The 72089-nt window shown below is 49.4% G+C and overlaps 1 long non-coding RNA gene and 1 pseudogene across 1 annotated transcript; one reads left to right on the forward strand and one right to left on the reverse strand.

Annotated features, from left to right (window-relative positions):
* Positions 1-9665: 9665 nt before the first annotated feature.
* Positions 9666-45427, reverse strand: LOC147669090 (uncharacterized). Its single transcript, XR_015303743.1, has 4 exons — positions 45309-45427; positions 38569-38642; positions 14954-15012; positions 9666-11083 (listed from the first exon to the last, which is right to left on the reverse strand). It is a non-coding gene; the product is annotated as an uncharacterized LOC147669090 (long non-coding RNA).
* On the forward strand, positions 25918-38484 carry LOC147669091 (uncharacterized; annotated as a pseudogene).
* Positions 45428-72089: the final 26662 nt, after the last annotated feature.

A 72089-nucleotide genomic window follows, 5' to 3' on the forward strand; every position in this document is an offset into this window, starting at 1 on the left:
GCCTCGGAAAAACTCGACTGGACCGGACTGGACTCGACTCGACTCGACACGTGGATACTTCGGAAACTGGTGGGCCTCTTGACACCTCGGACCTTGCTTCTTTCGGCTAGGCTCTGGTCGGGATCCTCCGCACTCCTCACCGCCTCGTCTGGGTGCTGATCGCAGTCTTCGTCACCTCCGTGGGCCAGAGGGAGATACAGGAAATCCTGCCAGTACGCGTAGTTCCGTCTAACTGATGGCAGGGGACAGAGCTTGCAACGCACCAACCGGCGCGTGGGGTGGGGGAGGGGTCCCTGTTCGGGCGCCAGAATAATGTGGTAAATATTTGATTTACCGTCCTAATTTCTATGCAGGTAAGTACTTAATCAATAATAACTCAATCGGAAAGAAAGAGGCAGAGTCCGTGGTGTTAGAGTTCTTTGGGGTTTTATTCCTTAAAAAGGAATGGTTCTAGAACTGGATATCATGTTCCTGCAACCACAGGGGTTCAGGAAGGGATAGAGCAATATTTTATTGACAATACATAGCTTATATACTTAAGTTACATTATAGAAACCAATACAGTAGGCGTAACAGCTGAGAGAAACAAGATAACAGCATCCACGTGGTAGTGATACGTAATTAGAAGGCGTGAACTAGGCGTGAACATAGGCGTGAACATAGAGGTGTGTGCTAGAAACGTCACAGATAGGTGTCACAAGTGGGTGGCAACAAAGCAGAGTCTTGTAATGTCAGCAGAAATCTGAGGCCTGGATGCGCGCGCAGCTGCATGACGTGTGATTGACGTGAAACTGGAGGGTGCAGGGGACTTGACATTTACACTGACGGAAAGAGACAGAAGTCTGGCATGTCAGATCAACTCGTACTTCTATCATATCTGCTGGTGCTTGATTGGCTTTCTTCTTTTCTATCAGATAGGACCCAGCAGGTTTGGATGCCTCCGTATGCTTCGGAGCAAAGACCTTTGCTTACTGGGGTCCCGCAGGGGTCCACACTTAGCCCCCTTCTGTTCAATGTATACATTACACCTTTGGTATACTTAGCTGAACAGTTCGGGGCTAAAATTTTAGGGTATGCTGATGACACCCAACTGTTGTTTACCTGGCCAGATGACAACCTGGGCACATCTACAGTTCATCTGTGTCTGTCCTCAGTATTTCGCTGGTTAACACAGGCCCAGCTGAAGTGCAATGAGGACAAGTCCGAGGTGCTCTTTTACGGCTCCTTTCCCCCCTCATTCAAGAGCACACTCTGGCCCCCAAACATTCCTGGCCCAACAGAGATGGGGAGACCTGCAAAAAATCTGGGCATTTGGTTTACGGAGGATCTCAGATTTGAGTATCACATCAAAAAACTCACCGGCACTTGTTTTGCCACTCTGAAAATGCTCCGCAAATTTTTCCCCCTGCTCCCCAGGGAGGCCAGAGAGTCGGTTGCCAGAGCACTCATACTGGCTCGCCTTGATTATGCGAATGCACTGTTTAGTGGCATTCCGGCATACCTGGTCAATCGCCTCCAAATTGTTCAGAATGCGGTTGTACGCCTATTATTTAACATCCCCAGGTGGAAGAGCGTTCGCACGGAGCTGCGCTCGCTTCACTGGCTTCCAGTAACACAACGCATTCGGTTTAAAGCCTTGGTGCTGGCGTTTCGCGCAATTCATGATCAAGGCCCCTCATATCTGAAGAGAAGATTCACTAAGTACATCCCGGCACGCACCCTGAGATCTGCCTCGTTGTTCAAACTGTCTCTTCCCCGCTTCAAACGCGCCAGACTGGGTGGTATGTCGCTGTCGGTGGTGGTGGCTCGGGCCTGGAATGCCCTCCCTTTCCATCTTCGCTCCATGCCGACAGTCACTGCTTTTAAAAAACATCTGAAAACCCACCTATTCACGAGTGCAGGTTAGGAGGATTCTCTTCTGTCTTGTTTTTTGCCGCTTTTATCCCTTCCCCGCGCCAGGATACTCACAAGTAACAGAGCGCGCTACAAAACGGTTTATAACATATCTGATATCTGATGTTTGGGAACCATATTATCTAAACGGAAAGGTCTCTGGGGCAGAAGCTATTCTATACTGACTGTGAGTGCGTGTATAAGCGCCTAAGTGTCTGCATGAGAATGCGAGGGGCATGGGCCTACCATGGTAACAGAGGCTATGAATTACTTGCACGGAGACAGTGAGGCCGGGCCCTTTGCTCTGCAGCTGGGGGATGTTTACTTAAACTAGTAGGCAGGAATGCATTTTCGAGGAGCGGAACAGATAATTCGAAGGTTGAAGTCAGTCTTGGCAGGCAGCAGGCTGAGCTAAGCGCCATGAGCCGCACAGGGAGTAAGGCAGAGGTCACGGGTACAGAGACAGCCTGAGCTGAGGTTTTCAGAGTCAGAAGGCAGGAAAAAGGCTCGATGGCAGAATTCAGGGCCTACTTCGCCAGAGCTGAAAAACGTGTAAAGTACACCATAAAAAGACGTTGGCATAGCATACTCAGAAACGGAATATCAACCCATTCAGGGTGGGTCTGAAAGAGGACATGTTAACGTTGGACGCAAATGTATTTGCGTCTTCATAGCTGGTACAGGAGGGAAGTTACATGCACTTTAAGCTGATACATGGAGACGGTGGGGTACACGTTAGGGAACATTACTTGACCATAAAATTTATATTTCCTCAGGTATTCCCTAAATTGGTAAACCTCTAGAAATAAGTCTAACTTACTTGGTTTCTCCATCCCACATAATTCATGCTCGTTTTTACCGGGTCTTCATTCCCCCTCACTGATATGGCTTTTGAGAGGCAACACGGCCCTTCTAAAGCATTCTCAATGTACTGCAAACCTGGATATATCCTTTAACTTGAGGAAGAACAATGGCGTTTACATATATACTGTACAGTCTAATAAGTAAAGTAAAACTTGTAAGGCTAGGGGTCAACATTCCAAATTTGAGAAAAGGCTAGTGGGGAGAACATGGCGGCAGTCGGCTGAGCTGTCGTGGTGCTCTGGGACTTGGGCTCCCGTTTTCTCCACCTAATGCCTGACGAGCTCGATTAAATTTCGTTTCTTCCTACCGAGCAAACTACTATCACTTGGGAGGCTAAACAAAGTAGGTATCAAGCTGATTTTGGCAATTTCCCATCGATCCTCTTCGATATACTTGCCGATGGGTCTGTCTTCCACTTCCATGAAGGGATCCACGGCAGCGTTCTCAGCGTTCCTTGCGTTGGAGGAGGCAGCAGCGGTGCGGTGTCCGTCCTCGTTTCTTCTGAGCCCGCAGGAGTTACGCTGGTCCTGCGGTTGTGGTCCTCGGCCGCCCTGGGGCTGCGGCGTGGTAAGAAGGCACGCAGTTTGGTGCACGTTTCGTGCAGCGGTCCCGCGAAGGCTCGGCTCCTCGAGTCTGCCTTCCGTGATTCAGTGGAGGGTGAAGAGGTCGCTGAGGAGCCCGAGGGCGTTAAGGAGTGGGAGAGTCCTGTGGTAAAGGTGTCAGGGGACTCTGAGGAGGAATGGCTGCGCTTACAGCAACAGCAGCAGCAGCATCAGTTTAAAGGTAAGGGGAGAGGCGGGCGTAGAAGGGGTAAGGCGCTTGTTAAGGCACAGTCGAGGGAGCCTGCCCCCAAGGCAAAACCAATATGCAACGTCTCTTCACCCCTTGGAGGTAAGAAAGCATCTTCCTATCTCTCAACGGAGGTTAAGTCAAAGTCCATACGATCTAACAGTGTTAGAGGTAAAGCCAAACTTAAAGGGAACCTTAATGCTGTGCTTGAAGTAGGCTCCAAGATAACTCCCTCTTTACGTTCATATTTTAAAGTAGTACCACAGGTACTTCGTCCCTCAGAGGCTCAGGAGATGTCTACTTCATCGATAGAACCAGAGTCCGGTGTTCAAGACTTTTCAGTTCCGGTACTTGTGCTTTTTTCCCCTCCTGACGGTGGTCTGGTCCCGACATTAGTCTCGGATTGTACTAACATGACATTGCCAGCTCTGTCCTTACCTACAATCTCCCTAACTGATGGGAGCTCATCTACCTCGGGTCTGAACGGGGCATCTGTGGAAGAGTTACAGGGGGGTGGAACGTCTCCCGCCAGACTATATATCAATAATTTGGTGGTTGATAATAGTTGTGGCAGCTACGAGGCTGCCGCAGACGGGGCTGTTAATCTCAATGTCCCAGTTACGGTGGAATTCATGGGGACAGGGATGGGTGGAGTGGAAGTAGAAGATTTCCCCCTTTACCCTGCCCAGCAGCAAACATCAGGCCCGCTCCAAGTTTGGATGTAGGGGGTACAATGTCCAGTATCTCGGCTGCCTCTTTACTGGCAATGTTCTCTACCCTGTCCCGGGACATAAAAAGGGGGTTCGAGGAGTCCTCGGCCAATCAGCTGGAGATTCGTAACTATTGCGAGTCCCTAGATAATAAGATTGATGGGCTAACATCAAGGATGGGGAAGCTGGAAGAGACTGTTGCTGTGATGTCGATTCATTTGGATAAAGCTGAAGAGGACATTGTTAAACTTAGGAAGGAGGATCAGGCCCTTCTACAAAGGATGGAGGTGTTGGAGAACTACGCCAGAAGGTGTAACATTTGCATTCTTAATGTACCAGAGGGTTCAGAAGGCTCTGATGTCAAAACAGTTTGTTGTCCACTTATTGAAGGACTCGTTATGTATGGATCAAACCTTGGAGGACCTGACCACTGACATTCAAAGGGTTCATAGAGATTCATTTAGGCGAAACCCGCAAAGGTCCAAACCTCGTAAAATACTTGTCAATTGCCACACTTATGCCCTTAAAGAGCAGATCCTCAACTTAGCTCTAAAACAGAAGACCCTACCTGGTAAGGGGTTCACTTTCCTTATCAGGTCTGATTTATCAAGAGTCACGCTGGAGAAGCAGTGGGAGTTCGGCAGGTGGCTCAACTCAGGTTTCCGGCCGCATTAAAGGTGATGCACAATAATTAGATGTTCAACATCAGGTCAGTGCAAGCTGCTGACGAGCTCCTTTTAGATCTGGGCAATAAGGCGTCGGATAAATAGGATATGGTCCCTTAATCACACTGGCTAACTAAAGGATGTGAATGTTAACACATAATCATAGATATACATAATCATCATTAATAGGTAATAATAAAACGAAGTTAAATCTATAAAAAATCCATTAAAAAAATATCCCCCCCACCAACCCCCCCCCCCCAAAACGAGAATTTTTTCCTGCCTTATGGAATGCACACATTTAGTTGTTCTGGTACACTTAGGTCACTTTGGTGGGAAATTTGGTTTAGGGTTTGGGTGGAGTAGCGGGAGCCTGAGGTGGGGTGCCATCTACTGGACTTGATCCGGTTAGATACACCAAGGGTTCTCCATTGGAGGGGGGGTGGAGGTTGGGGGGGGCATGGGCTCAGAGGGGAAGTTAGGGGGGGGGGGCAAAAATGTCATTAAACATTCCTCATTTGCCAATTTTGTGTCTTAGTTTACCACGTTGTTTATAAGTTCCTGCACGATGTGCTGCCAATTTGTATAGGGGGAGGGCAAGCTAAAGATGTCCCTTGCACCCAATTAAGGTTTGGCGGCGTCTGGGTCAGTGTCTATGGGTAAATTAAAAGTAATATCTTGGAACGTCAACGACCTGCGCACTAAACCTAGGGCCAGAAAGCTGCTGCAGTATCTTCGGGACTCAGATGTACATGTCATCATTCTCCAAGAGACGCATTTGATCCAGGCAGAAATTGACACGTTAGTTAAGGGGAACAAGTGGATTGACTTTGCAATTTCTACCTCTCAGTCTTTGTCTTCTAGAGGGGTATCGCTTATCTTTAAAAAACAACTAAAGGCTAGGGTGTTAGACACAGCTGGTAGATGGGTTATTGCTTCTCTTTCCATTCTGGGCACTCAACTTACTATGGTTGGGTACTATGGCCCTAATCAAGAGGATCCATCATCTTTGGAGGCTATCTTTTCCCATCTCTTGTCCTTCCCCGAGTCTGTAATATTTGCTGGCGATTTCAACATTGTGTTAGACCCGGTGTTGGATAAATCTCATAATAATCGATCTCGGATCCCATTGAAATCAAGATCCTTCTTGCTGAATGCAATGAAGCAGTATGGGTATGTGGACATTTGGAGATTAAGGGCAGGTAAACAGCAGGGAGTCTCTTTCAGGAACTATAAATACCATCATCAGTCCAGAAAAGATTTTGTATTAATTAATCAGAAGCTAGTTGACTGCACAAGGGACATCAAATATCTACCACTACATTTATCCGATCACTCGGCGGTAGATCTGGAACTGACAACCCCTCTTACCGCGTTGGTCAGGAGTTGGTCTTTTGATCGCTCCCTACTGCTCATCCTGACGATGTCCTGTTTCTTAAGACTGAGGTGACACATTTCATAAAGGTTAATGTAGGTTCGGCTGGTATCGGAGTCGTGTGGGACTCTCTTAAAGGGTTTTTGAGAGGCCTTATCACGCGTAAAGTGGCTTATAGAAGGAAGGAATATAGAGAGGCCGTGACCTCGGTGGAGGCGAATATAGCTAAGATCTAGTTAGATATTGATGCTGACTCAGCCTCCACGGATGCTGTTTTAACACCTCTGCGTGAAGGATTGCATTCCCTAAAGGGCCACTTAGCTTCGATTCTTAATCAGCGGATACAAGAAAGGTGGGAGGCCAGTAAACTCGCACACTTACAGTATGGGGAGGGAGCCGGGAAGTTATTGGCATGGAGAGCCAAAACGGATCAGGTCCGTAACAACATCGAGCTGATTAATGTTGACATTAGATCAGCCTTTACAGAATTTTTCCAAACTATTTATTGCGAGGATAAGAACATGAACCCTGACATCATTAAAGACTGGCTTAGTAAGATCACCCTCCCAGTCCTTTCTGCCGACCAGAGTGAGATGTTGGACAGTGAAATCATGGAGGAGGAAGTTAGGAAAGCCATTCAGAATGCCAAGAAGGGGAAGGCGTCGGGCCAGACGGCCTACCTGCTGAAATTTATAGAGCTTTGGAGCAGGAATTTGTTTCTTTCTTGGTAGTGCTATTTAATCAGATTTTACTGGATGGCTTGCGTCTTCCGGTGTCATGGGACAGTGCGTCCATAACATTAATTTTAAAACCAGGGAATCCACCTACTGCATGTGGTTCGTATAGACCAATTTCGATCTTAAACGTAGACTACAACATTTTTGCTTCAATTCTTGCTAATAGATTGGCTTGAGTCGCCCCCAATATATTGCACCCGGAACAAAAGGGGTTTGTTAAGGGGCGGAAGTTATATGAGCTAACCTTTGACTTAATAGGGGCTATCGACTTGGCAGTTTTGGAGTCTCTTCCCTTGGCGGTCCTTAAGCTGGATGCCACCAAGGCCTTCGACAGGGTCAACTGGTTGTACCTGTCGGAGGCCCTGACTAAGTTCAACGTGGGAGGCGGATTTCGCCGGGCAATCAGCCTTTAATATCAGAGCCCTAATGCTTGTGTTCTTGTCAATGGTGTTCCATCCGATCCCTTTAACATCTCGAGGGGAAAACGGCAGGGCTGCCCGCTTTCTTCACTTCTGTTCGATCTATATGCTGAACCATTTGCCCAATGATTGAGGGACAATGTCAATATCAAGGCGTTCACGTATAGGGGTTGGGAGAGAAAGGTGGCCGTGTATGCGGATGATATCCTCATTTTCACGTCTGAGGCGAATTAGGTAATATTTAAGTTGGCCTCGGAATTTGGGGAAGTGTCCGGCTATGAGATCAATGCCTCAAAGACCGAGATGATAACCTGGAGCATTGACCAGAGCTTATTTAGCTCGGGCATCCGGCTGGGAAATAGGATGCAGTATTTGGGCCTTGACATTGTAGAGGACGTTGACCAGATCGCCACAACTAATTTCTCCAAGGTTGCAAAGGACTGTCGTAAGTTACTACAGTCTTGGGCACATCTCCCTTTGTCATTATTGGGAAGGGTGAACTTGGTCAAAATGTCCATTCTGCCCAAGATTTCTTTTTTATTTAATACTATTCCCTTATATTTTGATCCTTCTCTTATTAAAAAATTACAGGCCGAAATTAATACCTTTATTTGGAATAAACATCTCCCAAGAATCTCTTGGAAAAAGCTTAGGAGGCGCAGGGAAAAGGGGGGTTTGCTGCCCCAGACCTTCAAGTGTATGCATGGGCGTTTCAGTTATCCCATGCCAGGATGTTATTAAAGAAACCATTTGAGCATGGGGTGGGGACTCTGTACTCTACTTTGCTTAAGGGAGAGGGGGTTAGCCAGTCAGGATTTCTTTTCAAATTTGGGGACCCCAAGTAAAAAAAAAAAAATTAAACTATAGGTCTTACTGGGAATGGCAAGAATTTGGGCCCAGTTATCTAAGTCTATTAAAATAGGGTACTATGGTAGCATGACACCTTTATGGGAACTTCCCGACAGTCCGGCCTGGCTGAGGGATACACTTGCAGTGCCTATCAGAGAAGCAGGGGTGGAGGTTTTGGGAGACCTATTTGTCGATGGGGTTCTGCTCTCTTGGGAGTGTTTGAGCAATAAAATCGGCCCAAACTTGGCCAGGCTTAAATTCCTGCAAGTATCCAGCTGGTACCGCTCTTATACAGCACTGCCCTCTTGAGGAAGCAAATTCCCCTTAGGTGGTTACAGCAACCTTATAACCCTCCTAGTCGACAAACCTCCCGCTAAGAAGGAGATTTCATCTTGGTATAGATTGATCTTGGAGGAAATGGATGGTGTTTTCTTGTTACCAGATGAGCTTTGGTCGCCACATGTGAGCAACTCGAATTTGCAAGACCTTTGGAGTTCATCATGTAGAATGTTGTGGGACACCGACAAACCAGCGTGGTTACATAGGAACCACTTTTTCACCATTCACAGGGCTTACTATTCTCCCCTTCAACTTTCCAAATTTACCCAGGGGAACATGGTGACTTGTCCGAAATGTGGGCTGGTGGCCGTTTCGGACATCCACATGTTCTTCGAGTGCCCTCGCTTGTCCTTATTCTGGGAGGCCATACGTAAGACTCTTTCGTCATCAGTAGGCTCCAACATTGTTCCGGACCTCTCTTTGGTTATTTTTGGACTTTTAGAAGGGGCTCCAACGCCGGTCAGGAAGTTAGTCTTTTATTCCATTCTGCTTGCTAGGAGGGAGATATGCAGGAAATGGAAGGACCCCCTACCTCCATCTATCAATGAATGGTACGCCTCGGCCTTGCAGGTCTCCAGGTTAGATCTGGTCAGAGCTGGGAACCCAGACAAAAGATCTTTCTGGCATCTCCTGAAGTGGGATCATTGAGAAGCTGTTTTTTCCCCCCCAAGCCCAATGATTAAGCCATCAATCCCACCTTTTGGTATAGCCGTGCTCTGATGCTTTTATCAGTATCCTGGCTGGATTTTGGCAACCTCCATAAGGTTTCTGTTCTGGCGATCATTGCTGGCTTATTTTTTTAGATAACAGGGGACCCCTACAATTAATGAGTTTGCTACATGTAGGGCATAATAGTCATTTGAAAAATGGGAAGGAGATGTAGCAAACACTTTATATCTCGTGTGCCATTTCCTATAGGGTGAATCTAAAGCAGTAAACGTGACATCATGATAGAAAGTCAATAAATGGCAAATTTTATAAAAATAGTATTCATTTATTTATATTTTTTCTCAATTTCTTTTTTTCATATATATTTTTCTCATAAGTTTTTTATACTCAATTCATGGAATTTATATCACTCTGAATAAATATGACATATATTGGACAACATTTAGAAAAAACAAACATAAACAAGACTTCAAAAGACAAGATGGTCAGAGGACTATTGAAGTTGGCAATGCAGTGGGTTGGAACACTACGCGCGTTTCGGCCACTGCCTTCATCAGGAGACCGTCATTTGCAACAAAATAATATAAACATAAAAATCGTACAAGACAAGGCGTCCTTGTTCGTGGTCAACTATTGTAGAGACCTGCTTGATTAACAGGCTCTTTTTATCTTAGCAGAGAGTTCTTTATTTATATCCATAAACTATGGAGTGTTCGAGTATTAACTAGATTTTCTTTGCTCGTTGGGTATTGAAGGGATTTGGTTTTTCATATCAGGTTTCACATAAGATAGTCAATAATACCAGTTTATTTTATTTAGGCATCCAATGGAACCAGGTTTATTCTTATTTTCTCTCTCTTCTCACTTAGCGATTGTAAAAAAAACGAACGCGGTATCAGACCTGATATAAGTACCTTAGCGTGCAGGTAGTCTCTTTATTTAGAGATGAAGGCTCCTGGGAGAAGGCGCCGAACGCGGAAGGCGGCTTTATAGTCTCCAGAACTCCAGACCCAAGGCATAATATATCCATATTGAGAGACCCAGTTTAGTATCGGTTAAACAAAGCAACAAAAAGTGTCCGTTTCTACAGGTCTTATGTGGAGAATACGCTCATCATAGGACATATACATAGGCGCAGGATCAGACGGGGAGCCAATTTTCATAGAGGACAGGGCTTTACAGAAATCTTCCCTTGAAATATGGGTTAAGGAATCCAGGAAAGGGTCAGGGATAGGGGCTAGGATGGTAAGGTCTAGGATGGTAGCAACAAAGTCCATCCCAGCAGATGTCTTGAACAGGTCTCTCTCCAACCATGCCTGCTCAGAATCAAACATTTAAACAAAATATCTAAGATTGGACAACTCAGTGCGCTAACCCACTAAGCGAACTATGATCATAAGAAATACTAGACATAGCTGCTTACTGAAAACCATTAACTATGTGTTCGTATTTCACCTCCTCAGCCACATATAGCTGAGCACAGCAGCCCATGACATGATAAACTCAACTCAGAGGTCTTCACGCATGACTTGGAAACACTTCCTGCATAGGATCAAACACAAAGACAGCACCCTTTCAACCACACACCCTACATGGTGCAGCATGCTGCCATTCACAAAAGTGCCTCAGTGACAAAAACAGGGGTAGTAAGCACCATATAAATGTTACAATACAATACAATCATTTGTAATTTAAATAACAGGAGGTGAAATTGCTACAAACCTGGACAATTGGTGTTTTTAATTACTGTGGTTTTATTTTTCTGAGCTTGCTCCTAATAATGAAAATAAAGCAATAAAAGTTAGTTTTTCTTTAATACATAGCAAAAGACACATTTAGCAGGGCACAATATTAAGCATGGTAATGTAAATGCACCCTTTACCAGAGAGCATAAAGCTATTAACAGAGAAGGTATTTATCTTTAGACATGCGCATCCGCTCTTTTTCAAAATTTCACACCACATTCAAGGAGAAAACCAAAGTATATTTTCAACAAGAAATCTTTTAACTGCATCCACAAGCAACAGGCATGTGCAAACATAAGTATCCTTGAGAACATGCTTGGCTCCGCGAGTTGTAGAGACTCATAGTACTGGGGTGTTAGAGAAATAAGAGCGCACCATTTGTTGTCTCTTGAGTTAATTTTTTAATTATTTATAGTTCTTCTCATCACTCAAGGAAGTTAGGAAAGTGTCATATAAATCTGTAGAGAATACCCATGATGGAGAATAACTGTTAAAGCTATGACAAATGTTCCTTTTCAGGCGTGGCTCTTCCCCAGATCAGTACATGTCACAATGGACTATAAACTGTACAAACACTTAGGGCAGGAGCCGAAGGAGATCAACCTTATCTAAATAGTTTTCTGAAGGATGCTTGGCCCGCCTGATTCAAACTAAAAATGCAGAAAAATCTAGAAATTGCTTTCCATGTGGTAATTTGACAACTCTCTGCTGAAGGAATGCTTTGCAATAAAGCTGCTGTTGCCAGCTTATTGCGTTCTAATGGACTCCCAGTTAGCTAGGCAGAACTCTGTTCACCTTTCGATGACAGTCAACATTAATTCAATTTGAGTCAAGAAAGAAAAAATCCACCTAAAATTGCAAGAGGTTCAAAGGGTGAGAGGAGGCAGATACCATGCATCTGCTCGATCCGATGGTGTAGTTGAACACTGCTCATGAGCCTGTTCTAGTCCTCCCCAGGGAAAGTGTCTTGGCAAACGCAGTACAACTCATTAAACACCCAGAAGTGTTTCCTAACTCAGATGTGAGTCTTAATGAGAAGCCAATGTTGTACAACCTTTGACAACGTTTCATTCTTCTGGACTCATTAAAAAGGCAAATGTTGCCTTGGAGGGAACATGGCCTGCTGTACAGGTTTGTGAACAATGCATCACTCACCCTTGAGGCACAGCTATAAAGTCCGAATATTGCAGCCTCAGAATCCACAGACACATTTACCATAGCCTCAATTTATGACTTGCATCGGTATGGTCCTCAAATGTGGGTAAACCGCTTTCTAGAACTCGCAACCTATGCATTCCTCATCAGTGTGTGCTGGGGTTTCAATTTGGAACTGGTACCCAAAATAAATGACCTCCAATTTCTGTACAAACAATGTTATCACCAGGCAGCAGTCAAGGCAGCTGCTAGCATATATATATGAATACCAAGAATTTTGGAGATAGCTGGTTCTACCCCCATTTTGACGTTCAATAATTTAACTTCTTTTTGGCTGGGCATAATTCATACACCTTCAATAATTTACTTCTGACTAATTCAGCCCCTGAAGGTTGCGTTCAAACCAGTTAAAAATCAAGAAATTATTCATTTCATGACTTCTAAATCACAGCAACCATGGACATCCAATAGAGGCTTGCTACGAGATGCAACATTTATAAACCCAACCCAATCCAAGGTTCAAAGATCTGGAGCGCAATGTAGGGAGAACGTGTACTATCACTGCTTGGAACTCTCAAAATGTTTTGGGGGGGGGGGGGGGGGGGGGATCTGCACAAGACACTTTATTCAGAACAGGACATTGCCTAGATGACCATGGCCTGAAGCAGATAACATTCTTCCACTCTAACTGCAGCCAAACCATCTCTCTTCACCATCTCTCTAACCTATTTAAATTAGTGGCAAAACCCATGAAATACAATGTCCCGCAGGGATCTGTGCTTTCACCATTACGACTCAATCTGAATATGTTCCCACCCTTCATTCTACGTACTTGAAATCCACACTTAGGGGCCGATCAGGATTGCGTTTTTTCCGCATCCTCGGGGCCGGCGGAAGCCACCGCCGGCCCCGAGGATGCGGAAAAACCGCAGCGGACTGACCAAGGACCCACCGCCACATTAGGATGGCTGGTGGGTCCTGGTTTCCGTCTGCAGCTTTTCCGCCGCGGTTGGCTTACAACCGCGGCGGAAAAGCTCTAATATGGTGACGGTGTCTCTCAGACACCGTCCACCATATTAGGATGGGCAGTGAATTATGCTTTTCCGCGGCGCGTTTCCCGCCGTGGAAAAGCATACGGAACTTCACTGCGGGGGCCCGTTGCGGGCCCCCTAGGTGAAGGGGGGGTGGGGGGTGCACATGGGGGGTACCTATGGTACCCCCCTGCATTTGCATGCAGAAAGCGGCAGGCACCGCACGGTGCCTGCCTCTTTCTGCATGCAAAAGCAATGCGTGCATTTTTAACATTGCCGCGGGTGCAGCTTGAAGCTGCACCCGCCGCAATGTTAAAAATAGAGGATGTGACCGCCAGGGTGGCGGTCACATCCTAATTGCACAGGAGGGAACTCCGCATGCCATGCGGAGGTTCCCTCCTGCTCTGGGGTCGCGGACGGACGCAAGTCCGTCCGCGATCCTGATCGGCCCCTGAGTGTATTCCAAGAAACTAATTGCTAGCCCAGGTCATAATGACTTCTTCGCTTCATTGTATTCCTAAAACTATTCTAAAAGGTCTCTATTTCTTTTCAAAAGTGAACCTGGATAAAATGTAACTTTTGACAATCAAAAGTTCCTAAAATAAACTTCTATACGTTGGCCAGTTTCCTTGGGCTCACCACTCACCCCATCCAAAGCAGTATACATTTTAGGCATCTATATTGACGCTGAACTGTTATTAGAGATCACATCTCTAAACTACCTAGCTCAATTTTCTGGCAATTTAAAGACCTAAGGAAAAGTCTTCCCCATATTGATCCAGCATACCATACAACAGCTGTACTCTCCTGGATTATGAAAAATCACTTTTCAGAAATCCGCTCGAAGAGTTACTTCAGCATCTGTAGTTCATGCAGAAAGCAGCAATAGACTCATAACAATACCATGATCATATCACCCCTAAAATGAGGGTCCCTCAATAGCTCCAAATCACTAAAGAACTTCTTTCGAGGCGATGATATATGTACATCATATTATTTATTCCACTGCTCCTTTATTTTGGATAAATCCAGTTAAATGCTTTCAACCATGGAGTCCACTGCAGATAAAACCTTTTGAACATTCACAGAAAAAGACTGTTAATTTAGAAGTTGTTGCTGTCAATGGGGCCAAAACCTGGAATAATCTTCATTTGGATCTCTGTGCACCCTTTCCTCTTCCCATATTCGGGAAGAAATAAAAGATCTCTCCTTTTAACCTTTGATTTATAGGCGCGCTCAGTCTCTATTCCAGTTTTGTACTCCAACAGCACTTAGTAACTCTAGTGTATGTGTGCTCATAAATACAATATAACGTTACATGGGGTCATTATTAATGGCTTGGTAATGGTTATGGCATTGCCTGCCTTTCTGTGGGATTCTGGGACTTATACAATGTCATGAATTATTATGTACTGCTAATATGAACTTTAGCACAATGTATATCCCTATGGTATTCCATGTATTTATTTTATAAAAGCTTTAAAATGTTAGTATGCAGTCTTAATTTAGGCATATTCCTTTCCTTAGTGTTAGTAACTTAATGCCCCAGTTGCCTAATGTCAGAAATTAACCTGTGCTCATTTGTGAAACTGAAAACAACAAGCTGTACATTTAAAAGAAAAATGTTGTTGTGTCTCTATCCATGTTGATGTAACACTGCAGAACTATTGTTTGGTTGGCAACAACAAAGCTTTAAAAGTTACAGATACTCACAGCACTAGGATAATGAAATTCAAACTTCACGAAAGCATCTAAATCATTTGTAGCTACACCTGCAAAATAAAAGTACACAAACATGATTAAATGGGAAATCTAAGGAATACATTTTGTATATCCCCTGAGGTCACAATGGATGTAGAATAATATTTTCGATCCAGATAGAGAACTGGGGCAAATACATCTGGAAGAACTCTACGGCTAAGTAAAATTCATAAAGCTTTTCACTGGTGCATTGCATTGTGGAATTTGGTAATGCAACCTGTGTGCATTCACCAGGCAAATGAAGTCTCTATCAACTGTTCTGGCCGTGATGGGAACAAGAGCACAATGACTTGCAATCATGCAGAAGCTATACTGTGGTTGTGCCATGCACCCAAACTCAACAATCATGATACAATGAAGAGGGAAGACTACTACATCACATTGACTTCACTCTTAAATAATCCCACCTCATTGTCCCCCTCTGAACTACACAAACATCGTCCGCCACCACCATTCAACCCCATCTACTGATCTACCACTCCCACAACTCCACTACCAACTGAAATCACTGCACAAGCATGCCCCAGCACTGCACTACCACTGCCAAGCCCCTCACTGTCACTGCTTTTCTACCCCTACCACACTGTATAATCACCGGCTAGAATCCCAGCATGAGCCCCAATATCAAAATGATGCTACAGAGCACAGCACACCTGGACTAACTTGACACACCTCTGCATAGCCACATCATTCACTGTCTTATCACCAAAGCATTATCAACCACCAACACTGCACTACAGTCTCTAGTAATCCAACATTACATCCTTGCAAGGGTGTTCGCGCCACTTCAAAACCCTACATTACCATGTAAATGAACTTCAAACCCATCTGAATCATGATCTATCTATGACTTACAGCACCCCACTCCACTATCGTTAGTACAGAATCACTCTACCAGCCTACATCATTACATTACCACTCCAAATAATGCACTACCACCCCCACTGCACTACCGTGCTGCATTTTTACTCTCATATTATAGCATCACTACTGTCCTGCAATATAATTGTATTCCATGACTGTTTCCTCACCCATGTCACCAAACTCCCATCAATCAGTGCTAGTCACCCTCCGCTCACTATATCACCACAATACCATCTCCCCATCCAACCTTACAGTACCACCTCACCAGAAAGTCATGCAACCTCATGTAACAACTGAGCTACAACCTCCACTACTGCACCACAATCCCAACAACGAAACTATCTAGTTACAGCACTTGCCAGTCTAAGAACTATGACCCCATTCTAACACAACAAAACTGCACTGGCAGTCCCAACACAGCTGCACCATGGCCTACACGCCACTATAAATATGAAAACCATACTAATACTCCATCTACACCAATCAGTCAGAGTTGGACTGCACAAAAACAGTAAACACACCTACTACTTCCCTCAGCAACATCCTACCATTCTGCACACCTGTACCACATACAACAGCATTGCAATGCTAAATCACTACTCTCCACCAAAGCAGTGCCACCACTCAATACCACACCCAAAACTACAGCATTGCCATGCCAGCCCTATACCAATGTACTTCCAACGCTCACCATTTCATTACAATCCCACTATTCCGTTTCAGTTTATTTTTATTAAGTGTACAGTTAATTAAAACTTTTGCACCAAGTGGTAATTAAAAAAAATGTTAATAACAATAATATCAAGAAAGAATAGTTTAGAAAACGATAGAGCATAAAGTGGTAAAGTATTAACAGTAAAAAACCTTTGCCCCAAGTGCCAATGTTTAAAAGGTTTCCAGAAAAATAATATAAAAAAGAGTGGTTATAGACAGAGCTAAAGTGTTGAAGTCTTGTGAGGCTACATATCCTTTCTATAGGCCGCAGCTACTGTCCATTGTACTATTCCTGGCAGCTGCTGTTCGCTGTTACACCAGTGGTGCAATATGTTCAATCTAAAGTAACAAATTCTGTGCTAATCGGGACCTTCTGTGTGCTTGAAATTTTCTGGTCGAACCTAACCAGGTATTTTGTAAGTCAGCAGCTGAGCTGTATGTCCATCCCGTTAAAGCAGGCTAAAATTGCTGGCCTGCAGCTGCGAAAGACCTCTCTGGTTTCAAATCGGTCACAGTATGCTTTTTTGATCTTCCATGCTGGCTTTACAAATGCATATCTGATGAACCAGTGTCTCGGAGACTAACCCACAAAGCTGGCACAGCCCAGTCTTGTTTGCACGCTTCCATGGGGACAGATGTAAATATGACACAGGTAGCCCATTCGGTACTTTATGAATGCTGGTTTGAGCTACGCTTTAATGGCTCTGCCCAGTTATGGCTGAGGTAATAGATTAGTGTAGGGTCACAGTGTAAACCAGGCGTGCTGTCTCTTAGCGAAGAACTCTTTATGTGCAAGCAGGGAGCGGGTCTTGTCGCATTGACAGCCAACTCTCCAGAGGCGAGGGAATATCACCTGGAGTTCAATCTGAAGGAGTAATTATTAGACTGACCTGGTTACCAAGATATCCAGACAGTAAGTGAGGGAAGGAAGCATCAACCTTGTAGGGGCAGCTGATCAAGGAGGGGACAGTTGTAAATGACCATAGCATAGGGTTCCTCCAACAGAAACTCGCTAAGCAGCTGGCCCAAAGGGATTGCGGTACTGCCGGACTGGACAGTGCAATCTTCTTCATGTATCGCCATTGTGCCTATCACAGCACCCGGAGCTGTGCGCCAGAGTGCTAGGTCTGACCGAAGCTGCGGTAAGCACCTGCTGGTGGGATGTGTGCCACACAAGTGGACAGCAGAACTTCCACACTGTCAAAGTGTGCCACTGGGTCAGGACATTAGGTGGCCCCAGGGTGCCTGGTCAAGTATCAAGGCCATCACCTCGAAGGCAGTGCATTCTAAAGATAGCACCCGGCAACTGCCACTCCAAGCAACTATCACCTATAGCTGTTGTGGCTGTGACCAAGCAGAAGCACCAAGTACTCACCGATGTGCCAGAGTGAAAAGCACCATGAGTAGAGATCTACCACCAGCTGCCCAGAGAGGGCAACTGACAGAAGCCTTTGCCCCTGTAGCAATCCTCCAAGTGATGCACTGCGCAGCCGGTGGCTGTGCATCTCCCTTGAGGACTGTGCTGGACTTGTAAAGCGCACAGCTGCCCGTAAGCGTTCCGGCGCTTGCTTAGGGAACCCGTCCTGGTATTCCCCTGGGAGAAACCACGGCAGGGTGTCCACAAGGTGAAAGCCAGGCATCCCGCCGCGAGGGGCCGTAGTAGGAGATTAAGCAAGCTATTGCCCAGAGTTGCAGAGTGTGACCCCGTGAGTTGAGTAGGCACCAGAGCGAGAATTGTCGAGTCCGTGGAATTTTTGAGCCCGAGACCCGCCGAAGCGGGGAATCGAACCCTGGTCCACGGTCGATCTCAGCTTCCGGGTCTGCCGCCTCTAACCACTGAGCCACGCTTCTCCTAGGCCCAAGACACAGAGTGCTAAGATAAACAGGAGTGAAGCACAAGTTATATCAATAGGCAGTACCTCAAACCCTGGGCCTGGGGGTACCCACAGAAAGGAGGGGGAACCCACGAGGTACAATTGGAGGGACAGCTGAGCTAGCTGGAAAAGCCTCTGAAATCAAAAAGACTCACACAGGTAACTCCGGGATCCTTCCATTATTATATGTGTAGTAGAATTCTATGTGTTCGGCGCAATAAAGTACTTGTCTTTTATACAGAGAAGTACTGGGCTGGACACTGATCTTATCATGCTGATGAATAGGTTGGTGTTGATTATTGAGTATGAGTACACCCAAAATAATCTCCCTGAGAAGCCTGTGATTGCTAGCCCTTGCTACCACTGAGAGTCAACACTGGAAAGGGTCGTACTTGACCAACTTTGTAGAGCCTTGGGAGAGCTGAGGTAAAAGGCCCCAACTCCCATTAGCTCCATCCTTCCCTCTGGCCTCCTGAACAGGGTCTAACACACAGCCTTTAGCCGTGCGCATCAGGAGCTTTTCATAGAGCCAATTCTTCTGCCAGGCGCAGCACCAACCTTCTGCAGATAGCCACTCCTTTTTTCCCCTTAAACATGTTTTGAAAGCAGATACATTGTTTTTTCAGGGGGAAAAATGTCCTTTTAGGTCCTACTTCATACACTTGAGAACACTTATTGATTTTGTTTGCATTAACAGATTACTATTTTGAAGTTATGCAATATATTGTAAATATTTTCTGATATGAATCTGACTATTCTACATTGAGTTTAGACCCCCTTCTTCCACTTCTCCACATGAAAATTCATTTGGATGCATGGCTCTGGATGTTTTATCACCCATGTGGTTCCAAATGAGTATAATCCAGGATGGAACCTTTGCAGACTGCAAAGTGTGCAAGTCATTTTGCAAGCATTTACTTTCTTTAAACTACAAGGATTTACATGTTTCATAACACGTACTCCTTGGGTGCATGCTGAGCTGACATTAAAGTTGTACGTATTTCTATGACTTCTATATCTTCCTATTCATGGCTAGAAGTTCCTTGGCGCTGTCTCTGGTCTTGTGATATTCTGCTACTTTTCTCCCTAACTCTCCAGACTTCCTACCACCCTTTACAGATACAGTTGTATAAGTAACTCTCTCTCAAACTAGAGTTGCAGTACTATTATTATACAGCACACCTGCAGCATGCTGCCAGATGGCTGACAGAGTCTAATAATTGGGAGAAACGACTATTGGGGTCCTTGGTGGGTGAGATGATATTTTGCTGAGGTGCTGATGCACGGGGGCAGGTTGAAGCAAGTTGTTCTGTACCTAATTACAGCCATGGTAGAGATCTGAGGGACAGTGGTCCAGAGGGCACTCTGTAGAACCTCCTTTAGCAGGGAGCTGCAGTTGTGGGACCTTATCCCCTTCTGAAGTAGAGACACAATCTTAATCACCTGCCAAGGCAGTCAGGACTCCTTCGGGATTGGACTAGCCCACTTTATACACTATGATAAACTGGAGAGCGTTGCAAGGGAGGTATGGATTGATTTCTCTTGTTTGCTGGATGTGGTGGTTATACCGAGGGGTCGGAAAATCCCATACAAATTGCCCAACTTTCCCTCGTTCTGACGAAACGACGCATAGGCATTGGATGGCTTTGCACTAGTGGCTCGCTGGTGGTTCAATGGTTGAGGGACCTAATTGAACGTGGGGGTGGTGTAGGAACATCATATGAAAATATCACGCTTTGGTGAGGGGGCGACGGAGGAAATAATACTATTGGTCCAACTGCTTGAAAAGTATAATGAAGACGGAGAGTCGAGCGTAGAGGACAGTTCCGATGCAGAGATGTGGTTGTGTAACTTGTGGTAACACTTGCTACCTTCGTGACGACCATTTGTGAATTTACAGTACTCCTTTCTCAATGTTTGGCTTGCTGTCTGGGTCCATTATACAACCTGCACTGTTGATTTGCAGGGCCGCTTTTGGCTGTTGTACTGGTTACATGACGCTGACTTTAGCATTTGGCCACCTTTATTTTGTAATTACCAGGATACTGTACATGAAACGGATGTCCTGTACTGTATGTTTCTTTGTTTGCGTTTTCCTTTGACTCATAGGAATGAATAAAATACAGTTTACAACATAAAAAATATTCGGTCACACAATCTGAATAGGACAATATCAGACCATAGTTCACCGATAGCCACAGTGGGGCAGAAGGTGGGGTGCGGGTACTGGATAATTACAGGCTATGGCAATGGAAGATCCTTAATTCGGGGGTATATAATGGAATGAGAATCACCACTAGTTTGGGAAAAAATGGTGGGAGTGCGACTGACTACTTGGTAGAATGGGAGGCCTTCATAGTGATTATAGGGGGCCATTGGATGAGAACATCATAATTCCTAGAATAAAAACAATTAAAGGACACAGCACTGATATTTAACCATGACCTGGGGACATAGAAAGAACTGGCAAGTGTTGGATTACCTGAGATGCTAGAAAAGATACATTCTGCTGGGGAAAAGGCTGGAAGATGGTTTCTTTGGCTGAGTACGTGATTACAAGTGTTCAAAATGGCAATGGGGAAGTAGTATACATGCAGCAGAACATGGACCAGATGCTTTTTAAATGTTATTTTACATGTTATACAGGAAAGGATGAGGTGGCTGACCGAATGATAGACAACTACCTGGATATGGCAGACAAAGTGCCTCTTTCTCCAGAGCTGAAGAGCGACTAGAAGGCCCAATGACAATTGAAGAAGTGCCCACCGAGCTGGGAAAAGGAATGACTCTCAGAGCGAACGGGTGTTATTTTACCTTTATGCAGTAGAGAAGCCTTTATTATCTCCAGGCCAAAACCTGGCTACAACACACAGGGTACTACTTCATTTGGGCATATTAATGCTATTTATCGACTCTAAGAGTCTCAATAACATTTCCACTACTTCCCTCAGTGGCCCATGTGGATCAAGGCAGATTTGGACCCGAGCACACCTTTCCTAATGAAAGGCATTTCCATATACTTAAAATTGCACTCTCTTTGGCCCCTCGCCATCAGTGACCACTGTAGATTTGAAGAAAACCTCTAATATGGATATATTAAGCAGTATTAGAGACGCTGGCTTTGAGAGAGACTATTGTGAAATGGATTTTGCTATTTATAGTAAGACAAAAGCAAGGCTTTGCATGGGCGTGTTACACTGAGACACTATCAGTTCGAGAGGGCATGGGACAGAGGTGTGTGCTTTACCTACTGATCTTTGTCTTAGCTATGGAGCACCTTGCGAATGTATTGCTGCCTAAGAATAGAGAGAAAGGCATAATCAGATCAAGTGCAAGCAATATTGTTTCTTTGTGTGCTCACAATCTACTGTTGTAGCAGAGAGTTAGCAATGGCTGGTTGAAACCATCAATAGATGATCTGGGATAGAACTGAAATAAAACTGGTTGAAACCTAGCCAGTTCCTGACCCGGTCATGACTATACAACCTTAACCTTGCTGTGTCATACCCGAGAACGACACAGGCTCTGCTATCTAGGGTTCTAACATTACCATGCTGTTTCGGACATTGTTTTTTTTGTTTAACTTTATTTTTATTAATATTATCATTATACTTGCATTTTACATTGTATTTGAAGACAACTGCCATTAATACAATTCGGATCTTAGTTGTACATAAACAGTGAACTCATGACATTCCACATGTTGGTCATCATCATCTGTTATAGACCTCTGGTATTAACAATTGACTTGGCAACATAGCGTACCGTTTTAAATTATGAGTGGCTTAATTAAAACATAACATATAACATTTTACCCTACACCTGGAGCAATGCTGTTTCGGGCATTGTTGATGCTTAAAATGGAAAAGCTCTGGCGGCTTTGAGGGATAATGTTGCTTTCTAGGGTACTGTGCCTTTGTTAATAACGGGTTGGATAGCACTTGCAAAATGCTGGTATTGCCACTGATACTAAACAATTTTTTCACCTAGAAGATTCAACTATTTAGTATATTCTTCAAAGAACTGGATGTCATTATCCTCTCATTAATTTGAAGCTCTGAAGAGATGTAGGGTGGATCTATGCGGGCTCCGACTACCCATTATTTTTGGTAAACTAGGAGTTACTGATTATAAACGATTGCTTGGCAGTCCATCTTCAGTGGGTGCCAAGAAGGTTTATGATAGAACTTCATAGAAGGCAGTTTATGTTGTGCAGGATTTCCCAAAAGGTGGCAAAATGAATCTGTTCCTGAGGATAGAGGGCTCACAAGGTAAACTGACCCAGTTAGAAAACAAATATAGGTATTATTGGGGTAGATGTTTGAGAAGAACAGCCACGACAACAGGATACGTCTCCAACATTCCTATTCACAGCCTGTGTGGCCTATATGGGCAAGATTACAAATACAATATAGAGATTCAGTTTCTGTAACCTATTGAGCGAATAGGCTCTTTCCAACCTCAGGCTTCTTTCATATGGTTGGACTGCTGATTATCGGTGAATTCTGGGAAAAGATTATGTTTATCACTGAAGAGGTGGTAGAAAGGTCTGTAATTCTGAAACCTGATGCCCTTTAGTCCTCTTTCCTTGTCTCAAGAATATACAAATCAGTACTACACTTGCAGACCTAACTTTCGTGCTCACTAAAAGAGACATTGCAAGGGCTAGCAATCTGCGTCAGTGGTCAAGTGCTTGGAAAATGAGGTGCCACACTGGGAGGAGTTAAGAGAGCATAGTACATTGCAAGGAAAGTAAAATAAGTGAATGGCAGTTATGTGGCACAAGGCTTGCATGATTTGCTACAGACAATTATTAAGAAAGCAAATAGTGAATGCCTATCTTGAAGTAGATTCAGGGCATGCTGAGCAACAGTAAGCACTGACCCGACATGTCACAATTTCACTACATTTGTGGTGATGCCCTACTCCCAACACTTTCAGAGAACTGGCTAATAATGCTAGGGGGAGGGCAAAGTGAAATGGTTCACAAAGAACAGAACTTAACTAAACATTGTAGTGTAACGAAGATAAACAATCTTTGACAGATAGATGTTTAGTGGGAAGTTCCTTAAACACTGGTAGATCCATATTAAAATATAGATAGCATTGAGCTGTAGTATTACTGATACCAGCAACGAGACCCACCAAGGTTACATTGTTTTGAGTTTCCTGTAATTTCATTTCAATTTTATGTAGAAACAAAATAAAGAAACATGATGTCACGTTTTCATGACTCCACATTCACCATATATGTGCACAATGCATCTTACTGATTAAGTCCCTTAAGTTAAACGGGGAAAAGACTGAGGTCATGCTGGTGGGAAATCTCCTCATCTATGGGGTCCCCATGTACTAGGTGGAAGAGGTGTGGCGCAGTGGCCAGGGTGCCTGACTCCAAACCACAGGGTTCACGGTTCGATCCCCGGGCTCCCACGACAGGTTAGCCCAGCACCATGTGACTCTGGGCAATAGCTTGCTTAATCTTTCTGACGGCCCCCAGCACCAGGACACCTCCGTCGGAGGTAGCTGTGCCCTTTACAAATGCTGGCATTTAGTAAGGCCAGAGGTGATGGGTACTAATTCTAACCCCGCCCCTGTGGTCAAGAACTTAGGAGTTTAGATGGGTACCAAATTATCAAGGAGTTAGCAAAACACAAAGGTGGCTGCCACTTGTTTTGGCATCCTAAGATGGCTTAAGAAACTTCTGGACTGTCTTTTCAGCTCTGCCCAAAGAACGGTCATTCAGGTCTTAGTTATTTCCAGATTTGATTATGGAAACCTTCTCTATCTAGAGGTCAAGAAAAGCATAGTCAGACAGTCACAGATTGAGCAAAATACGGCAACTAGCCTTTTACTCCATCCCCCAAAGCTCTCTTCGACTGCCATCCTACTCTGGGAACTTCACTGGCTCCCTATTGGTCGTCATGTCCAATTCAAAGCACTGTGTTATGTGTATAAATGTCTATCTAATTAAGGCCCTACCAATCTTAGGTCTCTGGTGACACCTATACACCCAGTCTATCCTTGTGGTCAAGTAATCTTGATCTTGCTTTGGTTCCCAGAATCAGGATATTCTCGGCAAGGAAGTTAAGCCTTTCATTATTTAAGCCCAACGCTATGGAATTCCCACCCCCCCCTGATCTGAGGGACTGTCAATCCCTTTTGACTTTCCGGAAGAGGTTCAAAACCTGGTTGTTCTAAACCTCCTAGAATAGGAACCACCTTCTTAATGAGTAGCCAGATCTGTTTTGGTAGCGTAGCGCTGGGAAACCCTGCCATGGAAGCCATGCGCGATAAAAATCGAATTAACAAAACGAAAATCAAACATAGCACTCCTCTGGAACAGCCCTTTTGACCTAAAAGGTCGAAAGGGCTATTCCAGAGCCCTATGATGTGCATTAAAACTTTATAGGGTTTCTATGCCTGTTCTCTGTAAAACTTCCCCATTACGAAGCACCCATACTCTTCAATTAAATTTGCATGCAATGGTAAATTAAATTTTTAAATTTAAAAAATGTATTTCAAGTATATGACAGCCATGCTAAGCCCATATATTTTTGCACCAGTAGGCCAAGACCTACTGCAGACTTGGCTTGGCCGATGCTTGCTTTCTGGGAGTTCCTGGCACCCACCAATGGACGCCTCCTCTGATTCCTATCACCAACGCCCAATGTAGTCAATGACTTATAAGTGTACCCCCCTGAGTAAAGAAAACATCACTGCTGCATGATGGGTCAAGATTTGTAAAGATCAAATCCAGGCAATTTGAAGAAATAAGTTGTTTACTGAAGATTAGTCACAGGGACCTCCAGCTCCATCTTCCACCAGCTTCACAGCACAGTTCATCAGTCTTTCTAATCATCACATTCTAAGCTGCCTAGCAACATGTCTACATTCCATTTAAGACATTGACAAGCGCGGAGAATCACGCCGCGCGCACTTAGGACCCTGCCTCTCCGGACCCCGCCCGCCCCTGGTCTCTGGTGGTTGGTCGGGCGGACGGCCCAATCGGCGTCCGGCCGACCCATTTCCGGTCCGGCGATATCGCGTGAATTGGGGGTCAGGGGGTGGAGACTCTGGGCCTATTTAGGGTCAACTCCCTGTGATTGGGGTCTCTGTTCCCGCTATCACTCCTGGATACCTGACTGCTCACGCCGGCACTTGGCCATTCTCGTGATCCAGGCCGGCTTTCGGAAACTCTAGAAGCAGAAGGATCGAGCACTGTTCGTGTAGCCAGGTAAGGGGTCGGGTGCCTCGGGGGGCCTCTTGGGCAGCCGTGAGTCATGGTGGGTGCTGGGACGGGATAGGATTGTCGCTGCCTTACGGGCTTACGGCTGTGTGCGGGGATCCTCGTGGTTCAGGCTCCTGCCGGGCGGCGCGAGCGGTGCTTAGGGGTGCGGGATCAGGGAAATCGGGGCGCGTTAGGTGCTATAGCAGGGTAGTGCGAGGTGAGATACATATAGCATGGTGCCAAAAAAGGGAGGACAAAAGCGAAAAGATTCTGAGCCGGAATTGGCACAGATTATGAAATTACTACTGAAGAAGTTGAGCAAGGAGACTCCCGATAGCGGGGATAAGAGCGATTCTTCCCAGGGGGAGCAGCCCGAGGTAGTAGAGCGGCCGTGCAGGGGGGTGCCACCGAGGGCCGCTTGTCCGCCATTAAAGAAGACAGCCAAGGCGCAGCCTAAAGGAAAAAGGTGAGCCAGGCAGGGGAAGAGTAGGCCTAGCCCTGCCAGGGGGAAACGGGACGAGGGATCAGTAGGTCCCGTCCCCACGCCTCCGTTAGATGCAGAGCAGGTTTACCCTTCTGTTCCCATTCCGAATGTGCCCGCGCCAGTTGACCCAGTGGGTTCAGTTTTGTCCGAGATTAGGGAAGCGCTGAAGGCGTTGGCCCTGGGGGGCGCGGTACCAAAGGTTACGGCCCCTCCGGCCCCATTCCCACCGCAGCCGGTGGCCGCAGTGGCAGCCACGGGTGATCCGTTAGATAGCTTGCTGGCGTCAGTTTCCATATTAGTGGGCCAATTATCAGCTCCGGAAAAAGTATTAGAGAGAGTGAGCGCAGGAGCGGCGGCACCATGGGCGCCCCCCTCAGGCCTCAGAACAAGGCGCGTTGCAGGACATTCAGAGGCAGTTGGCGCTCTTAGTCGAGTCGCGCAAGGCGTTGCCCAGCGTAGCGGTTGGAGCCCATCCCCCCGCGACAGCGATAGCTGTAACACCTACAGGAGGTAAGCCTGGCGACGCTACAGCAGGGAGCAGCGAGGTGGGGGCTAGTCAGGGGAACGTGTTGTCTCAGTCAGGGATGTTAGCTACGCATGTGAGTATGGAAATGCGAGAGAAGATTTGGAGGGGTGCCTACGTAGATATATTCTCCCTTATCAGGCCGAAGAGAAGAGAGAAGGATTACAAGGACAGGGAGGGGAAAGAGCACTCCTTCTGAGATCGGAGACCTAGGATTGAGGAAACAATAACCAATTGGCTGTTCGGCTTTCACGTTTATGTGACAGTGTTGTTGGAAAAAAGGCCAGAGTTGGCTATCCCGTTGGTGTTTTACACCAATAAGATCGTGAAGGCCCACTCCACTCCTGGGGGTTCAGCCTGGCTGACATATGATAGGGAGTTTCGCTGGGCGAAGGAAGAAAACCCCTCCATTTGTTGGGATCAGGTTGAGGTCAATGCCTGGTTAGAGAGCGTGAGCAATAGGGAACACCCGGCTAGGCAGCCTTTTCGGACTTCCCAGGGAGGGCCGGGCGAGAAGAAAGGTACATGCTGGGCATTCAATGGCAAAGGGTGCACATGGCCCTCCGGGCAGTGCAAGTTTAAGCACGCATGCGCCTACTGCGGTCACCCGTCCCATCCCGAACCCAAGTGCAACAAGAAATCCAAAGAACGGGGGGGTACAGCCCCTAAGGACATCAAGCCCCCCCTCCCCCCCCCCCCCCAAGTCTAATCTGCCTACTCCAGTGGATATTGAGAAGATGATTTTTTGGTTGAACAGGTACCCAGACAGGGCAGCTGCTAAGATGTTGTTTGAGGGTTTTACCAGGGGATTTCGTATCCCAGCGTCTCATGTCCCCCCTATTAGCCAGTGTAGGAACCAAGTTTCAGCGAGAACCCATCCCTCAGTAGTGGCCACAAAGGTGGAAAAGGAGCGGGCCTTAGGCCGAGTAGCAGGCCCTTTCCCGGCTCCTCCCTGGGAGAACTATGTGTGCTCCCCTCTGGGAGTAGTGCCCAAGAAGGAGCCGGGACAATTCAGAATGATTCATAACTTGTCTGCACCAAAGGGTGCATCGGTAAAGGATGCCATCGACCCGGTAGTATGCTCAGTGACGTACTCGTCCTTTGATGCCGCGGTTCAGAAAGTGAGGGATCTAGGCCGGGGGGCGTTGCTAGCGAAAACAGATATTGAGTCAGCATTCCGCTTGTTGCCGGTGCACCCCGAGGATTACCATTTGCTAGGCTTTCAGGTCACACAGCAATTTTATTACGACAGATGTATGCCTATGGGTTGTGCGGTCTCCTGCAAGTACTTTGAGACCTTTAGCTCCATGCTGCAGTGGGTGTTTTCGCAAAGGTCAGGATGTACAGATGTGGTGCATTACTTAGACGACTTCATGGTGATGGGCCCGCGTCTTCAGATGCCTGCGCTTTGGCCCTGAGTCAGCTGGTGGCTATGTTGAAGGAATTTGGAGTGCCGCTGGCACCGAGCAAGACAGTCAGCCCTGACACGTGCATGTCCTTCCTGGGCATCGAAATTGACACAATAGCGGGGGAATGTAGATTGCCAATGGATAAAGTACGAGCTTTTTCCCTAGCCATTGAGGTAGCCTTGGCGGGTCCGAAGGTGACGTTGCATCAGTTACAGGTTCTTGTGGGTCAGCTAAATTTTGCTTTGCGCATCATTCCCATGGGGCGCCCTTTCTCGAGGTCTATAGCCAGAGCGACGGTAGGTCTTACCCAGAAGCATCATCGGGTGCGATTAAAAGCAGGGGTTAAGGAGGACCTCAAGGTGTGGCGTGACTTCCTGACAGACTTCAACGGGCGGGTAGTTTGGCCCGCGCTGCCGGTGTCCAGTGTTGAGCTAGGCCTATACACCGATTCAGCCGGGAGCGTTGGTTTTGGGGCAATCTTGGGCCCTTCCTGGTGCGGGGCGGTCTGGCCAACGAAGTGGCACTTAGAAGGCTTGACAAAGAATTTAGCTTTTTTAGGTTTAAAGCATTTTATTAAGACAAAAACATAGGGATAGGGAACAGGAGGTTAGGGTTACATACATTACAGTGAAGAAAATGAGCATGACATTACGAGTGCGACGGTGGACTAGTCCGCTGTGAAAAAGGAGGCAACAGCAAGTGAAAAAGGCTAAATATAAGCAATACCTCCATTCTGAGCATAGTCAACACCATCAGTCTGAGCATTGAAAATAATAAGCAGTAACACAAAGAAACCCAACCCACCATCCCCTAGAAACCCCCCCCCCCCCAAACACCCCAACTCCCCCCACCACCCCCGTCCAATGTACCGCTAGGAACACTACCTGCCCCCCACCGCACCCCCCCCCCCTCCAGGAACCCAGCCCCTCTACCACCCTAGTCTGCTGGAATCACCGGTGGCGTCAACCTTAGGAGCCTGAGGTACCTCGAACAGGTGAGTTCCCTAAATTCAGTAGTTAATAGCGCCCGAAAGGGTTGCCACAGCTCATCAAATTGGTCTATCTCCCCCGCTACCGTGAGTGACAATTTTTCCATACCTAGCACATGCCAAAGCCTGTGCAACCAGCCAGTGATGGAGGGGACCGTGGTAGTGCGCCAGTGGATGAGGATGTTCTGAACCGCTGAGCCCAGCGCAATCGCGATTTGCCTGCCCCTACGGGACTTCAGCGGGTACATCAGACCATTAGGAAGGCCCAGCAATACATACGCCGGAAAGCGCGGTAACTCAATTTCAAAATGCGTATCCACCTCATCAAGAACCTCCTTCCAATATGCGGCCAACAAGGGGCAATCCCAAAGAATGTGCGAAAGGGTCCCCACCTGACCACAACCTCTCCAGCACTCCTTCTCAATATGCCTGTTCATCTCGTGCAGTCTCTCTGGGGTGTAATACCAGTACGTGGACACCTTGGTGAATGTCTCAGTGAGGCCAGTGTGATACGCTGAATGTCTCGCCCGGTGTGCAATCTGGTCTCACTCCTTGTGGCTAAGTGTCCTACCCAATTCCCTGTGCCATCGTTCCCTGCCCGGATTATAATAGTGAAACGGAGGGGGCTGTAAGAACTTGTAAAGATCAGTGATCAGTTTAGCATCCGAGGCGCGGGTCACCAGCCACCGCTCATATGGTGTTATCTGACGATCAGCGGTGTCCCGCACCTGGGGTTGAAGCGCCCAGTGCCGGACCTGCATATATCGCAGTCTATCCGACTCCGTCAGGCGGAACTCCTGTTGAAGTTGCTGAAAGGGGACCACCCCCTCCGACCCATAAATCTGAAAGAGCGCTCGGCAGCCCGCCAACCGCCAATGGGACAAAGCGCCCGGCTCCATCCCTGGGGAGAAATCGGGATTATCCACTATGGGCGTAAACGGCGAGGGGAACGTGGTGAGGTCCCAGGTCTGGCAAACCGTGTCCCACACCCTCAGGGCAACCCTCGTGACAAAGGAAGCATAAAGGTTGGGGGGGCGGTGAACTCGGCGCAAGAATGGAACTTCCTGGAGGGTGCGCCCTGCCACCGCCTGGTCCTGAAAGAGCCAGTGCTTATCGGATTCCCACCTGCTCCACTCCACAAGGTATCGCAACTGCGCCGCCTGAAAGTATTTCCGGAGGTCCGGAATACCAAGGCCCCCCGGTCCGGAGCAAGCGTGGAGAGAACTCTCTTCATCCGCGGCTTGCGGCCTTGCCCGACAAAGCGTGCAATGTCAGCTTGCGTCTGCCTGATCCAACCCACTGGAGGCTGGAGCGGCAAGGCTCGGAAAAGAAATAGGATCTGGGGCAGAACCGTCATCTTGACCGCCGCAATCCTGCCAAGCCAAGACAACAGGCCCTTGCCCCAGCGGCCAAGTTCCTCCTTGATCTTCTTACTGAGCGAGGCGTAATTAGCCGTTACCATCGCTGGCAACGTCGGCGCCAGCAGAATCCCCAAGTATGGCACCAGGGACGATGACCACTGCATGGGGAAGAGCCGCTGAAGGTCCCGTCTAGTGTCCGCAGCCAGAGACACGTCTAAAGCCACCGACTTGCCCATGTTCATTTTGAAACCGGCCACACGTGAAAAAGCATCCAACTCGTGGATGCAGGCGGGAAGGGATCTCCTGGGGTCATCCAGGGTCAGCAGGACGTCATCCGCATAGAGGCTGACCGCGTGAACATACTGCCCCATCTTGATCCCGATTGCGTCCGGGTTTTGGCGGATCCTCTGGGCAAACGGCTCCATGTAAAGAGCAAAGAGGAGTGGGGAAAGGGGGCACCCCTGCCTCGTGCCGCGCTCGATTGCAAAACTAAGGGAGCTGCACCCATTGACCCTCACCACAGCGGAAGGGTGCCTGTAGCAGTTGAAAACCATCGAGCAGAATTTATCACCGATGCCCAGTTTTTTGTCTGCCGGGCACAAAGCCAGCCTGGTCGGCCTCAACCAGACCCGGGAGGTGCAGGGCCAGCCTGGACGCCAGAATCCCCGTGTACAACTTGAGGTCGACATTCAGGAGCGAGATGGGCCTATATGAGCCACATAAGGCCCGATCCTTCCCAGGCTTCGGCATCACCGATACCGTCGCTCTCAAGAGATCCGGTGGGATGGCTCCCGATTCGGAGGAGTTAAACAGCCGGGCGAGGATAGGGGCCACAACCGGGCAAAAGGTTTTGTAAAACAGGGACGTGTAACCGTCCGGGCCCGGGGCTTTCCCATGCTTAAGTCTGGCTATCGCGGAAATCACCTCCTCAACGTGGATATCGCGCTCAAGATATTCCGCCTGAGCGGAGTCTAGCGCCGGAAGGGTCATAGATTCCAGATAGTCCACGGCTTCCCGCGGTGAGGAGGGCTCCCCGGTGTACAGCGCCTTATAGAAACCACAGAAGGTTTCCGCCACCTCCGCATCACCCGAGACGGCCACCCCGTCCGCACCCAAGAGTTCCTTCACTACGTTTCGCTGTTGCGCGACTCGGAGCCTATGCGCCAAGAGTTTGCCACACCTATCCCCCCCTGTGTAAAATGCATGCTTCAAACGTAACGCTGCGTATTCCGCCCTGTCCATGTCCAGCGCCGACAGTAGCTTCCTGGCAGCCTTCAACTGCCTCCAAACCCTTGGAGCACCAGTACGGGGTGGACCTGTTCGAGCTCCCTGACCTGGGAAGTCAACTCCTCCCTCTTCCGTTGCTGCTCCCTGTTTTCTGCCGAGGAGATGGAGATGAATTCCCCCCTGAGGACTGCCTTCAGCGCCGCCCACTGTGTCGCCAACGAGGTGTCTGAGTTACTGTTGTGTGCCTGGTAGTCCCGTATTGCCTCCTCAATGTGTTTTACCACTGTCTTCCTGTGCAGAAGGGTGTCCCTAAGGCGCAACACCCCCCGAGAGGGGGAGGACGCCGGCCACGCAAACTCACCCACGACCGGCGCATGATCAGACAGTGTCAGGACCCCAATGTCCGCCGCCGTAGCAGCGGCACGCATCGGTCCACTAACCAAAAAGTAGTCCAACCGTGCGTAGGTCCGGTGCGCATGCGAATAATAGGAGTAATCCCTATCTGTAGGGTGGAGGGTGCGCCAAAGGTCATGCAAATCCATGTCGGTGATACGGGCCTTCCCGGCCTGGGAAAGTTCCCCAGTCTGCGGGAACCGCTGCGCCGACCTGTCTAATGCAGAATCAAAGACTATATTCAAGTCACCCCCTAGTATGACATGACGATCGGGGGAAGCAGTTACATCCACCAGCACTGAATCCAAAAAGCGTTCCTGATGGTCATTCGGGCTATAGAAGGAGCAAATAGTAAACGATATGCCCCCCAGGCGGAGGCGGTATGCCAAAAGCCTCCCCTTTTGTTCAGCAAATTTATACAACACCTCCCCCTTAAAGGAGCTCGCTAACAGAATAGCCACCCCCGCAGTTTTGGACGCAGCAGAGGAGAAAAACTGGGTGGGAAACCTGGCAGAGCGCATTCTATGGCAGTCGCGGGACAGCAAATGGGTTTCTTGCAGGAGGCATATATCAGCTTGCGTCCCCTCTAGCAGAGACAAAATCGCCCTAGGCTTAACAGGGTTATTCAGGCCCTTAACATTAAGGGTCACCACCTTCAGGGACGACATATCTCCCAGAGGCCAGAGACGCTATGTCGCGGGCAGGCAACCGGAGGGGGAGGGGCGCAGGGCAGCAGCGCAGGACAGGCAGAATTAGGCCAAGTGTGTACACAGGAAACATCGGACGGTTCTTTCCCAACCCATGAACAACCCCAAACCCCACCCCAAACGAACCAATGGCAACTAGCCAAATACCAACTCAAACAACCCATTGTCCCAGTCATGTCCCAAAACGGACAAGTCTGCAGAAAGTACCAAAAGTGGACGTCCGGCCACTCGCTTCTCCCGCTCCCCCCCGACCCTCCCTCCAACCCCCGAACCTGGCACCGAAGAAGCTATGTCCATCTCCCCCCGGAGTGAGTTTAGGCCGTCAAGGCCACACCGTTCAAGGCAGCTGAATCCCTGGCCGCTTCTCTCAGGGCACTGGCCATGTCCGCTCTGATGGTAGGCGAGTCAGGCCGCCCAGCGCTCGCCGCCGATCTCCTTCTCGCCGACCTCCGTCGTCCTCCTCTATCCGAGCGCCTCCAAGACGGCGTCGCTCCATCCTCTTCCGTAGCCGTGAGCCCCAAGACTCCGCAAATATCCTGCAAGGAGCACAGCTGGTGCAGCACCCCGTTCCAACGAAATATCAAACGAAAGAGATGCCCCCAGGAGTACGGCGACTCGTGCTCACGCAGGAAATCGGTCGCAATCTTGAAGGACCTGCGTTTCTGCAATGTGATGGCAGACAGGTCCTGATACAGCGCCACAGGTCGCTCTCTAAACGTCAGTGGTTGTTTCCTGCGGGCCTCGGACATGATGCGCTCCTTTATCGGAAAGTCAGGAAGGTAGGCCAAGATGTCTGGCGGAGGTGCCGCCGACTGTCGCTGTCAGCCGACTCTGTGGGCCCTATCAATGCGAATCGGAAAGTCCGCGGCTTCTCCTAGAATGTCCCGGAACAGGTCCTGCAAATAGCCCACCAGGTCTGTCCCCTCATCTGCAGACGGTACACCCCGTACCCGTATATTATTCCGCCTCGACCTGTTCTCCAGGTCCTCGGTGTGGGCCTGGAGTTCAACACACTGCTCCCTGAGACGGAGAACGTCCTGTTGTAGATGGACAATCTCGTTGTCCCGGCGTTGAGCCGCTGTCTCCACCGTCTCTATCCGCTCGCCAAGGCCCTCCACCTCCCTGCGGACCTCGCGTACCTCGCTGGCCACCTCCTGCTTCAGCGTCTGGAAGTCTGCTTTAAGCGAGCTGAACAGGTCCTCCATGAAGGATCTCGTGACGGGGGGCTCACCCCCGACCGTGTCTGCAGTGGCCCGGGAAGAGCCCGGAGACGGTTGCTCCCTGTCCCGCTGTTGCTGGGCCCTGCTAAGCATGTCCGGCAGGGTACGATGCCCCTTCCTCGATCCTCCTTTTCAAGACATTCGTGTCTCGTACCTTGTCGCAACCAACTGAAGCAGGGACACAGGCTTCGGCCACTTCGAGGAGTTTCCAACAGTCAGCAGAGTCTCTCAAGAGGAACTCCCGGCCAGATAGGGGACCTGCGCCACAGATGACAAAATGGCGGGCCAGTCCAGTCACAAAGAACCGATCGGTGCCCAGCCAAGATTTCAACAGGGACCCCCGCTGGGGGAACCCCGGCCGGTGCGTCTCGCAGGAAGGGAGAGCCGTGCAAAAGCAGAGGTGCAGTAGGCGACTTCAAGCGACATTGAAGCAGGGCTGCCTCACCTTCGCCGTGAAAACAAGATGGCGGGTGGGCGGGGCCGGGAAGATCGTCCAAGCCCGGCGATGTCAGCGGGGGCACTCCAGAAGCCAGGCCCACGGAGAAAAGTTCCAACCAGGGCCGTCTGGCAAGGAAGGAGAAACAGTAGATCTGGCTCCGATCCCAAGCCTAGTCGTCAACCGGCCACGGGGCCCGGGCTCGCACCACTTGGGAGGCCACCACCGCTAGTCCAAGCACTACCACGCTCACACGGCAGGGTCCCCGTGCAGTGAGGTCACACAGCCGATATCCCTCAGGCGATCCCCGTCGAGCATCGGGACGGTCTCCACACCAGATCGCTAGACATCAGCACCAGGCCCCAGCCGAGGGCATCCGGACAGCGCCCCGATCAGCTCCGCCTCCAAGGCGCTCCGCCGTCCTGAAAACAGTCTTTTAAGGTGCTTCCACCGGAGCGATCGGGGCCAAAGTAGTATCAATGCGTGCCCCAAGGTCTCCGCCGCCCGTCTCTCAGCCGCTGAGCTTCAGCGGGGGGAGAGAAGCTGACGAAAAAGGGCTCGGGCCTAGTCGGGTCGGAGGAGCTGCGGGAAGAAGCGTCCGCTCACCCCGCCATCTTGGCCACGCCCCCCAGAATTTAGCTTTTTTAGAGCTTTTTCCCATTTGGGTGGCAGTTACGGTCTGGGCGGCACGCTTCAGGGACAGGGCAGTGACCTTTTGGTCGGATAACATGGCGGTGGTGCAGGTTATCAATCGGCCAGGGGCGACTTGCCCACATGTGCTGAGGTTGTTGAAGCTGTTGGTGTTGGCATGCTTAAAATTGAATTTGACTTTTAAGGCTGCGCATATACCTGGTGTTGATAACCATGCTGCTGACGCTTTGTCTCGTTCCAAGTTGCAGGACTTCCGGAGGTTCCACCCGCAGGCGGAAGAGCGCATGACGACGTTCCCTACGTCACTGTGGAAAATTGGAGCCCCGCTTTAGCGGGGCTGGTAGGTGCCGCTCTGAGTGATCGCACCAAACGTGCCTATCAGTCACAGATTAATGTTTACAGATCATTTGTGGAGCAGACAGGAAATGCGAGGATCTTTTCTACTAAAGCGATGTACCCTTTTTTACAGGCTCTGCGGGATCAGGGCAAAACAGTGTCATATGCTAGGGCCTCCCTTGCAGCGATCGGCTTCTTTGCTAAACTAGCAGGGGAGCGGGACCCTGGGGCTTCATTCTTGATCAGGAAGGCCTTAGCGGGATTGGCCCGATTAGAGGGGTCACGGCGGGACTGTCGTAGGCCTTTGGATCTCCCGACCTTGATTGATATTTTGGGAGTACTGCCTGCTATTTGCCAGTCATCGTTCGAGGGAACCATGCTGGGGGCGGCCTTCTGCCTGGCCTTCTACGGGGCCTTTCGCCTGGGTGAGATAGTGGGGGCCTCCAGAGTAGACCATGGGGGGGCTTGCAGCACAAGGATATCTCCCTTTCCCTGGGGGGCTTAGTATTGCGGTTGAGACGGTCCAAGACCGACCAAACACCATCCATCTGCTGCCAGCCCCTGGGATAGCTGCCTGCCCCGTATCTCGTATGCAGGCGTACCTGGCCCGACGCCCAGCTGGGGGGGGGGGGGGGGGGGGGGGGGGGTAGGGGGGGGGTCGGCTCTTTTCGTCCATGAAAACGGGGATTGCCTGTCCCAATACCAGTTCAAGGCAGTATTCGGGTTGGCCCTGGGGAATCTGGGTCTAGGTGCAGTGGGTTACTCTTCCCATTCCTTTAGGATTGGCGCCGCAACTTTGGCGGCTGGGGCCGGTCTCGCCCCCAACACTGTGAAAGGCGTGGGTCGCTGGACCTCTGACTGCTATAAGCGATATGTAAGGCCTGAATTGTTGTGAAAACATATGTGTGCAGTGTCTAACGGCTCCATCTCTCTCCTTTCTATTAGTATGCCCGCTTCCGTGGTATGGGTACTCGGGCACTCTTTCGTGCGTCGCGCGGCGGTGCGCTTGCAGCGAAGAGAGGTGGTGAAACCGGCCGCATTGGGCGAGACCGAATTCGTATATGGCATGGCGTTGGAGGGATGCGTATCCGACACTTGAGGCGGATCGTCGAGGAGCTCAGGGCACGAGAGCACAAATCGCCTGATTGGATTATCTTGCACTTGGGAGGCAACGACATGGTCGACAGAGGGCGCTTGGCTGTCAAGGAGGACCTACTGGCAGAGTTTGCCTGGTTGGGGCATGAGTTCCCATCAACAAAAATTGTCTGGTCAGGCATGATATCACGCAGGGCATGGGGCCCAGGAGTGCGTCCTAGGTCTTTGAACGTCTCGGTGAGGCGATTGAACGGCGAAATAGAAAGGTTGTGCTCAGTGAAGGGCCGTTTGCGCTACCTCCAGCACCGGATGATTCCCGGAGAAGTGATGTACCACCAGGATGGGGTACATTTGTCGGACTTTGGAACTGATACTTTTATCCGAGAACTTTGGTCATTTATTCTGAACCAAGGTGGGGAGGGTGTCAGACCTGTGGGCCTTGGCCACCCTTGTGGCGGAGAAGAGACCTGCGATCAGTAACTAGTGACTAAACAAAATGGATGGGAGCCAGCCTGCCGGGCTCCATAGGCCAGCTCTGAGGGGGGATATGGCAAGCTCTCCACTGGGAGGAAGTGACCACCGGCTGGGGAGGCTAGGGCGACATATTTCGAGCCTCCCGGGCGACCCTGGACAGCCGGGTGGTCGAGAGGTGGGCCCCGGTAATGGCGGACAAGGACCGAAGGGCGGGACCCACCACTCTAAGGGGCAGGTGCACGGCACTTGGAGTAGGGTACCCAGTTGCGAGATGCGAACCAGATGGTGTTTCTCCCTTAGGGTTGGGAAGGTGATGGAGCATGATATGCTCATAAATGTAGTTATGAATATAACTTGTAAATATTAGATATGCATGTTATTGCTTGTCATGTTTATACAAAGTTGTGAATAAACATGGCCTTTTTAACCCCACTTGAATCTCTTGGTGATTTCAAAATGTGGGGATCTTGCATGTCTAGGGAAGTTGGGCGGCGGGGGAATATCTGGAGGGTACGGGTCCTATGACAAGCGCGGAGAATCACGCCGCGCGCACTTAGGACCCGGCCTCTACGGACCCCGCCCGCCCCTGGTCTCTGGTGGTTGGTCGGGCGGAAGGCCAAATCGGCATCCGGTCGACCCATTTCCGGTCCGGCGATATCGCGTGACCTGGGGGTCAGGGGGTGGAGACTCTGGGCCTATTTAGGGTCAACTCCCTGTGACTGGGGTCTCTGTTCCCGCTATCACTCATGGATACCTGACTGCTCACGCCGGCACTTGGCCATTCTCGTGATCCAGGCCGGCTTTCGGAAACTTCCACCCACCCGTCCCCTAGATAAATCGTTTGAGGGGCGTTCTGCGGAGAAGAGACCTGCGATTAGTAACTAGTGGCTAAACAAAATGGATGGGAGCCCGCTTGCCGGGCTCCATAGGCCAGCTTGTAGGGGGGATATGGCAAGCTCTCCACTGGGAGGAAGTGACCACAGGCTGGGGAGGCTAGGGCGACAGATTTCGAGCCTCCCGGGCGACCCTGGACAGCCTGGTGGTCGAGAGGTGGGCCCCGGTAATGGCGGACAAGGATCGAAGGGCGGGACCCACCACTCTAAGGGGCGGGTGCTCGGCACTTGGCGTAGTGTACCCAGTTGCGAGATGCGAACCAGAGGGTGTTCCTCCCTTAGGGTTGGGAAGGTGATGGAGCATGATATGCTCATAAAAGTAGTTATGAATATAACTTGTAAATATTAGATATGCATTTTTTTGCTTGTCATGTTTATACAATGTTGTGAATAAACATGGCCTTTTTAACCCCACTTGAATCTCTTGGTGATTTCAAAATGTGGGGATCTTGCATGTCTAGGAAAGTTGGGCGGCGGGGGAATATCTGGAGGGTACGGGTCCTATGAGGAAAGGAAAAAAAAAGTGAATCGATTACACAGAGAAGGCCTTTTCCATGCAGGGCACAAGGCCTATACACTATTTATTTTTATTAACAGGGTTAACCGATGGTAAGGGTGGTATTGGGATATGCAATGAAACTGCCATCAGAATAGCGAGTACGATAAAAAAAATATTGAAATGATTACCTGGAGGTGATGGCAGATTAATGCCTTTTACAATTATTAGAAGCATTTCTGTACTGTTGAGTTCTGCAAATATCCTGTAAAAGATGAAATAACAACAATGCTTATTGAAGAGGGTAATTCAAGTTTTATGATTTCTACCAGCAATAATCAAAGAGTGAAGCAGTGGTAATTCAATTTCAGTTTTGTAACTAGATAAGCAATTTGCTGAATATTTTGAGTCATGTTTTAATGTAGTTATTGAATAAGCTATAAATGACAAAAAAGCACCTAGAAGCATGTGAAGTTCACAATAAACAAATGTCTGAAAGTTTGTGATCCTGGTGAGTGCTGTAAACACCTTAAGTAGTATTACTGAAAATTCATCACTAGCAGCATAATTTTCATGATCTGAAATTTACCATGATGCAAAGTACTATATGTACCTATTGAACAAGTTCCTTACCTTCGGTAATTACATATCTGTAAGAGACATAGATTAGTTATAGATTCCTTACTGTCAGAAGTACCCTCAGGCGTCAGACTGGCTCAGGAGAATTTGTTTTAGTCAGCAGTACCCCTGCGCGTCAAAAGGTGGCTGCAGTTGGCTCTCCGTTTGTCGTTCGAGTCGTGGTTGCCGGGATGACGTTGTGAGAACCAAGTTCGAGTCCCACTGAGGCATTACGAAGGGAATAGGAGGAAAAAGATGAGTAAAGCCCTTAAGGAAGCGATTTACAACAGGGGACTTGAAAAGAGATGGCTGATCAGAAAGCCTAAGAATGGCTGAGAGGTTTCCCTTTAGAGTGCCCAGAGCAGAGCCCTGCTGGGCCAAAGACAGGAGGAACAAGAGAACATCAGAAAGGGGATACACAGCCTTTGTTGTGCACCATGCCACAAATGTCTTCCATCTGCAGGCGTATGCCGGCTTAGTGGAGGGACCCCTGGCTGCCAAGATAACATCACCGACTTTGGGAGGAAGGTCGAAGGCTGTCAACTGTCGCCGCTCAATATCCATGCAAGGAGGTCGATACTGGACAGGTTCGATTGGAGGGCCATCCCCTGCTGCTGCGACAGAAGATCCTCCGGAAGAGGCAGTCAGATCGGAGGATCGATGGACATGTGTAACCGCTCGGGATACCAGACTCTTCATGCCCAATCTAGAGCCTCAAGGATGACTTGGGCCCGTTCGCGCTTGATCTTCTTCAGCACTCGGGCAGAAGTGGTATAGGCGAAAAGGCGTATAGAAGACCGCAACTCCACTCACGATGAAAAGCGTTGCCTAGCGACTGCTGCCATGGAAATTCCCACACGCAGAATTGCTGACATTGCGTGTTCTCTCCGGTGGCGAATAGATCTAAAAAAGGCTCTCCCCACTGCTGAAGGAGACCTTGCGCCAGCTCCGAGTGAAGACGCCATTCGTGATCCATCATGCACCTGCGGCTGAGGTAGTTTGTCCTGGCATTCAGAGAACCTGCCAGGTGTTGAACCACCAGGAATATTCCCTGATGTTCCAGCCATGTCCAGAGACGGAGAGCCTCTTGACACAGGGTCCATGACCCCACCTGCCCTGTTTGTTGCATTACCACATGGCAGTGGTGTTGTCCGTGAACACCTGCACTACTCTTCCCCGGACAGCGGGACAGAATGCCTTCAGTGCAAGATGGATAGCCCGGAGCTCCAGGAGGTTGATGTGGAGCACAGACTCCGCCTGAGACCAGAGGCCTCTGAACTCCGCCTCTCTCATGTGGCCACCCCACCCCAGAAGTGAAGCGTCCGTCACCACTGTGTACTCTGGCTGGTGAAGGGAGAGGGATCTGCTGTTGACTGAATCCTAGTTCGTTAGCCACCACTGCAATTGTCATGCGGTGCCTTCCTAGATCTGAATGCAATCAGACAGAGTCCACTGGAACTTCAGGTCCCACTGCAGAGCCAGCATATGCCACCTGGCATGATCTACCAGCAGAATGCAGGAGGCCAAGAGGCCCAGCAGCCTCAGGGTCATTCTGACCGAAACCTGAGATAGAGGTTCAAAGACCAGAATCATAGCCCGAATATCCCGGGCTCGCTGCCCGGGAGGATTAACCCGAAACTGCGTCGTATTCAGAACTGCTCAAATGAAAAGGAGCTTCTAAGAGGGAGTCGGGTGTGACTTCAGCATGTTCATAGTGAACCCCAGCGAGTGCGGGAGGTCAGCCATAGTCTAGAGGTGGGAGAAAACTGTCTGGGAGAGTCTGCCTTCAACAGCCACTTGTCGAGAATGGGGAAGACTGGAACCTCTGATCTGCACAGATGAGCTGCGACCATCGCCATCACCTTTGTGAACACCCAAGGGGCGCTGATAAGGCCAAAGGGGAGCACGGTAAACTGAAAGTGCTTGTGGCCCACCGTGAACCGCAGGTAATGCTGGTGGGCTGGCAGGACGGAGATGTCAACGTAAGTGTCCTGCAAGTCCAACACGACCATCCAATCTCCAGGACCAAGGGCAGACAGAACCTGAGCTAGCGTCAACATTTTTAACTTCTCCTTCCCGAGGAAACGGTTGAGGTTCCTGATATCCAAGATAGGACGCAGGCTTTTGTCCTTCTGGGGCACCAGAAAGTAGAGGGAATAGCAACCACAACCTACTTCTAGGGTAGGAACTCGCTCGATGGCTCCCTTGACCAAGAGAGCCGTAAAATCCTGTTGGAGAAGGGCCAGATGATCCTCCGACATTCGATGGTACTGAGGTGGCATGGCTGGGTGGGTAGTCGAGGGGGGGAAGTTTTGAAGGGGACGGAGTAGCCCCTTCGGACTATCTGCAAAACCCACCGCCCGATGGTGTGCCAGTGGGGGAGGTGATGGCGAATCCTTACGCCCACTGGCGATTGGTGGCCCTGAAAGGTCGGGCTAGGAGGGTTTGGAAGCTGCTGCAGAGGGGGCGGTGGTGGACTGGCCCGCTCGCTGGCCCCCAGACCCACGGCGGTGGGTCCCACGTCCCCGTGGAGGGGCTGAACAGCTTGCGCCAGCCTGTGGCTCTGGGTGGAACATGGCGGGGCACCCCTTCTGTAGCCACGAAAGATGCAAAAAGCAGACTGGTGCAGGGAGGGTGGTGGAGAAGCCCAAGGACTTGGCTGTCACCTGAGAGTTCTTGAAGCGCTCTAGTGCGATGTCTGCTTCGTCGCTGAACAGGCGACTGCCATCAAAGGGCATGTCCATTAGGGTAGCTTGGATATCCCCTGAAAAACCAGTCGACTTCTGCCATGCGAGCGTCGAGGCGTTACCAACGCTGAAATCGTCCTGCCTAGCGAGTCTGCGGTGTCCAGTCCACATCATATCGTAAACTTGTCTGCGTCTCTCCCCTCTGCGACTGCACAGGAGAGCACAGCCCAGGCCTCCTCCGGGCACTGGGGCAGCACCTGCACTACCCTATCCCACACAGAGTGGGTGTAAAGGTCCAACAGACATGCTGTGGTTACCAACCGCAGTCCCAAGCTGGAGGAAGAAAACATATTCTTCCCAAGATGGTCCAGCTTTTTGGATTACCTATCAGGAGATGCGGTAGTTAATGTGCCTTTGGACGTGGAGTCTTGGATCACCAAGCTCCCAGGGAGTGGGGGGTTGGGAGAGGAAAGTGGGGTCGCCCGGAACAGTGCGGTGGCGTCGGGTAATCATCCTATCCACAGGAGCCCTGTGTTGGGCCTGGACCAGGTGCCTAAAAGGATGTCAGTTAGGGCTTCATTAAACAGCAGGAGGGGCTCCAAAGAGCTGGCTGTCGGTTGAAGCACCTCTGTTAGGAGGTTAGTCCTGACTGCCACCGTAGGTAGCTCGAGGTTGAGAGCCTCGGCCGCCCTACGCATCACTACTGCGTAAGACGCTCTCTTTACTCTGTATCCACGGTAGGAGGAGACAATATGCCAAGGTCTGGGGAGGTACCCAGACCACTGGCTTCCCCCAAATCCTCTCTCCAGTCCGGATGATACTCCAACTGGTCAGTTAGAAGGTCTCCAGACCCCTCCCAGTCCTCTTCACCCTCCTCTGGTTGCCAATCTGTCCTGAAAGAACCAGGGTAGAACAGGAGTACCAAAGTACCCATCTGCGCCGGATCTAACGTCGGTCTGGCTCCAGGCCCACGTCGGGGTCGACGTTGGCTGCGGATGTGGTGCTGGTGGAATCAGTGCTGGTGGAGATGTTATGAGGTCGACCAGCACCAATCCGGATCCAAGCCTGGATCCAAGGGGACCCTGTGGTGCTGGGGCCGGAGCCGCCAGCGTCGAAGGCCCAGGGTCCCCACCCACAGGGCCCGAATGTGCGCCAGCAGAGTCGGGCTGCCGAAAGATGGCATGCATTGCTTCGAAGCTGGACAGGATTCGCTCCGAGTCCCGAGAAAGGAAGGGAAACTCGGAGCTGGTGGCGTCGGCTGCCGGACGTGGTAAAGTCGAAGAACAACGATGCGTCTTCGACTTCTTCTTGTGATTCGACTTACCTGAGGAAAGCGAAGACTTCGAAGAGGAGTGGTGGTGGTGGCTCCACGACCGGTCCCTTGACCTATCACGCGACCAGGACCATGAATGGCGTGGGGCAGACTGCTGAGCCTTGAGAAGCTTTCGGGACCGCTCCCGCAAAGGCTTCGGATTCATGGTCTGTCAGTCGGAACATTGCTTGGGATTATGGTCGCGTTCCAGGCACCACAGGCACATGAGGTGCGGATCCGTCACCGACATCAGCTTTCGGCAGGAACTGCAAGCCTTGAAACCGGGCATCCCTAACGTGCACCAGGAGTCGATAGACTCAAAAACGGTGTCAACAAAAGTCGCAAAAAAGTCAGTCAAAAGGTGACTGGCGGTACCGCTCTCTCCGGATCTGCGCTTGCTGGCGCGGAAAAAGAAAGAACTGATAGCAACACGCGAGGGCGGCATCTAAGTAGCTGCTGCAATGTCATCCTGGCGACCACGACACCAACAATGAACGTGGAGCCGGCCAACGCCACCTTTTGATGAGCAGGGAAACTGCTAACGAAAAAAAAATCTCCGGATCCAGTCTGATGCCTGGGGGTAATTCTAAAGGTAAGGAATCTATAACTAATTGTCTCTTTCAGATTGCCTGTGCGGGAAGGTTGATGTTCTGCCTGTTACCCTGGATCCAGTGCGGCTTAAGTGGGTTGTGTTTGCAGCGCTCAAGCTGACTGCAGTACCACCAGAGTGTGTGTGCAGGCAAGCATACCATGTCAGTAGTAACAGGAGAGAGGAGAGCGAGAGGGAGAGGGAGGGGGAGAAGAGGTAGAAGAGAGAGAGAGAGAGGGGGGGGGGAGAGGGAGAGGGAGAGGTAGAGGGAGTATTTGTGTGCAGAGGGGGCTGGGGGGGCTAGAGTGCTCACTTTGACTGCAGTACCAGAAGTGTGCATGCAGGAGAGCATACCATGGCTCTAGTGTGAGCAATGTGTGTGCTTATCTTGGCTGTGGTACTAACAGTATGTGTGTATCCTGGTACCCTGCTTGCAGTAAAGTGTGTGCACTCATTCTAATACTAATGATACATCAAAGATTACAGGCAACTCTTGGTTGTATTTCTGTGATCTGGGTTACCAGAGTGAGGGTATGGTGTCGTTGTAATTTCTACTCTGCAGTTGTATTGGAATCCATTTTAGCTTGTTAGTTGCTGCAGTTGGGCATCCTAGTGTTTTTGTGCTAAGGGTATAAATGTATCTGTACAATTAACTGTATAGAAAGGAACTCCTTTTAATACAAAGTAACTCCTTGTTGTATTAAAAGAGCTTTGTGGGTAGGAGTTCTGTCTTAAATCATATTTTCACCATTTCCCCTTAACCACAGAAAAGAAGTGGCACCCATGTTTATCTATTTCCACGGACCTTGCCAGAGCAGGGTATGCACACTACAAGATATATATACCCTGCTTTGCCTCAAGTTCACTCAGAGGTCTTTTGTGGCTGAACACTGCCAAGTAATAGCCAGAAGAAGACAGTCAGAAATATAAACTTCATACTTATTAACACAGAATAATTTATAGTCAAATAAAAAACACACGCAATAGGGGAATGGTTATACAGAACCTATATTAAAAATAACTCGTCTTACCTTTCAATTTTGTAAAGAGAGTTAATTGGCACTACCCTTGTTCACGGTTGGTGGACAAAGCAACCTATAATATAGGGCATGCACTTCAGGGAGATGGATGAGTTGGTAGACTTGTCTATGTGGAACCGTGCAAGCTTTCATCCTCTTTCATCATGCCTTCAGGGCCTGTTAATACATTTACTACAGGCATTTGTGCAATAATATTATAACTGCAATAATATGCTAACTGCACAAATTTAACCTCAACCATTTTTGTGTTTCTATTTAATGATCATTCAGCAGTGTATAAAGAAACTCAAGTTGCAACTTTACAAGCATTAGTAAAGCCACTTGGGCACGTGAGATCGATTGCACTGCCAATGCATATTATCCATTGTGCGCATTGCTATCAAATTAGAACCCTGTGCTCTTAATTGCCTCAATTTCCTCTTTTTCTTGTCTGAAGTCGGGTATCTCACAAATCATGGCATGCATAAATGACCCAACAAAATTTGGTATTTCAGCCTTGTTTATTATCTGATCTAATGTGTTACTTTATTTTCTTTCACTTGCTCCGTCTATTCTGACCACCTTAATTTCACTAGGTCACCTGCTGAATACAATCAACTTTGCTTTGAAACACCACCTGTAAATGTTTAACCATAAGCTTGTTTAACCATAAGCTTGTGTTTAATCAGATGTAGAATGTTCCTACCTCACAATTTTAAATGTTTTTTCTTCAAAGTGGTGCGGTGGTGGATCCAATCCTTGTGCTTGAGCAAGCTGCAGAATTTCCACATTCTTTTTACAATTCTGAGCCAATTTCTCAAATCTGTTAAAAAAGGTATAAAGAAAACACATAACTAGGACGTCCACAAAGCATTATAAACACCCAGTAGAAGGGTCCAAAGGGATTTCTAGCAGAGGGTAAAGATGTGTGACGGCTTGCAACATTCATTTGTGGTATAGTGCAAAAGATCTACAACTGTTTGGAAATCTACAAGTTAAAGGATGAGAAGCAGAGAAACGGGAGTGCTCGCAAGGGTCTCAAAAATATAAACAGCAAGAACTTCTGTTTGAACATGTAATTCTTTTGAATTTATAAACAAATGAACAATTGGATTGCCACATGACATACAAATTTCACAATACTGAAATAATAGTTTTTTTAATATTGCCAGAGAATTTCATATAACACATGTCCTCAAACTCATTATCTACATGAGATTTATTATATTAATGACAACTGTCTAAACATCATTGGTTCAGGACGTAGCAGTGGGACAACTCATTGTAATCAAAGAAGTTTGATTGGAGAGGGACAAATATGATCTAGACATTGCAGCCAGAGCCTGGGAGGGGGGAGGGACTCCAAAGGGTTGGGGGGTAGAGTTAAAGGGTATTTCTTAAAGGGTGACGTCTAGGGATGGTTTGTAATTTTTCGTGTTGAAGATATGATGTGTACGATATTCCTTCCACCTTTTTGTTTTCTCTTGCACGTATATTTATGTTTTGCTAGTAACCGATGAAACTTCTAATGTTCATAACATTGGAGTACTCTGGATAGTTCATATGTAATATTGTACGACAAAGCAAGCAGACTGATTCATTACTTGTGAAAAAGAGGAATTAGGAACAACAACAAAAACCCAATAAAGTTTGTTTAAAAGCATTAGTTACTAGACTGCATAGCTTGCTGGGCACTCTCCCAAGATTCTGCTTTATCATTCCAACTTTTGAACGCAATTATTTTAAATCATCTTTACTGGTTTTCATGCAGTAGCAAATATATGCCACAGGGTAGTCAACATAGTGACTATAGAAGATGGAAAACAAATGGCAGAGGTAAATTTACAGCCACATTTTGAATGTGACATTTAACAAAGCATTCTGCTGAATGAAGGCACATGTGGCTGCTATGCCATAACACAGATCAGAGAGAACTCAAATAAGTTAAACATGAACTTTGACAGGTTCAACCTGGAATATAGTACATATCGAGTGTGAGCATCCGGAGGACACAGGGGCAGCCAAGGACAATCATTATACTACAAGGACAGTGCTGAGAACACACTCCTGCATTCCAGCAGATAAAGCAGAACACAGGAGGGAGAAAGAAGTAAGCAGTGGACAGTATAGTCATATGCTGAGCATGAACATCACAATTACGTGACCACATGTTGGAAGAAATAAAATCGGTTCTAGGAGGCTTGGTGTCATCCTTAAATTCACCCCTGAAAGCAAACATTAACTCTGTCCAAGGCCAGCAACAAGATATTTCCTGATGTCCAGTGATTCTTCTCTGCAGCGGTTTATAGCCTCAGTTTCAACTCAACATAAAGTAGACTGCTGCCACTGTGATATCTTGGGGTAGAGTGGTCCCTTCCTTTTCATTGTGATGAACATCTGGAGAGTAAAAGAACTAAGTTTAAGGATCTATTATCGGCCGTAAGAGCCTTTGGGCTCTGGCAGAGGCCCAGGACACAGCTTTCAAAGTTGTAAAGGTCAATGCAACCGATGATCAATGCTAATATTCTGTTGATGTCCCTCCAATATGTCCAGAGCATTGAGCAATTCCAAAACATGTGTTTCATATCTGCCCTGAGGTCTGACATCTAGGGCAACTAGAGCTTACACTGGAATAAGGTGCGCGCAGTGAAGGATGCTAAATTGGATTTAACCGAAACCTAGGACTGCAGAAGATTTTGTGCTGACACACTAGTTGCTTCTCTCATTCTTTCTGGGTGAGGGTCCTTCCTATGACTACTTCCCCATTGCTCTGTAGCTAATTTAAGGTTATTAGAGCCCAAGACTGGATCGACCATCTTATCAATGAGATCAGCCTTCTAGCATTACTCATGATATGTAGCCTTTGCACATGACAGTGAGGTTGGGGTTCAGTGTAGGTGACATAGGGATGAAGAGCAAGGGTCAAGCTTCAATAAATAAGGAACTGCCCTGTGTGGAGACCATACTGTTCAACAAATGTCTCAAATGGGATACCGGAGTTCACCCAATCTTTCTAAAATAGAACCTGCCTGAAGGTCGCATGCCCTCCATGGGATCGCAGGGGCATATTGTGAAACCTTTGATGCAATGCTTAAGGTTATTTTGTAGCCTTCAGTGCAACAAAGAGTGTGGGATGATGTTTGCTGGTAAAGCAGATTTGGGGAGGAATAGATCAATTTTTTCCCTAGAGGTGAAAGCCAACCTCTGATAATGACGGTCAGATAGCCAGCGAAAGACCCATTAGAATTGAGCTACCAGAAATTAGTGTTCAAAATTGGGAGTGTCCACCTCTGTCGGGTTTGTATGAAGCTTCAATTTGGCGAAGGAAACTCAAGGCTTATTTGGACTCTAAATCAGGTCAAACATCTGTCCAACAATTCAACAATTATGGGACGAGGAAGGGGGAATGGGGAATAAGATAGGCAGGTTCCAAGAACAATAAGGTAGGCACCTGCAGCATTATGTGTAATGGGTAGAAACGTCCAAAATATGATCTGCGATTAAAGGGCATCTTGCACTTTTAACAAATTGCAATCTAGGAGATTTTGGTCTGAATGATGAATCTGTAGCCCAAGATATCAAAACGTTGTATTTTCCCCATCTAATCCCATCACCTTTAAGGACTCAAGATTTTAGAAATCATAATACATGACACATTTACAGATTTAAGACACACAAAGCTGCACGTGCACCTTGCACACGTTAGACACAGTTAACGCATGAAAATGAATAAAGTGTAGTAGAAGCACCATAAAAACGTGCTTTGGGGGGGGGGGGAGGAGCTTCGCGCGCAACCGTGATGGCCGCGTGAGCACAGGGCTCCCGGACCTTCGCCACGTCCGGCACTTATCCTGACTATTATCCTGGTTATGACAACGGGTCATTGAAGATGCAACCCAGCTGATATAATAGCTGTTTCCAGAAATTGATTTGGACCCCGGGAACCGATTTTACGAAACTCTGAACTTTTGTGGCCTGCTCCACGGAATTGCCCCGGGCTCGAGTAAATGGCCTGCCCGGTCAGTAATTGAACAACATCGGCCAGCCTGATCCTTCTCTCTACCCAGGTCTTAGCTTTTGGTTTCGCTTTTGGCCTAGTACCCTCCCCAACATCGGTTTCGCTCCTGCTACACAGGGTTTACTCAACTCCGCAACTTCGCTCTAGTGCCGTGATTGAATGTCACTGTTCGTTGTATGGCAAGTGGTAACCTGTTCTTCTAGCGAACCCCTTTGGGTGATTTGAACGTAGCCATTTTAACCAGGTCTCAAGGTCCCCTGGGGGGCGCAACTTTCAAGATGGCCGGCAAACCGGAGATCGAGAGGCGAAAGACCAAGTCTGTCCACCCTGGGGGTACCATACAATCTAACGTTATGGAAAGGTACACTCATCCTAAGGGATCCCCCGGTGGGGCGAGTAGGCCTCTGGGAGATGCGGGAGACGACTCGACGGCGGGAGATGATTTGACTCTACGTGATGTCATGGGCGCCATTGCTGGCATGAAGACCTCTACTGGCCAACAATATGAGACTCTGGCCCAAAAACTTGACACTGTGGCGATCATCGTCAATTTGATCAGGGCGGATTTAGCTAAGACCAATGAAAAAGTCAAATCCCTGGACTTGAAGACCTCCAGCCTCACGACTGATGTTTCCGATCTACAAACGGAGGTCCGCAATCTACGGTCCTCAAACGATTTCTTTTCTCGCCGACTGGAGGACTTCGAAAGTCGTGCAAGACGAAATAACGTTCGTATTGTGGGTGTCCCTGAAAAACCAGAAAGCCCAACTGTTGACCTCCTCGTGGAGGACCTCATCGTAAGCCATCTTGCACCTAAAGGCCTGAGCAACTTCATTGCGGTGAAACGGGCACACAGGGTGCCGGGAGGTAAACCTAAGCAGGGTGCTGCCCCACGGCCCATAATCGCCAGGATGTTCAACTTTCGCGATAGAGACGCTATCCTGCAGGCGTCGCGCTTGGGTGGCCCCACGAAATTCGAAAATACCACGGTGAGCTTTTACCCGGACTTCACCCAGCTTGTGCAGAAACAAAAGGATGGGGTTCCAGGGGGTGAAGAGACGATTGAGAGACAGGGACATGAAATACGCAATGCTCTTTCCAGCTCGGCTACGTGTGGAATATGGAGATCGGACGTTCTTTTTTGATCATCCTGAGGCTGCAAGTGGCTGGCTGGACACGCTGCCCAGGCAGCAGGAACACTCTGAACACTCTGGAGGAGCTGAAGGTGGCCCGATGGAGAGGGAATGAGAAACGGACTTGGTTCTCTGGACTACATTGTGGAGTGGTGTGGCTCACTGGTTAGAGGCGGCAGACCCGTAAGCAGAGGACGGCCCGGGACCAGGGTTTGATTCCAGACGCGGCAGGGTCGTGGACCATGGTCAGCGGGCTCGATAATTCTCGCCTCGGTGCCTACTCCAGTCAGGGACCACACTCGGCAACTCTGGGCATTAGCTTGCCTCATCTTCACAACGGCCCCCCCCCAGACCGCCGGGGATGCTTGGTCGCACCTTAGAGGTTCCCCAGCGGTCGAAGCGCGGAGATACTCCTCTGGGAGTCGATTCCTAGCGCTATATAAACCCACAATAAAAAAAAAATATAGACCTTCCAGCTGTGGTTTGATGATTCTTAAACTTGCTCTGATAGAGGTGGTTACCCAGGGGTGGCGGGGGGTGGGTCTCTTCCTCCTCTGGGGTTTCTTTTTGTAGATTAGTTATATGTTAGGGCAACAGGCACACTGCAAGTCGGGGTGGCTTCCGAGTCTAACGCAGGGGTGCAGGGTGGTGGGTCTGGTTTTGGGAGTTTGTTGGGGGGTGGGGGAGGGGGGGGGGCGAGATGTTGATGTTTCGTTCATTTCAAGGCAATGTATTTTTGGACTTGGATGTCGCGTTCGTTGTGGGGTGGATGCAGCAATCATTCCTGGGAATGGGGGTAGGGGATTGAAATTATTATGTTGGAATGTTAGTGGGTTGGGGGACAGGATAAAAAGTGGTGTAGTGTTACAACTATTAAGACGCCTCTCCCCTGATGTTGTGCTGCTGCAGGAGACACACCTGATATGAAACACATGCCATGCTATGAATCGACGGGGCTACCGTCTTCTGGCGCACTCTGGATTCACTACCGGCTCTAGGGGGGTGGGTATCCTGGTCAGGGGTTCCCTTCCTCTGGAGGTCGATGATATCATCCTTGATGATAGGGGGCGGTACGCCGCCATTATTGGAAGATGGGAGGGGAAGGTTATCACCCTGCTTTCTGTTTATGTCCCGCCTGGACTCCAGACTACGACCGTTGCCGACTTGGGGAGAGTGATTTTGGGGCTCCCGGAAAGCATCCTGGTGGTGGGTGGTGATTTTAATTTGGTAGTATCCGAAAATAGCGACCGCTACCCCCCCTAGGGAACTCGTGAAGTCTCGGTCCTGGCTGGGTGGCTTCCTGGATACTTTGGGATTAATAGATTGTTGGAGACTGCTTCATCCGGGGCAGTTGCAATACACCTTTCACTCTGGTGCTCACGGTAGTCTCTCGAGACTCGATTACATACTGATGCCCGCGACACAGGCCTCATCTGTCAGAGCGATCAGACATTTGGCCAGGGGTATTTCAGACCACTCTCCTTTATGGCTTGTCATGGAAACAAGGCTGGGAACTGATGGCCGGGTAGCCCCGATTAACCCTTGGTATCTCCGCGACCCTAAGATCCGTGCAGAGTTGGTCAAATCACTGGATCAATACTTCATGGAAAATGTAGGGTCTGTGTCATCTTCTGTCTCACTATGGGAAGCCTACAAGACTGTTATCCGTGGCCAGGCGCTATCATTAAGCAATAGCGCTAAGAAACGTAAATACGAGGCAGTTGTCCGACTTGAGACTGAAATAACGGACTTAGAAAGGGAATTGGAATTTAGTGTTGCCCAGGACAAGCTCCACCTCCTCAGTTTTAAACAACTTGACTATAGAGCGCTGGTGACGGATGCCGCCAAAGTGATGAGCAGAGAGCAGCAAGGACGTCTGTATGATGTGGGTGATAAGGCGGGAAAGTTGATTGCTTGGCTAGACAAGAAGGAGAGGGCTAGTCGTGTGGTTCCTTTGATTGAGAGAGTGGATGGAGTGAGAGTAACTGACCCCACTGAGATTGTGGAGTGTTTTTCGGAATACTTCCGAACTGTATATTCCCCTGTATCAGACAGGCCGGAGCAGGACTCACATCTGCTTCTACGAGACATTGCACTGCCCTGCTTATCGGATTTAGACAGGGAACTGATGGACGCAATGCTTTCCATCGAGGAGGTGGCGACTGCTGTCCGCTCCGTGCGGTCGGGAAAGGCCATGGGCCCTAATGGACTCCTCATTGAGCTCTACAAGCTGCACCCGGCTAAAATAGCACCATATCTTCGATCGATGTTTTTAGAGTCGCTAGATGCGGGTTCCCTCCCTCCTGATCAACCACTTGCATCTATTGTCGTGATTCACAAGGAGGGGAAGCCGCAAGATCGTTGTGCATCGTACAGACCCATTTCACTCTTTAACGCTGAGCCCAAGATCCTCGCAAAAGTGCTCATGAACCGCTTGATAACCGTCATTGGCGACCTGATCCATCCAGATCAATCCGGTTTCATTCCACTCCATAACACGGCATTGAATCTTCGGCGCTTGCATGGCGCCCTCGCGAGGGCGTCGTTGTTACGTGAGCCGGCCATTTTGGCCTCTTTGGACGCCACAATGGCGTTTGATACGCTAGAATGGCCGTACCTCTGGGCAGCCCTTGCTAAGTTTGGTTTTGGCCCTGTTTTTATTGGCTGGGTGAAATTACTGTATGAGGAACCATTGGCCCAGGTGGTCGTGAATGTTCTAGTTTCTGGCTTGTATACCCTCGGAAGGGGTACCTGCCAGGGATGCCTGTGTCTCCGCTTCTTTTTGCCCTCGCTTTGGAACCCTTGGCAGCTTGGCTGAGGTGGGAGCCATCAATGAAGGGTATTCGATGGACCATGGACTTCGAGGACAGAGTGTCATTCTATGCGGCCGATATCCTGCTGTATCTCACGTCGCCTCGGAAGCCGCTGATAGTGTTATTTGATGTGTTAAATTATTTTGGGAAAAATTCCGGCCTCGTAATTAACTGGTCTAAGTCCTGTGTATATGTCCTTCCAGTGAGTCTCCTCTCTTGCCACATGGGTGCCCCATACAGGTGGTGCAGGCGGGGTTTAAATACTTGGTCGTCTTTATCGCCCTAGATCCTGTGGTCCGCTTTGAAAGTAACTTGCTACCCCCACTTCAACGCCTAAGGTCCAATGTTGAGGCATGGCGCAAGCTTCCGTTGTCCCCTCTCGGACGAGAGGCATTATTCAAAATGATGTCGCTACCCCGGTTCTTATATGCGTTACAGAATACATTTGACACTATCCCAGCAAGCTACCTTCGAGAGGTGGAAAGTCTATAGAGACAACTGATATGGGGCGGGCGATCCCGTATTGCCCTTGCCAAATTGACACTCCCATGGTACGATGGTGGAATCGCACTCCCGGATATTAGGCGCTACTATTGGGCCTCCCAGCTGGGGGCGATTAATCATGGTACGCATGGTCCTGCGTCGAATCCCGCGTTCGAAATGGACAAGTGGCTGTTGCCTGGCGGGGACTACAATAGGGCGCTCTATACAAAATCTGCCGGGAAGATGCTCACGGGTCCAACCAAGCTAGCGGTGCAAGTATGGTATCGTGCAAATGCTGCAATGGGATGGAAGGATAGATTGACACGAGCGACTCCACTTTACGCATTCGAGAGACTGGGCTCCCTGTGGAAGACGAAAAGATGAATGACGTATGGACCAAGGACAGGGTCAAGACTTTTGAGGAGTTGAAGGTGGAATACGATTTAAGTGACAGAGAGTTTTTCCGTTATGCGCAGATTCAGCACGCACTGACATCGGTTTTTCCATCGGGTACTCCTGCCCCAGAGGCATCCCCACTTGAAGATCGGGTACTGGATGGGTACATCCCCGACAGTACGATCTCGCTAATCTACAAAAAACTGATAAATAATAGGGTTGACCTCCTACATCGTCTCAGAGAGGCCTGGACCAGCAATGGTCTGGAGTTGGACGACGAGGACTGGCAGTCGGCGGTATCCTCGCCGAAGGAGGTTGCAAATCCGGCCCGTCTTCGGTTTGTGCAGCTCAAAATCCTTCACCCGATCTATGTGACTGGTCCTCGCCTGGTTAGCATGGGATATTCCTCGGACGGGATGTGTACGCGTGGGTGCGGCTTCTTGGGCACTTTTCTCCACATACTCTGGGAGTGCCCGGCGGTTGTGCATTTCTGGAATCGAGTGCATTAAGTTATGGAAGAGGTCACAGGCGTTGCGTTGTTGCCTGAAGCTAGGAGATGCTTGTTGAATGTTTGGGAGCCGACTGACTATGATGTGGCGCAGACCCAGTGGGTGACCCTCGGGAACATGATTGCCAAGAGAGATATAGCCCAATTATGGGGATCCCAGAGGCCGCCCACTGCTCTGGCATGGAAGTAAAATATGGACTGGTGCATGTTTAGAGAGAAGACGGTATACGTTGCATGTGGCAGGCCTCGAAAATGGGGGAAAGTCTGGGGCCAGTGAAACTCCTACCGAGGTGAAATATGTACACCTCCCTTTGCACATGTAGTGACTACCCCACCTTCCCCTGAACCGACATTCCTACTGCTGTTTCAGCTAAAATGCCTCCTGACTGCAATTCCCCTCGCTTTCCCCCATCCCGTACTGTTGTTGATCGTATCAAAATTGTATGCTTTCCTCCCTCACAGGACGCTTCACCATTTGAATGATTGTATTGCCTTGTTTCTTTACTGTTTATATTTTAAATTTTAATAAAAAGAAATAATATTTTTTTTAAAACGTGCTTTGAAATGAAAGATGAAGAAACGTACAAATAAAACAATGCTAATGCTCATAAATGAGACGCATTAATAAGAAAATTTTGTTTATTGACAGTCACTGATGAAATAATGTGCTATTAATAAAATGGCCTAGTGTTTCTATTTTCTTTCTATTAGAATGCAGAATGTAAAAAAGTCTGCAAACCTGTGAAAATACTAGAAATGAACTTGACATTTAAACTGATAATACTGGAGATTCTATAGTTTATAAAAAGTTAAAAACTATTTTTGTTACATGAACTTAGAAAATTATATACTCAGAGAAAAATTGTGGTAGTAGAGTATTTTTAACATTATTTTCGTGTGACAGTACTTGGTGAAAGTTCTACTTTATTTCCTATATGAAATGATTTTAGTGCATTCTACTTGATTTTGATTTAGTTTATTTTATTTAAAATTGAGATGCAAATATAAGGTTTTTTTCCAAAAGTGTTCTTTCTTTCAACAACCTCACCCACTTCTTTCATGACAGATCGCAAACATATATGGAAACTTCAAACCCCAACCCACACAAAAAGACTTCCTCGATAGATAGGCCACCACAGTAACCGACACAAACCACAAATTGACCACCCAAAACATCTTCTCCACCCAGGGCACCACCTCCACCATGAAATCCATCCACTCTGGAGCTTCCACAGACCTAAGCTAGCCCCTCTTCAACCTCGGAAACCAAAGGATCGTCCAGTAACTCACCACACTACTCAACACCTCTATCACCACTGCCACATATCCTGATGCCTGGAAACATGCCGTAGTCCGACCACTACTCAAAAAACCGAGCAAACTCAAACGCTACTGCTCAATGTCACTGCTCCAATTCCCAGCTAAGGTACTGGAAAAGAACATCAAAAATAAACTCATGGGGGCGTGGCTTGGGTAGCAAGTATGGCAGGCGCAGCCTGATAGGGCTCTGTCCACCCATGCCAGAATACTACAATTATCCTGCACAGATCCCGCCCTGAGGAGCTGTAAAATACCTTGACCAATGCCCTGATAAACTGGGGCCACAGCACTGGTTTTGTCCCCAGGATCGCGGCGCTGCTGTGGTGTTTTTCGGCCGACGACAATCCGGAGAAAGAGACTCGGGCTGGGCCTTTCCCCAGCGGCCTGGCTGTGTTGCGGCGTGGGGCCTGTATGTCAGAGAGCCGCTGAAGGGGATCGCCGGCTTCCATCAGGTCGTCTCATAAGGTGCCGGTCCTGATCCAAAGCAAGGGCGCCACAGCCCTTCTTCCCCCACTGATTTGGGACTCTGCTTGAGCAATTGGCTGCCTGGTCGGAGGGGCGACTGGGCCGACCCGCGACTGACCCGCGACGCCCGCTGCGGCCTTCGGACTCATTAACTGGGGCTGCGGAGTTTCGGCTGGTGCCCTCAGTGATATCGAGCCCAATCGGATCCGCCTTTGAAGAAGCAGCCATCATTTATGAACCTGCTCGGACGAGCCGAGTGTGAGGCCTCGGAGGACAGCTGAAGGCCTGAACCAGACTGGGGATTGGTGGCCGGTGTGCTGGACCCCCCTCCTGCGGGTGAGTGAGGCGTCTGGGTGCAGGGTCCGGTTGGGGGGGGGTCTGCCCCTGCCTTTTGGGGAGGCGCCGCAGGACATCCAAGAGCCTCCGCTTCGGTGGAGAGCGCAGGAGGTACCCCTCCCCCCTCTTTGCGGGAATCCTTCATGTGGCGCAGTCGGCTCGGGGTGAGGCCTGCATTCACCCGACTGGATTGGACTGAAAGGAGTTGTTCCCTGCAGCTGGCAAAGTCGACCTACAGGGAGGAGAACAGAGTCGCCATAGCGCATTCCACAGGTGGGATTGTCACCATACCTAATTCTGCGCTGCTCATCGCTGCTACAGCTCTCCCCCCTCACCTTCTCTTGCTCGGTGGGCCACGCAGGTGGGTGCTCAGCCTGCCGCCCCTGCGCTGTCGGGTCAATGTTGGGCCTTCAGGAGATAGGTGATCCGGAGCGCAGCCAATGCCCTGGCGAGGATCCAGATTGGGCTGAGGTGGCATGGGAGCGCTGAGTTTTCCAGATTCTACCCACAGCTCTGCGGCCAGGCCTGATCTTGAGAAGATCTGGGAGATGATAGCTGCTTTCCCCCACGTCCCCAGCTTACGGGCCCGTGCCTACCTATCACGTGACGACCAATGTGGGTGCCCTGAGAGACGCGTAGAGTTTCACTGCCATTGACGCTGTTGGGCTAAAGACCTAGGCCGAATCCTCCACGTGCCGCCGCTCCCCCGTGTCCTGGACCCTCAGAGATGGGCAAAGGCGGGGCCAGGGGCGTGGGTGCCAAGCAGGGCACCATTGTCCAATTCACGACTCCCGCTGAGGGGGCCACAGGAGGAGATGGGGGCCCTGCTGCACCCGACAATGCGGATCTCCTGGCAGCAATCAATCATGCAAGGGACACCCTCAATGCTAAGATAGGCGGAGTGGGGTCTGAGGTTTTCTTCCTGCGACGAGATCTCCCCAAGGTAGTGGACCGTATTAATGAAGCTGAAACCCGGGTCTCGACTGTGGAGGACACGGTGTCCACCCTCCAAAAAAAAGTAAACAAGCTCACTGTGGTGTCGCAAGAGCTGGCATCCAGCGTAGAAGTTGCAGAAGGACGCGCAAGGCGCAACAATTTACGCTTTGTGGGCCTGCGGAAGAGATGTGAGGGTGGCTCAATGACCACCTTCATCGCCAAATGGCTCACAGATATTCGGCCAAAAGATCTCCTTTCATCGTCCTTTGTAGTGGAATGGGCCCACCGATCCTTGACACAAAAACCTCCACCAGGTGCGGCCCCTAGGCCGGTCATCCCCAACATCATGAACTATGCTGACCGCGATCTTAAAGTTTGGAAGAACTCACAAAGTCGGCCTCCAGCATGACTCTAACTCCATCATGGTGTTCCCGGATTACACGTGCCTGGTCCAGCAATAGCGCCAATCCTTCACAGCTGCGAAGCGCAGGCTACGCGCGAGCTTGACTTACAATACATGTTGCTATATCCAGCAAAGATGCCTGTGATCTACAACTCCAAATCCTTCGTCTTTGACACCCCTGAGGCCGTTTTTGTGTGCCCTCAACTGAGCTAACTATCCGCCTGTAGTGGACTCGGACTCCTCTCGCAGTTCACACAGTTAATGTCCACGGCGAAATAAATCCAAAAACGGCGCGTCTCTGGATCAAGCTAGAGATCGGCTAGTCTGGAGCGGCCATCTTGATGATCTGGAAGCCAGGTCTACGCCTAAACCCCAAATTGACTTGGGACTAGTCTATTTAGTAACCTTTTCATATTAGTCTCCTTTGGGTGGGTGTGAGGTACGGCCATGGGACTGCGAGGCCACAAACTCATTGTGCCCCTTTTGTTGTGGATGTTTTTGTGGGGTAGGAAGGGATCCTTTGGTGTGGATACGGGGGCCCCCCAGTTGGGGGCTCCTGGGTCACACAGCGCTACAGATACTCCTATTTCTTGGCAGTGTCGGGTGGGGGTGGGAGGGTTTTATGGAAATTTAGTGTTGTTGTGGTTGCAATAATATGTTCTTTTTCGCAGACAGGTCATGCTCTCTGTCTTTATCTTTTTGTATTTGTAATTCCAAGGGGTATTAATGCCAGGTGAGGCTACCCTGGTTGGGGATCTAACCGTAGTATTCTGGAACATCAGGGGTCTTCTCAACAAGGTGAAACGGGGTGCAATCTTGCGCCAAGCAAAAAGATATGGGGCTGATATCCTTCTATTACAAGAAACTCATTTATTAGGCACTAAGACGCTCGGCCTAACTCGATTTGGATTCCATCATATGTATCACGCTGGTTTCACTCCGGGATCCAGAGGGGTGGCTATTCTCATCTATTGCAGAGTCCAATTTCAATACATTACATATCAGGCGGATTTGGGAGGCCGGTTTCTCACATGCACACTGTCCGGGGAGCGGGTCACTATAGACTGTATATATGCGCCCCCTCCTCTAGGGACTGTATTTATTGACAAACAAGTGGCAACATGGGGCGAGGTACACGAGAACCTGACCCTACTGGGAGGTGACTGGAATAACACCATGGGACCACTGGACCGTCAGCACAGCCCAGACAGTACACATTTACAGAATCAAACTAAGCTGCATACCTTAGTCAATACCTTGGGATGGGCTGACATATGGCGCAAATATCATCCCATCGAACTGAATTTTACCCATCTTTCCGCGGTGCATAGATCACAATCGCGGCAGGACTATTTCTTTGCCCCACAGATGCATGTTCACAGGTTCTCTGGTGTAGCCCAACTGCCCTGTGGCCTTTCCGATCACTCTCCGCTTAGTCCACACCCTCTTCGGTAAACCTCCCTTCCGGTGGTGGAGTTCACTGTGGCACAACAGGATATTCAGCAACATCTCATGGGCGTAGCGAAAGAGATATGTGAGGCGTCACAGCACCAAATTTATCAATGGGGCGATAAGTCCAGTAGGATGCTCCATAGATGCGTCCCCGGCGGTTGTGCCTGCCATTCGCGGTACCAACGGGTCCCTCCACATGACACCACAGGGAGTTGCTACTAAATTTGCTAGCCACTTTACTACCCTTTATACCAAGCGCAAACAAATTTTGCCGGAAGTGATCGCTGAATTCCTGGTAGATATTCCTTCCCATCGTCTCCCCGATCATCTCCGTGAACAACTGGACACTCCTATTACAACGGAGAAACTCACTGGGGGCCTCAATGCCCTCCATCCTGGCCACGCTCTCAGACCTAACGGGTCCCCAATGGAATTCCTTAGGCCGAACATACACACGTTGGGGCCCCATCTATTGGCGACTATTCAGGAGGCTGTAGAGTCTGCCATTCTGCCAAGGGACAGGCGCCACGCAGAAATTGTGCTCTTTAACAAGCCTGGCCAACCCCTGGAGGACCCTTCCTTGTATCACCCCATCTCCCTTATAAATTTCGAACCAAAGCTATTGGGGGAGGTGTTAGCTGATCGTCTGAGGAGTTTCATCGCTGAAGTGATACACCCGGACCAGTCGGGATTTATGCTACACAGGGTTACTCCGCATAATATCTGATGGGTGCACAATGCCATGGCAGCAGCTCAGACGCTTGGCCTTGCTTCTTGCCGACATAGATAAGGCGTTGGACCCCCTGAGGTGGGTGTATTTATTCCAGCTCCTTGAGGCAATAAACTTGGGGCCTTGCTTCTAGGCCTACGTGCGAATATTGTACACGGACTGGCGGCGTCGTTCCGGGTTGCGGGACACCATTCACAGGCTTTTTCTATCCAGCAGGGCACTAGACAGGGTTGCCCCCGTCCCAGTTATTGTTTGCTAATGCAATAGAGCCCTTGGCGGCGTGGGTTCGGAGTGGCCCAGTCCTTTGAGGGTTCGACTGGTCCCAGTCTCGCTTGGACTGTATTGCTTTATATGCGGCCAATGTCCTCTTTTTCCATGACCGATCCCTGGAATTCGGGACCACGTATATTAGAAATCCTCCGGGTTTTGGGGGAACTTTGAGCCTCCATGCTAACCCCGCCAAATCTATTTTATTCCCGGTGTGCGGGCATCAGAGACGCAACGCCTGGACATCGCAGCTTTCCCAGGCGATGGAGGGCTTCAAATATCTTAGTATATATATTTCCCCATGTCCGAAAGTCTCCTGAGCATGCAATATCCTTCCGCTACTGGCTAGCCTTAACAGCGAAATCACCATGTGGTCCTCCCTCCCTCTCTCCTTATACGAGCACTCAGCCATTTTTAAAATGGTGTCGCTGCCCCGTATTCTGTATCGCCTCTAGAATTACCCATATCCCATTTCGCACTCATGGTTTGCACAAGTAGCAGCCATACAAAATAAATTCATGTGGAACGGTGGGGCGATCAGAGTGGTGCTCCGTACATGTACACAATCCACATATTGCGGCAGGATCGCCACAGCAGATGTTTATGCCTAATAGGTGGTACAAAAGGGGTTGGTGATGGACGGAGCATCTGAATCAATCAAACACTCACACCCAGTCAAAAGATCTGGGTTTAATCTATCACCGTTCTTTAGCCGACTCTGCCACCCCAGTTCAGACGCACAAGTTACTACTTGTGTAACGATATATCTGTAAGAGACATTAGTTAGTGATAGATTCCTTACCTTAGAATATCCCCAGGCGTCAGACTGGATCCGGAAACTTTTGCGTAGCAGTACCCTTACGCGTCGGTAGGCGTCGTCTGCAGCTCCGCGTCCGGCGGCGTGGGCGCCATGATGACGTCGTCGGAGTACTTAGACGCCGCCTCCGCGTGCTGACGTCAGTTCTTAGACACAGCTTTTCCGCGCCAGAAGCACAGAGCCATGCCAAAAACCAACACTGGTGCCATGAAACTAGGGCCCTGAAAGAGGATGACCTTAACCCTAGATATCGGTTCGCAGAACAGGGAGGATGGGTGGGTCGGTAAGGAATCTATCACTAACTAATGTCTCTTACAGATATATCGTTACACAAGAAGTAACTTGATTATTATTATTATTAATTTTTCTTGCATTTATAGGGCGCACAGCTACCCAACAAAGGGTTTCCCGGCGCAGTAGATCCAATTGTTAATATGGCTTCAGAATACTAGATATTAAACAGCCACGTTTTTAAGGCCTTTCTGAATTTAATGTAGCTCAGCTCAGACTGCAGTGTATGTGGCATTGAATTCCAAAGTGAAGGTACAAGGAATGAGAAGGACTTGCCACCCATGCGTGACAGCTTGATCTTTGGACTTTCAAAGTGGTTGGCTGTGGAAGACCGGAGGATCCTGGAGGGACGATAGGGGCGCACCAGGTTTTGCAGATATTTTGGAGCGGTATTGGTGGCAATCCTGTGCATAAAGCATAGAGATTTAAACTTGACTCGGTTTTCAATTTTTAACCAATGTAGCTTCCTGATATATTTAGTAGTTGGAGTGGAGATGGGAATTTTCCATAGTAGTCTCGCTGCTGCATTTTGTACTGTCTGTAGCCTGCGGACAGTGGCTTTATTTGCCCCCAGGTACAGAACGTTGCCATAGTCTAGCCTCGATGTTATTAGAGCATTGACAACAGTTTTCTTGGTGTTTTCAGGCAGCATCCAACAGATTTTTTTTAGCCATTTTAATATGGCGAAACAGGTAGCCAAGGTTTTTACCGCTTGCTGATGCAAATTGAGCGAGTCATCAATGATGACGCCCAAATTGCGAGCGTGCGTGACAGGGGTAGGGGGGGTGCCCATTTCAGATGGCCAATGTTGGGGTCCCCAGAGTTCTTTATTTTTTCCCAGCACGATGAGCTCGGTTTTTTCGCCGTTGAGTTTTAAGAAGTTTTTATGCATCCAATCAGCGATTTTACTGAGTCCGAGTTGTAGAGAAGAGGAGTTGTCGGAGTCTGCAGCTGATAAAGAAAAGAGCAGCTGAGAATCATCAGCGTAAGAAAACATTAGGAGTCCTGTTTCCTCCACAATTTTGGCAAGGGGACTCATATAAACGTCGAAGAGAAACTGGCTGAGAATAGAGCCTTGTGGTACTCCGTGTTTGAATGTCATAGTGTCAGAACATGCGGTTTGTGAGAAGACTTGGAACGTGCGATTTTTCAGTAGTGACTTGATCCAGTTGAGAGCCGCACCACGGATGCCTATGGAGTGGAGTGTCTGGGCGAGGACCGCATGCGACACGGTGTCGAATGCCGCGCTGAGGTCGTGCAGCACAAGTGCCACTGTTTCGCCCTGATCCACCATACGACGGATATTTTCGGTTACGCCCAGCAAGGTAGTCTCTGTGGAGAAGCCTGCGCGGAATCCCGACTGATGGGAAGGTAACAGGTCGTTAATGGTAATAAAATCAGTAAGGCAACGGTGTACGTGCTTCTCTAGTATCTTTGCAAAGGTGGGCAGCAAGGAGATAGGGCGGAAGTTAGCTGGCAGCTTGGGGTCTGCGCCGGCTTTCTTTAAAAGCGGATGGATCATTGCATGCTTCCTTCCATTCACTGGGTACAGATTCTTCCAATAGCTTTAAGACTGAGCATGGCAGTGGGTCTTTTGGTGAGCCTGATTTAATTGTGTTGAGCAACCTTAGAACCATGTCAGGGTTCAGTAAGGGCCATTCATCAAGTGTGGCAAGAGATGCATCGGACAGGTTGGAGCAGTCAGGAATACTTGTATCATTGTCTGGAATAAATGATGCACAGTTGGATGTAGCTTCAGAGGCTGAATGGTGTTTGTTAGAAGCTTGATTAATGTCTTGGTGAATTTTGTCAACTTTATTATTAAAGAAAGCGGCTAAGAGGTCGCATTGTATTTTATTAGGTTCAGGCGGAGGTTGTAACGTATTAGAACCAGCAATCTCTTTTACTAATTTAAAAAGTGTTTTGGAGTGGTCTAAGGCATTCGTGATTTTAGTGCAGATAAATTCTGCTTTAGCTTTGCCACACAGCTTTTGGTAGTTTATTAACTGAGTTTTATATTTTTTCTTGTCTGCTGGTGAGTAATTCCTTCTCCATTGTCGTTCAAAATTTTTACATCTGGTCTTTTCGTTTTTTAAAGTTTCATTGAACCAGGGGGCAGGGCAGCGGTGGGTATTTTGTTTTAGCTTTGTTTTAGGTAGGGTGGAGTCAATGGCTGCCAAGAGCCAATTTTGAACTGTAGAGGAAAGCTGCTGGACTGTTGTCTTGGTGCAAGGGCTACGCTCTTCCAGGAGAGAATTAAGACTTTCCGTGTCAAGTTGTTTCCATTTCCTTATGTACTGAGTAGGTATAGGTGTATTGTCTTTATTTGTTAAATCAACCTGAAGGGTGATTTTGCATCTGAAAGACACACATTAGTGATAGATTCCTTACCTTAGAATAGATACCCCAGCAATACCAACCCCGTGGTGGTGGGTCTGCGAACCAATAATCACACCAGAAAGTCCTGGAGGACGGAACGGTCAAAGAAGCCATCCCTCCTTACTTGACTGTCCAGGCAATAATGCCGTGCAAACGTGTGCAGTGAGGCCCACGGTGATAGATTGCCCAATGTGGAAGGCCGTGACTACCGGATGGACTGAAAGGAAAGGAGGTTTACAGGATAGAGCCTGGAGCTCACTCACTCTCCTGGCAGAGGTGATGGCTACCAGGAAGGCAGTCTTCAAAGTGAGAAGGCGAAGAGGACAGTTGTGAAGTGGCTCAAAGGGAGCGCACATCAGAAACGTAAGAACCAGGTTCAAGTCCCACTGAGGCATCACGAAGGGAACAGGAGGGAACGTATGTGTGATGCCTTTCAGGAATCGATTAACGATAGGGGACTTGAACAAATAAGGTTGATCAGGTAGCCTCAGAATGGCTGAAAGAGCAGAAAGGTAGCCCTTGATAGTGCCCAGAGCAGAGCCCTGCTGGCCAAGAGAAAGAAGAAAGAGGAGAACCTCAGAAAGAGGGGCATTAAGGGGATCCACAGCCTTTGCTGTGTCAATGCCACAAATCTGTTCCACCTGCAGGCGTATACCGACTTTGTGGAGGGACGCCTGGATGCCAGAATGATGTTGCCAACTTCAGGAGGCAAGTCAAATGGCCTCAACTGTCGCCGCTCAATCTCCAAGCATGGAGGTGGAGACTGGACAGGTTCGGGTGGAGGACCGTCCCCTGCTGCTGCGACAAGGTCCTCCTGAAGAGGCAGACGAACCGGGGAATCGACTGACATACTGAGTAGCTCGGGATACCAGTACCTTCGTGCCCAGTCCAGAGCCACAAGGATGAATTGTGCCGGATCTTCTTCAGCACTCTGGGCAGAAGTGGTATAGGCGGAAAGGCCTACAACAGACCGCAGCTCCACTCGCGACGAAAAGCGTCTCCGAGCGAGTGCTGCCTTGGAAATTCCAACGCGCAGAACTGATGACATTGCACGTTCTCTTCGGTGGCGAATAGATCTAACCAAGGCTCTCCCCACTTCAGAAAGAGACCTTGCGCCACGTCCGAGTTCAGACGCCATTTGTGATCCATCATGCACCGGCGGCTGAGTTCGTCCGCCCTGGCGTTCAGAGAACCGGCCAGGTGTTGAACCACCAGAGTCACGCCCTGATGTTCCAGCCATTGCCAGAGGCACAGAGCCTCCTGGCAGAGGGTCCACGACCCCACCCCGCCTTGTTTGTTGCAGTACCACATGGTGGTGGTGTTGTCCGTGAACACCTGCACAACACTCCCTCGGACAGAGGGGAGGAATGCCTTCAGTGCTAGAAGAATCGCCCGCAGCTCCAAAAGGTTGATAAGGAGCCGGGACTCCGCCGGAGACCAGAGGCCTCTGATCTCCGCCTCTCCCATGTGGCCTCCCCAGACCTGGAGGGACGCGTCCGTCACAACTACGTGCTCCGGTTGGGGAAGGGAGAGGGATCTGCCGCTGACCCAATCGCGGTCCATGAGCCACCACTGCAGCTGTCTCGCAGTGCCCTCCGAGATCAGGACATGGTCGGACAGGTTGCCCTGATGCTGGGCCCACTGAAACTTCAGGTCCCACTGCAGAGCCCGCATCCGCCACCGGGCGGGATGCACCAGAAGGATGCAGGAGGCCATCAGCCCCAGAAGCTGCAGCGTCAACCTGACCGAAACTCGGGATAAAGGCTGGAAGATTGGAATCAGAGCCTGTATATCCTGAACTGCTGTTCGGGTGGGTAAACCCGAAACTGCGCCGAGAACCGCTCCGATGAAAAGGAGCTTCTGAGAGGGACACAGGTGTGACTTCGGCACATTGATGGAGAACCCCAGCTGGTGCAAGAGGTCTGCCGAAGTCTGAAGGTGGTGGACGACTGTCTGGGGCGAGCCCGCCTTCAACAACCAGTCGTCGAGGTAGGGGAAGACTGAGACCCCTAACCGGCGCAGATGAGCTGCGACCACCGCCATCACCTTCGTGAACACCCGTGGGGCGCTCGTAAGGCCGAAGGGGAGCACGGTAAACTGAAAGTGCTCGTGGCCTACCGTGAACCGCAGGTAACGCCGGTGGGCCGGCAGGACGGGGATGTGGAAATACGTGTCCTGCAAGTCCAACGCTACCATCCAGTCTCCTGGGTCCAGGGCAGCTAAGACCTGAGCCAGAGTCAGCATCTTGAACTTCTCCTTCCGGAGGAAGTCGTTGACGTTCCTCAGGTCCAAGATAGAGCGTAGGCCCCCTTTGCCCTTCTTGGGTACCAGAAAGTAGTGGGAGTAGCAACCACGTCCTACTTCCGGACCAGGAACGCGCTCGATGGCCCCCTTGGCCAAGAGGGCCGAAACTTACTCCTGCAGAAGCCACAAGTGATCCCCCGATAAGCGGTGGTGTTGCGGTGGCATGGCTTGAGGAGTCGTCTCGAAGGGGAGGGAGTAGCCCCTTCGGACGATTTGCAGCATCCACCTGTCCGACGTGATAGTGCGGCAGTGGGAGTGGTGATGGCGAACCCTGCCACCCACTGGCGTCACATGGGCCTGAAAACACGGACTTGGAGGGTTTAGAGGCGGATGATGCGGGGGAAGGTGTGGACTGACCTTGCCTTTGTCCCTGTTAGACCTGACATCATTGGCTTGAGTCTCTCCTCCATTTTTTCTGTTTGCCTCCACTGTTTTACGATGTTTGCTGGTATACTGCTTTGGGCACTGTGCCACTGCTGATCAGTGCCGCAGTGCAAGTGCTCCCTATGTTAAATTAAGGTATTGATTGAATTCCATGTTTGGCTTATTTGGTTTACTGTCAGTCCCTAGTCTAGTGCACCAGGAGTGCCAGGGCTTGTAAATACAAATGCTGCTCGTGGGCTTGCAGCACACGTTGTGCCACCCACAAGAGCGGCCTAGTAAAAGTATGTCTGAGGGTCTGCCATTGCCAGACCCACGTGCGGTCTAGTACTGTCACGCTGACTGCGCAAGTACACCTACTTGCCAGTCCTTAAACCTTCCCTTAACTTCATGTTAGTCACCCCTATGGTAGGCCCACGGGCAGGGTGCATTGTAAGTATAAGGTAGGACAAGCCTGACCAAGTTGGCATGTCCTAATAGTGAATTACAGCCATATTCGTTTTTCACTATTGCGAGGTAACCTGCTCTCCATTAGTTAAAATGGGCTGCCGGGATTATTAATGCTATAATCCTAGCTGGCTCGGGGAGCATGGTGCAATGTCGAGTTTGGTATCCCTGAACTCGGGTTTAATAACGCATCCGTTTGTGTGGATGGTTTTTGGACTCTGGGTTTGAAAATAGCACTTTTAGAAAGTGGCTATTTTCTTGTCTAACTATTTCTGGTCTCTGCTGGTTTGGTGTATGTGTGACAGGACCTGGGTGGCTCCAGAGGTCTGAATGAGTCAGTGTGGGATGAGTGGGACATTGGCGTTGAGAGTAGGGGGAGAGTAGTTGCTGATAGCCTGCCCTGCCTGATACAATGCTGGCTCCACCTCCTGCCAGGCGACTGATGGCTCTGTGCCTGCCATGGACGATCCTAGCCCCACCTCCTACCAGGAGGCCGATAGCTCTGCTCCTGCCAGTGACAATGCTGGCTCCACCTCCTGCTGGGTGTCTGAGGACCCAGCCATGCTCAGTGAATAGGCCAGGTGCCTCTGCCGGGCTCCACCCACAACAGACCCAGGATGTTGGGAAATTCCCCTGCATGGAGAAAGGGATCAAAGCCAAAAAGGGGTATAAGAGAAGGACCCCTGAACCAAGAATTGAGATCACTTCTGACAAGGAAACCTGAACCAAGGACAAGAAGCCTGCTGATCCAAGGACTTGCCTACCCCTTCTGCCAGTGTGCTGTTTGCTGGGGGGAATCCTGCAGTGCTTCTTTATTTTTGCCAAGGAACCAGGAGAGAGGAACTGTGTGTGTACTCTCACGCTTTGCTAAGAAAATCTCCAAGGACTGGAAGAGTGCCAGTCTCCTGTTGAAGTCACACGGCTAAAGGACTTCATCTGCTACAAGTGCTATTTGCTGGAACCTGTGAATCCAGCACCTCTGAAAGAAACCAGCCTACTCGACGCCGACGGACGTCGCCGAATCCAGCTCGACATCGTGAGTAACGGCTCAAGTGTCCCGCTTCCTCGACGCCGGCCGCCGGGCCTGATCGACGCCAGCAGCAACGCCAGTGAGTAGTGAGTTCGGCTCCAGCTCCAAGGGACCTCGTGTCTGCACCGCTGCTGATCGCATCGACTCTGTGCCCTCTCGACGCCGTGAGCGCTGCTCACTCTTGCAACAGCATCATCGACATCGACGACTACTGAGGCCTGATCGACACCGAAGACGCGACCCCGGATTGCTCGACGCCGCTGATCATCGTGTGCTTCATTTTCCTAAGGTACTGTGTTGTTGGGGGTCCGTGTGACTCCAGGCTCGACGTAGCGCTCCTTGCGGTCGACGTCGAACCTGTTGGATTAACTTTGCCTCGACATCGTGTGACTCCCGTGTGGGTTACATTGTTGCCAAGAACTGTGTTTCCAAGAAGAAGAGTTGCTTTTGATACTAAAGACTTTGTGCCAAGAAGAAACTACACTTGAACTATTATTTTTCCTTCCAAGAGTATTTATTGAGATTGTGGTATATTTTTGTTGTTATTTGGTCTTGTGCTAAGCCTTATATAAAAATACTTATTTTTATAATAATACTACTGTGTCGTGTCCATTTGTAGTGTATTCACTTTATTACTGTATGTGGTCATAAATGCTTAACACACAGCCTCTGAGATAAGCCTGTCTGCTCTGCCAAGCTACCAAGGGGGTGAGCAGGGGTTATCAAAAGGTGCGATCCCCTTGCCCTGACTAGAAAAGGTGTGTCCCTATTTGTCAGAAGTGCATACCTCTGCCAACTAGAGACAGCCGGTTCTAACAGTCCCCGACCGCCTCCACAGCGGTTCCCACGGCCGCCACCGCGCTGGATGTTAGTCTGCGGCGAGTGGCTGGCGGCACGTGTGGGGATGCCCCTTCCTTGGCCACGAAAGGAGCGAAAAGCAGCCGTTTGCTGGCGCGGGGCCGAGAGGCCCAAGGACTTGGCCGTAGCCCTGGAGTCCTTAAAGCGCGTGGTCTGCCTTGTCGCCAAAAAGGCGACGGCCATCGAACGGCATATCCATGAGAGTGTTCTGGACATCTGCCGAAAAGTTGGCGGACCTCAGCCAGGCGTGGCGTCTCACTGCCACCGTCGTTGCCATTGCTCTGCCCAGCGAGTCGGTGGTATCCAGCCCACACCGGATATAATACCTGGCTGCATCTCGGCCCTCCACAAGGGCTTGGCCGAGTTTGGCCCGTACCTCCAACGGGCATTCTGGCAGCACTTCCGCCGCCGTCTCCCACAGAGAGTGGGTGTAGCGGCCCAAGAGGCATGTGGTGTTGGAAGACCGCAGTCCCAAACTAGGGAGGAGAATATTTTCTTGCCATAATCCTCATACCTCTTGGATTCCCTGTCCGGCGGAGCCGACGGGAATGCGGTCTGGGAATTGGAGGCCTGGATGACCAGACTCTCGGGGGTGGATTGGGTGGACAGGAAACATGGGTCGCCCGGGGCCGGGCGGTGGCGCCTGGCCACGTTCCTATCTACGGGCGAACCCGTAGCGGGCCTGGACCAGGTGCCCAAAAGAACGTCGGTCAAGGCTTCAATAAACGGCAGCAGAGGCTCAGTCAAGCTTGACTGCGGTTTAAGGACCTCTGTGAATAGGTTAGTCCTCACGGCCGGACGGGGAGCTCAAGGCCCAAGGCCTTGGCAGCCCTCGTCAACACCACGCTATAGGTTGCCCCCTCCTCCGTAGCCACGGTAGGAGGTGAGACAAAGCCAGTGTCTGGGGACGTGTCCAGACCACTGGCATCCCCAAGGTCTCCTGCCCAGTCCTCTTGAGACAAACTCCCTGGCCAGAGGGTCTTCAGACCCCTCCCAATCCTCCTCATCACCCATCTCCTGATACTCAGGGCCGTTAATCAATGGGGCCGGTTCATAGAAGTGGAAATCTCCCAACGGCGTCGGATGCGGCGCCCAGCGGCGCCGCTCCGACGCCGGAGCAAAGGAGGAACAGTCCAGCCAACTTATGGCAGCCAAAAGCGGTACAAAAGGGGTTGCAACCCGTTTTGTACCGCTCTTGGCCGCCGTAAGTGTGGCAGGGTATGCTCAGACGTGAGTCCCTTGCTCACTTTTCCACTAGATTCAAGCAAGCCGGGCTAAAGACGGCTGGAATGCCAGAAACCGGTCCTCGAAGCTTGTTTACGGTCCAGGGAAGACATGGCTTGGCAGTTCGGGCTGGACTGTTCCCATGAGCCACAGGGTCAGACTGATTTGCATATAGCCTTGTCTGAACTGGGGTGGCAGAGTGGGCTAAAGAACGTTAATGGATTAAACCCAGATCTTTTGACTGGGTGTGAGTGTTTGATTGACTCAGATGCTCCGTCCATCACCACCCCCTTTTGTACCGCTTTTATGCCTAATATGTAGCATCCCATATTCTGGTAATAAACGAATGGTGGTGTAGCTCCCCCACGGATCCAGCATATTCGGTGGAACATGCTGCTATGGATCAGGTCCCGCTCCTCCACCTATTATACAGCTCGGTTCATCTCGATCATCTGCCACCGGCCGGCAGAGTGGTGATACAACTCTGGCGGGCGAAGACCCGACAGATGGGCTGGCAGGGGATACTTACTCAAATGTCTCCCTTATGGCAGGGCGCATACCTCCGAACCGTGCCGACAATAAAAGGGTTTAGAGGGTGAAATCGTGTCGGGATTTTGACCCTCGGCGATGTAACGGGGGGGGGCACCACAATTAAATATTTTCAACAACTACAGAATGATTTTGTTTACACAAATCACAATTCTATAAGTTCCAACTCCGACAAGCTCTTCTACCCCAGATCCACACATTAGAATCCCTCCTTGAGTTTCAACTCTTAGAGGGCCGATTGCTTACAGGAGACCTAGGACCCCACAAGATCAAACAGGTGTATCAGACACTAACAACCCATACACCCACCACACTGAACAAGACACTGCTTGCATGGCAAGCAGATATACCTGAAATCACCAATGATGATTGGGCCGAAGCCATCGCCAGCCCTAGGGGTGCGGCGGTGTCCATGCATTTTCGGCTCATCCCATTTAAGTACATACATTGTGCATATTACACTAGGGTACATCTATGGCAGATGAGCATTATTCAGTCTCCCATGTGCCTGAGGTGTGATAGGGAAGAGGGGTCATTTTTACACACTGTTTGGAACTGGTGCCGAATTCGTTCATGTCTCCATCAGGTGCTGTCATGGTATCTCCCGGTCGACCCTTGCCTTTTCTTATTACATTCCACAGAGGACATTGGGGGGAATAGGTATAAGCAGCACCTCTTGATTTTAGCACTCACAGTGGCCAAGAGGGATATAGCGCAAATGTGGAAGGCAACATCGCTCCTGACCTTGGGCAAATGGAAAACTGAACTAGATAAATGTATGGGGGCTGAGATTGCTGTTTTAGAGGCCAGAGGATGCCCTGCTAAACATTGCAAAATCTGGACTCGATGGGCAGACTATCGTGGTATCGACCTTCCCCCTTGCCCGAGTCGGACCCCTGAGACTGAAACACTTTGCTTTTATGTGCTGGTATATCCCCACTGAAAGTTCAAAAATATGTTAATGTATATGTTTAATGTGGCACACTATGACAAATACACTGCTTGTACGAATAAGGAGACCGGAACCTGTCTGTAGGTTTCCATTTATGTCACCTACATGTTCGGTGGGTGTTAAATATTAGAAATATGGTTATTGACACAAGCTAAAAGTACATTTCTCTAGCCATGGTGAGGCTGCGACCCCTACATATTGCAAAAAAACAAATAAAATGTGTTAATAAAAAAAAAAATCAACTCATGACACACCTGGAGCAGAACTAGCGACTAATAGTCTCCCAATCCGGATTCCGCAGCAGTCACAGCACCAAAATCACCCTGATCACAGCCACTGAAGAAATCTGAACATTCCTCAACCAAGGAGAAACAGCAACTCTGATCCTCCTTGACCTGAGCAGCCATTGACTTCGTATTCCACAATACAGTGTTCAAAACACTCTCCCCACATCAGCATCCAAGGGGATGCGCTCAGATAGATCACCTCTTTCTTCCCCAGAAGAATCCACCTCCCCCTTCCAGCTCTGAACCCCCGGAGATCAGCTGCGATGTCCACCAAGGCTCATACCTCAGCACCATGCTCAGCGCATATGTGACCCCTCTGGCCAACATCGTCAGATCCCATGTTCTCAACATAATTTCTTACGCAGACAACACCCAATTCATCCTCTCACTCACCACCTCACTACCAATCAACTTCCACAGATGCATGACAAACGTCACCGACTGGATGAAGAACACCTGCCTGCAGCTGAACACAGACAAGACAGAAGTACTAATCTTTGGAAACAGCAGCAACACATGAAACAAATCCGGGTGGTCATCAGACCTAGGACCTGCACTCAATCCCTCCAACCAGACCAGAAACTTGGAATCATCATGGACAACAAGCTCACCATAAAATCACTGATCAATGCCATCTCCTCCGCCTGCTTCCTCACTCTGTGCATGCTACATAAGATCTTCAAGTGGCACTCCTACACACGAGAAAGA

This window comes from Lissotriton vulgaris, unplaced genomic scaffold, assembly GCF_964263255.1.
Source record: "Lissotriton vulgaris unplaced genomic scaffold, aLisVul1.2 SCAFFOLD_4186, whole genome shotgun sequence".
Lineage (NCBI taxonomy): Eukaryota > Metazoa > Chordata > Amphibia > Caudata > Salamandridae > Lissotriton > Lissotriton vulgaris.